Here is a 72089-nt window from a genome sequence, read left to right as displayed (position 1 = left end):
ATCTGCACACACGATACCTGAGATCCTGCATGTCTTACTGCTTTATTGTACGGACGCGAAGAGGAGATACGACATACACGAGGCATCATTTTCCTACTGGTTGTTTTGCATATTTATAACTACCTCAAAGCCAAACCTGCACCTTTCCAGCATGGATTTTATTGCATCATGGGGGATGTATAAGGATGATCAAAGTTATATAACCAAGTCCCACTATACATTTGACTAATCATCTTTGGATTAGGCAATGTGTATCAGTTTTATTTAGTTAAGTTTATAGTGATTCAAAGTCTTCTAGACATTATTTAGCACCCCAATTTATAATTTTTACAAAGTCTGGTCATGTAGTTACATTTCGACTGAAAAAAATAGAAAGAACTATACTTTTCATTTTTTCATAGGCCCTCATTTTTGAAAACTTGAAAATTAAGTTCTCAGTTCTATAAAAAAAAAACTTTGATTGTCACTTCGTTCATCCCTTTACAAAACCGTCAGTAAAATAATGGAATAATCACGCCCTTTTCATAATCCAAGATTTGTTTTCCTCAAACGTCGAAATCCTTTATCGAAATTTAATTAAATAAAATAAAATGTTAAAGGTTAAAATGAGATAACAGAATTGAACACTTGAATCGAATACCGGTACTTCTGATACTTATTAAAGTGACCATTTTCTTATCTGAAACATATATATAATCTTTCCGCAAATCCCATAATGAGTCAAAGAGACACTTTTTTCTTCTATTTTACTAATACAGCTTCAGAGGGTGGTAAAAAAAAAAAGGGGGGGGGGTTACTGAACACGGAAACACGTGAAATAAAAATCGCAAAAACGTTGCACGAAAAATAAAAATCGGGGGAAAACGTAGCACGGGAAATAAAATCGTAAATATTAAGAAAAAAAGTACCAGAAGATATTACTCAGCCGTTCTTTGAGATCATGCAGCCATTATTTATGGACAATGAAGACTTTGCTGTCACCTTTTAGCGACCGCTATACTTGCATCTTCTTTGAAAAAAATATTATTCATAGTAATTTAAAGGACTTCATTAATATCATATATATTGCAAAAGTAGAATGGTAACAATACACATCAATTTCTATTAGATAACACAAGTTTCGAAAGGTATTATAACACACTTACTTATTAATCAAATGCGGGACATGCGCCAGAAATCAAGAGCACCAACACAAAACACGGAAAATAGATAAGTGAAAACACGATGCACGCAAATCGAGCAAAACACGAGAAAACGAGAAATAAAACGTCAAAACACGAAAATATACGTGAAATTAAAAGGCAAAAAAACGTTACCCGAAAATAAACCTTTACCACCCTCAGCTTCAGTATCAAAATTTGTATCAGAATATAATCGACATTTTATTTTGTTGTCGGTGATATCCAACAAGAGGTGGTTTATCTACGAGGAAATATGAGCATTGTCATAGTCATTTTAGACCTCATTTTTCAGTCTATTTAAAGCCTCGGTCACACCTTACCGGATATGCAACGTACTAGAAACGGAAACGTACCGGACAGAACGGATGTCGAACGTACATCCAACGGACGAGTACCGCATAAAACGGACACCTAACTGAAACGTACCGGATAAAACGGATGAACAAGATATACGAAAAAATTAAAGGCGACAATAATAATGCATGTAAATCGCATTAATATTTAAAATGTTCTGTGTAACTGGTTTTGGTTTGTTCTTCAAAATGCCGCCAAAGGGCAGTGTCTGGCCTGAATAACATCTGCTTGGTTGTGAAAATGTGCCCTTACTCTAAGATCGATTATGAGTAACAAGAATTCATGAACCTTAAGAAATCTAAATGGCATTTCTGACGCGAAATTTTCAATTGACATTTATCCGTTTCTGATCGTTCATAATCCGTTTTATCCGTTATGCGTCCGGTAGAAGTCCGTTTCACATTCGTTCAACGTCCGTTTTATCCGTTAGACGTCCGTTAGAATACCGTTGGTGAATTTATCTGCCAGACCTCCAACGGATGTATAACGGACACGTAACGAATACAAAACGGAAACGAAACGGACGAGTACCGTACAAAACGGACGCCTACCGGACGTTCAACGGACATTTCATCCGTTGGACGTCCGTTCAAAGTTTTGAAGATGCTAAAATTTTACACCGGACAGAACGGACGTCGACGGATAAAACGTACGCTTACCGGACATAAAACGGATATGGACGGACGTCTAACGGACCTGAAAAGATTGAAAAAAAGTTATCCGTTAGGCATCCGTTCGAGCTATCCGTTAAGGTGTGACTGAATCTTGAATATAAATATTATACAAAATAATACATACAAATATCAGGTCGCATAATGATATATTAGTATACTTGTATAAAATATTTCTTAAATTTTACAGTTGAATATTAAAAGGCTATGAAAGGATTACAATGTTATTAATCATAGTAATCAAATATGCCACCAATTTACACTTTTGTCACGTGGTCTTTGTTGTAATGGTGTCGAACGATATTTATCACTTCCTTGTAAGAATATGTCCTGTAAATGTTTGTATATATCTGTATAACGTGATTTATTTTGTGGTATGTGCCTCAAAATCAAGTAAAAAATATATGTTTATTGTATTGACAGCATTTTCCCGATTAACTATTGCAGAAGTCTGAATAGTGAAATCGACGGACAAGAGGGATGGCATCAGGGGTTCAGACAGTTTGCTTGAAACATAACAAACAATGGAGGAATAGGTTCCAAGAGTTTTTAAACAGAACCAGTGGACCAACCAGAAGAAATCCATTAATTTGTCAAAGTGATGTTAAAAGAATTACAAAAGCAGTGTGCACATGCACAGAAACTGTCAACAAAGGTAAAAACATAGTTAACTAATTTCAAACTAGTTATTAATTTATGAATATAATGTTACCCGTTAAACAGCGTTAATTGAAATGCCTATATCCCCGAAAGAAATGTCTGGTGATCTGCTGAGCCTTTTTGTGTGTATCCGGGTATCTTTTTTTTTACATTGAAAATCCCCATATATATTTATAGACACACTTCAAGAAGAGACTTAGTATTGGGCTTTGAACGTTGGCATACTTTAATCAAATAATCTGTCTTTTTTTTTTTTTTTTATCTTAAACCTTGTCACTTCAGTTGTAATTTTTTACTGTAAGTGAAAATAATATATGGTTTCATGAAATTTTCACGAGTTCCTGATTTTAGACTGTATTGTTCTGTCCTTTTGAAGTTCATCTGACCAGAAGGAAGGACCGTGTGAGCTTTGCATCAGTCGTTAGAAAATTTTGATTTTCACGAAATACTACTCCAAATCACCAAAACAAACACGTAGAAATGGTTAAACGTGGCAGATTTTCAATAACTTGTCCTCGTTATACAACCTCAGCGTATACAACAAGACAGATTGATGATACTATGCTACTATATCTTGAAAACTGATGAAAGATTGAAACCTTATTTTATTAATTCCAGGCTAGGCCATTGCAAAAAAATAAATTGAAAGTCATTGGAATCTACTGAAATTATTCATGTTTAATTATACGTTTTCACAACCAAGCTAAGTTCTTACCACCATTAATTTTCATGATCAGATCTCATACCTGGAATGCTGATAATAGGTGGAATTTGGTCCTCGATAATTAAAGCAGTTTTTAACGATGATTTGACGTGTTTTTAAGAGGGTTATATTGTTTTGTTATTGTTCATACGCACTAAGGATTATGTCTTCTTTAAAAATATATTATTGTACTTGAAAATCATACAGATATGGTTCTCTGTTCAAATTATCAGCATCTGCATGGCGGTAAATGTTAACACTTATCTGGAATACATATAGGCCTCATTCAATTTAGATGAAAATCAAAATTTAGAGTATTCTTCTCTAATACCACATTTAATTCGAAAACTTATAAAATAATTGGTGGAGAACCCTTTACAAAACAATAAAATTTAATGGTGATTGGGTGGAATATATGGCGCCAATAGCTACATACAATTCCTCTCGAAATCATATCATATCATAGTATAAGATTAAGGTTAGTGACCCCTTCTGTAGCTGTGCGAATTACGAAATTTTCAAACTGCAATAGTATCAAAACAGCAAAGATAATGAATAGTAGAGATAGACCATAAACCTTAAGTTTACTTGTAAATTTCAATTAATAAATAATTTAATTTGTATAATTTATTTTAGCATGGAATAGAATTACCCAAACTAATATTCAAGAGGCTCATAATACTTATAAAAACTCTGTGAGTTCTGATAACAGTAGAACTTCACTCAAAGATTTTTATGTTAAACTTCATGAGAAGAACATTTTTACAATGAATAACAATGGAAGTGCAGACCGGCTTATTTTCATTTTATCAAACAAATTGCTTCCCGTTGGACAAGTGAGAGAAGATATTTTAGAAAGAATTTGTCCGATCACCCAGCGCCCGCCTGGCGAATCCGTTCACATTGGATCACTGAGAGAAGCACATACTGGTCGGTTCTTTGGAAGAGGAGGCACAGGTATAAGGGAGGCAGTCCATGGAATACCAGTCGGCAACATTACAGTTGACATTAGGCAAAGTACAAACTCGGGAATGGTGGAGGCTTTTGCAACATTTAGCTGTAGACCGCGACATAATCAGCAGGTTTTGGAGGGGCTAAGACAAAGAGTTGGATACTATGAGGATGAGCAGCCAGTTCCTCTAAGTAAATATGTTTTTTTCCACAGTTTGTAAGAGTTGTCTTCCTTTAAAGCAAATGTTCGGTACATTATTGATTATTATTTTGAGATTTTTTCTGGTTCATAATAATACAATAAAAATAATTTTACATACTTTGCCTAAAATAATGAAATAAGTAGAATTGCATATATGAACAGCACCAGCCTTATCCTAGAAATTTCAGATTATACAAAATCATAGCAAGGGAAGTTAACAATAATAATTAATAATACTTTATTCAGAAGCAATACAGCTTATAGAATATACAATTTTACAATATTTTTTTTGAATGTATCAGTGAAATATAAATACAATAATTATACACAATACATGTATGGCGGAGAATGAAAATAAATTCATATGATAAATAATTAATACAACAACATATTACGTTTTTTTTTCAATATTAAACAAAAATTTACCTAAATTATTAAGTTCTTGCACATTGTGAACTGATAACAACTGTATAAGTTTAAAAGTGGATTGATATTGCCAATAATATTTCTTAATGTATAGTTTTCTTACATCACTATATGATATCTATTACATTTTAGAATAACATGGTATTCATCTTCTACAATATTGTTATTGCACATAGTACATAATCTATTTTCTCTATCTACATTGTAATATCTGCCTGTTTCTATATTGAGGCTATGGGCGGAGATACGATATTTACATATAAAAGGTTTATATATTTGATTAACAGGTCTATCTAAATAAAATTGCAGTATATCTGTGTCATATATATATATCTATAAAGAATACATGTTGATGAATTATTAAAAAAAGAATTAACATCAGCAATAAAGGTATCTTTCATTCTTTGTTTTAACTCATGTATGAATATATCAACATTATTTACGCTTTGTTTTAGCTATACATCATGAAAACCATATCTACATAAAATATCTTTAACTGAACAAAGAGGATCGACTTAACTGCAAAATAATATTCAATGTTTTCATTCAAGGCCAATCAAGGGTACTATATAATAAAAGTGTATAATTACAAAGTCATATTATGTATCTGCATTGCAATTTTGATGCCATTATTGAGATAAAAAAAAAAAACCAAAACTATGATATAGATATAAGATTATCCCTAGACTCTCGTTCCGATAATAAAACCCTTGGGATTTACTGTGAGTGATGTCAAAATATAATAGCCTGTGGTTGATATACACGAATAAGTGAAGTCAGTCGCTTATTAGTTTTGTACATTTATATGGGCCATACATTTGGCTTTATTTAAGTCAATAATAAAGGGTTTCTGGTCCTATTTAAATTAAATTTTGCCAAAGTTGTGCCTACTTTTGACATGCTGCTTGAATATTTTGGATACATGCTCTCTCGTCACAGCTCTTTACATCTTTCAAGGTGAGGTTATATCATTTTATTTTTCTGACAATTTTATGTTTCTGCACTTTGACTTCGTTGTTTTAGAAAGGGGCGACATTCAAGGTTACACCAAGTTCATTTCGTACCTATTAAATTTAAACAATTGGAAGTTTGATAATCCTGTAGCTTTAAGACATCTTGCCTGTCTGTCTGTATGCTGGGCAATTATAACAGTTTGTTTTTCTTACTTTTCCATTTTGACTGAGCTATACTTTGATTGTCTCTAACATTTAAAAGAAAATGTCCTTCCTAAATCGATTTATAATCATACCGACACATAATAGTTTTTCTGTTATTTCAGTTGCATCTTGGGATCTCAATAGGAACACTCCTCGAAAAAACACAAAAATAGAGCACACTGATATATAAATATTTTTCTTTTGTAATTGATTGCAATTAGGATTCTTTTCATATTAAACTTCAAATAAGATTTTCCTGTAAAATTGTAAATTTTGAAAAGTGTGAATGACAAGTACAGATACTTCAATATTGAAAATAAATTTTCTATTATAAAATGTTTAAACAAAATACCGAACAGCAAGATAAATTCAAAAGGTTGACGTCCATCAACCAGATAAAAACAAATCAAGCGCTTGACTATATCAACCACCAGAACAACTGAAAAACAACTCATCTTCATATCAACTTGGAACAGGCATTGTCTGAAGAAAATGGTTGATTGAATCTGGATTTTTATCTAGCTAAACCTCCCGATTCTATGAAAATTGTTTATACTGTCAGAGACAAAAGTGTGTTCCACCTCAAAAACTGTCCTGTGGTTTGAACTAAAATCGATCCCCCCCCCCCAAAAAAAAAAAAAAATATTACCAAGTAACTTTAATTGAATATATTTTTTCATACCGATTTAGTTTCGAAATATTCATAAAAACTTGTGTTAGAAATCCAAACAGACATAATTGGTGAACAGGTAAAGACAGCTGGATTGCCCGATGATATTTTATATACAATACCAAATGTATGTATTTACACATGCAAGTATTATTGTATATAAAACTAAAATTACAAGATATAACTTTAATTTGTCGGTCCATTTGTGTCTGTTTCCCCAACATTTTGATTTTATCTGAATAAGCGAATGCAAGATCAAATGTTGAATTTTACAGAATTTATCTAAGGATCACTTATGTCCCTAATAATATAAATAAAGTCAACATTAATATACCGCTGTTGAATAGTCTTTTATCGATTCAGCAAATACAAATCCGGGTCACAAACTAAAATTCAGGAAAATCCATCATTTATAAAGGGAAAACAACGGAAAATGCATAAAGTATACAATCTTGAATGATTTTTTCTAGACCTTTTTTGCTACCAACACAAACACATGTTGTCAACATTATTGAATTTACAGCCAATTTCATTGAGTGTGTAGAAAAAGGTAATATCTTTGGTGAGCTTGCTTGTTAGCTGAACCGTGAAGTAAATATTAGGCAAGATATACTACCCTCCTTTCGAAGCAGACTTGGGGTAATTGTAATTGTAATCGTTAATCAGCTGTAATTGATTACAATTTTTCAAGTAATCAGTGTAATCATTAATCAGCCAAAAATCTGATTACATGTAATTTAATTTAATCAATTACTTTTCAAAATACCCTGTAATCATGATTACTTTTTGATTACATTCTGATTACAATGAAAAAAATCTAAAATTGTGTTTTGAACCTCTTTGTTCATATTTGATAAATTGTTAACATACTAAAATGGTTTGGTTACTTTAAGCTTGTCTACTTCAGTAAAAAAAAAACTGTTACAGTATTGAAAAGTCATCATTAGCCTAAGCAGAGACATATAATACAATTATATACCTTTTATCTTGGTAAAAGATATTGTACATACATGTATATTCATCGTTTTATAATGATCTTCATATTAATATTTGATCATAACTGTTATATATTCAAGTAATACTTTTCTTTAACCCTGAATTATAATCTTTTGTTAATTTTTGTGATTTTTGTCAACTTTGAATTGACAGGTAGGAGACTAATATAGGTTTGTTTTTATTGCAATTACCAATTGAGTATAGCTGTAGGGAAATATATATGATAAAAGATAAATCAGACATGAAAATTTATCTAATTAGCACAAACTAAATTAAAAGTTGGACAAATATGTTGTATAAACTTTTTTTTGTATTTGGACTGGAGGTGTAAAATGCAAGGGTTTTTAGTACTTTAACATATTGTTTACAATTTGATTAAACATTTCTATTAAAATTTAACATAGTTTTAACTGCTACAAATGTAACCTTATTTCATCCATATTTAAACTTCCATAAACTGCAACTTACAATACATATAAATTATGAAAGAGGTCAGAAGACAAAAAAAAAAACTCTTGATTATGATATATCTTTATTAAATTTAATTCAAAATAATTTAGAGATCATTGGTGATTAAGTGTAATGTATATATATGTAGTGAAATTTGGTGTTTATTTAAATAGATGAGTTTAATTTGAAGTTATCATTTTATAATTGAACCAAATAAAATACGTTCTCAAAAATGCTATAGTGATATTAAACGTTTATTCATCCACATCATTCAAAATGTTTTGTTTTTAAATTCATTGTAATCAGATGTAATCATGATTACTTTGCCAATGTAATCATTAATTTAATCAGATACTTTCAGAAATGATGTAATCATTAATTTAATTTAATCGTACAAATGACAAAGTAATTGTAATTTAATCAATTACATTGAAAGTAATCGGACCCATCTCTGTTTCGAAGTAGCCTAGTCCTACATACAGATAAATTGGTTATCTGTCAGACTAGTCTATTATTAAAGGAGGGTAGTTTACCAAACCTAATAATGACTTCACAGTTAAGCTAGCAACCATTCTAACCAAAGACATTACTTTTAGCTACACACTCAATGCAATTGAATGTAAAAAAAAGTAGTACAAATTTACTTTACTCAAGATGTTAAGTATTATAACACTTCCTACTTACTACATATAAGCAACCACGACTCATTATAAATATAAGACCTCTCTGAGAGTATACCCTAGAAATCGAGACTATTTGTGATTTCACTAAATAATCATGCTGTAGTGTGTATGTATGCATGTATATGATTAAAATATGTTTTTTTATTTTATAACAGGAGCAAGACAACAACATGGGAGAAGTGGTCATCAAGGTAAGTTGTCTAATTTTATTTTTTTATTTTCCCGTTTTTTTCTTCGGAAGAAAAAAAGGGGGCAAACTGAATACATAGATAAAGGCAACAGTAGTATACCGCTGTTCAAAATTCATAAATCGATAGAGAAAAAAACAAATCCGGGCTACAAACTAAAACTGAGGGAAACGTATCAAATATAAGAGAACTGCGACACAAAAGAGACACAACAGCGAAATGTAACACTCACAGAAACGAACTATAATGTAACAATGGCCATTTTCCTGACTTGGTACAGGGCATTTTTTGAAAAAATGGTGGGTTGAACCTGGTTTTGTGGCATGCCAAACCTCTCGCTTTAATGGCAGTGTTAGTTATAACATTAAAATGACAACATTACACGACAGGGTTATGATAAATAAACAGATAAATGGGAGAAAATATAGGACCCTTAATATACATTTGTATATGTACTTTTTTATATTATCAATCAAAGGCAAATAGTTAAGGTCGATAACTCTTTTAAACTCGGACAGCATCAAACATACTTTAAGATGATAAATATTTCCAAGTCTTATAGCATGAACAAAATTGTCAAATCCATTTATTTTCTGTTTGCCAATCTGTAATCTGTTAACGTAGTTTTGCCAATCAAGGCACACCTCCATTCACATAGAGGAAAATGTCAATACACAATATATCACAATACAACAATAATATGTCGATTTGTTAAATGAACTTCGCTATACTACGTGGTCTTGGTTGACAAAAGGTCCAAGTAGTCCACTAGCTGTATCACTAGCCTATCAATACTGATTTGTATATAGAACTTAAAGTTCGAAGCCCTGATATGGCAGGTGCGTTCTAATCTAACCGTAATTGACTAGGATTGTCAGTTTTTCTTCATAACAATGTATGAACAATCAACAATCTCTAGATGACTGAATAAAATGATTTCCTATTTTGTCAGTAGCTTAATATTGATGGGCTGCAACTTTGTTAGATTCGTTAGACACCGATTTCCCCATGCTTTGAATTACGAGTAGGATAATGCTAAAAACAATAATACGTGCATTTTTGTATTAATTATACTATGTCTATTTAAATATCTGACTGTTCTGACTTTTAAAGTATTGACTTATGTTTGGCTTTCATGTACTCTCATCGTCAACTGTCTGTTTCTCTGTTGCACATGACATTGAATTTATCTGATGACGGTAAATCCAAAAATTTGATCTGGGCCCATGAAGTGTATAACGTGTTGTTTTCATTTAATAAATTTATATAGTGTTTTAATTAGGGTCCCGCCAAAGGCGGTCTCCTATAGTGATCAGTCTGTCCGTCCGTCCGTCCGTAACACTTTGTGTCCGCTCCATATCTAAAGAACCATTATGATTTCATACTTTATACTTTACATGTTTATTAACCACCACCAGAGGGCGTGTCATGATGTATGTACAACTTCCTAGGTCAAAGGTCAAGGTAAAAAAACTTTGGTTTCAGTTGACAACCCTGTGTCCTGTGGTGAAGATCGTGTCCGCTCTATATCTTGAGAACCGTTATGATTTCAAAGTTTATACTTGACATGTATATGAACCAACACCAGAGGGTGTGTCATAATTTATGAACGACTGCCTAGGGCAAAGTTCAAGGTCAAAAACTTTGGTTTCAGTTGACAACCCCATGTCCTATGGTAAAGATTGTGTCCGCTCTATATCCTGAGAACCGTTATCATTTCAAAGTTTATACTTGACATGTATATAAACCAACACCAAAGGGTGTGTCATAATTTATGTGCAACTTCCTAGGTCAAAGGTCAAGGTCAAAAACTTTGGTTTCAGTTGACAACCCCATGTCCTATGGTAAAGATCGTGTCCGCTCTATATCTTGAGAACCTTTATCATTTCAAAGTTTAAACTTGACATGTTTATAAACCAACACCAAAGGGTGTGTCATAATTTATTTACAACTTCATAGGTCAAAGATCAAGGTCAAAAACTTTGATTTTAGTTGACAAACCCATGTCCCATGGTAAAGATACAATTTTTTAATGCACATTATTCACAGCGGGGCCCACAGAGATGGCTCCCATCTCAATGATATCTAGTTTCTGTTAATATTTTGTTCACCATAAACTAACCTCGAATTTTGTAAAATATATAAAATAATAATTGAATTAAGATATTTCTGATTATATATATAACTTTTGTAGCTATGGATATGTAGATGTCATTCCTAAAGAAACGGAACATTACAAGATGGAAAGAAAGATGATGAATATATATTGTTAAGTTTGTTGAATTGCTGTCAGATTTTACAATACAGAGGTTCTACTGGGTTTTTTTTCTCGTAAGGATGACTAATTATAAGGAAATGGCGAAATATATCCTTATGAAAATTGTCAATAGGAAAGGTTATTAAATTTTTTTAAATATTTTTGTGTTCCCCTTGCACAAAGAGCCTGTATGAGCTTTTGCCATGACTTAGCATCCGTCGTCCGTAACTGTTACAAAAATATCTCTGAAACTACTAGGCCAATTTGAACCGAACTTTACCCCTGTCATCGATGGGGTATTTATAATAACAACTAAGTAGTCTGATGAGCGATTTTTGGCTATTATTTTGAAAAAATATTGTAGAGAAAGACTATCGACAGCAAATTGGTCTACAGGACAAGACCAGCAAAATAAGTCCACATGACTGTAATCGTCAGATGACTTCTTATGCAGTTATTACATTTGAATGACGACGACTTGATCCAATTTGATGTGGTGTTGTTGAAACTAAAGAAAATACTAGTAGTTAGATGTTATAGAGAACTAAAACTTAACCAGAATAAAAGTCAATACGGCCGAACTGATGAGTTCGGTTCTAGAGGAGTCTTTGCCCCACAATCACCCTTTTAACCAATTTTAAATACAAGGTGAGCGATAAAGCTCTAGTTACTGAAGCGCATCAGTTATATAATGTATTATAATCCTCTATAGTTCATAAAAATATAAGAATAAAATATGGGGTAAATATACATTAGACAATGTTCAATATGTAATAGAGTTTCCTAGATAGTGGGATCAACTACCAAACGCACTGTCGAAGCTTATCATAAGTTTCATGTACGTGCACCGCTAACCATATATATTTTGGTGTCTTCCCTTTCATGAGCTAACATACATGAAATTTGGTGTGAAAATTGTATCTGTATAACGAGAAGCACCATCATAGCTACCGTTGCAATGACATAGGAATGTAGATATATAATAGCATTGGTAAATCTGAATTTGCGGACCTTAAAGTCCAGAAAATTGGTTTAATTTAGTGGTAATGCGGTCATTGTGTTCCTATTTTTACCTCAAAGAAGTGTATTATACTTAATGATAGTAAAAGTGAATATAAATGTGTAATTACTGAAACTTCTGAAATGTCTTGAGGCTTTGAGTAAATGGTTTAAATCGACGGTTTCGTCTAGGTTATGAAAATTAAAATGATGAGTTGGAGTAAGCAGTTGATAAAGAGAGAATGAGTTGTTAAAAAGGGGGGGAAATATTTACAATAACTTATTTAATATTTTAAAATAAGAATAGTCTTATATCTCTCTTCATTTAAAAACTCAGTTGCCATCATATGCAAAACCCTTTAAAAAAATTTCTAGCGAGTTTCGATTTTTTATTTTCCTCGGAGTTCAGTATTTTTGTAATTTTCTTTTTGTTCAAGCTTTATATGTAAATAAATTGATATAAATCATTCAGTAGAATAATGGTGAAACAGATTTGTAAACATGCATATATTGATCTTCATTAAATGAATTGAAAACTCAGTGCCTGCTGTAAAGTATATATACCAATTAGTATGAACATAATATGCTAATTCATTGTCATTATAATTGTATGTTTTGAAACAAAAGATAAAACAACACTATTCTTATTGTATGTGAACTTTCTATGCATATCACACTGATTTATATTCTATCTGTTATTACTAATTATAAGTGCTGTGTTTAGTTGTTTTAAAAAAATCACCAACTTTATTTTATATATATACTGTTGGCTTGTTTTATAGGATACCTGTAGATTTAAGTTAATTTTGAGTGCACTCTTAACCTTTTTTAACGATTTCTAAGGGTTGTTACATGCTGTTAAAAATATTCATGTTGAATGCATGAGCAAAAAGAAATTAAAAGATTGCATTTGTTTCCAAAAAAATACAAGTCACGGTGGTCATTTATACATATATCAGAAATGATCAAGTACACATGTTTGTGCATATTGTACATGAGAAATCAAATGTATTTTTGTTACTGTTTGAGAATAATTTTAAAACTTACTCATTCGTAATTCAGAATTACAGTTATTAATCTTTTTAAAATGTCATCTGTATATTTTGTTATTGTTGTGTTATAAATAGGCTTACTGGTGCCTGTATTCATATATTTTTTAACTGTTAATGTTATTAAATATTATCATGTATGTGAAATCCAGTGTTACGGACTTATACATGATTGAACTGAATGTTTTTATTCTTTTTTTAAAGTTATTATTCAAAAGATTAATTTAATTTAAAAAAATACCATTGAAATATTGAGGCTTTTTTCCAACTTATTAACGACCGTCCAGAGTATAAATCTTTCGAATAATAATTTGTTGTTAATCAGACTGAAACATTATTTTTTTTTCGTGCCATTATTTTTTAAATTGCTAATTTCAGTTGTCTTACATTCCAATGCATTTTACTAAAATTGATAATAAAGCCTTATTCACAAAACATCAACAAACAATTATCTATTCTTATTTATTACACAGTTCTGTGTTATATGATAGGGTAGACACAATTTTTGCACTTTTCAATTTAGTTCTGTATATTACTGATTTTTTTAAATCTTGTTTTTTTAATGGTCGCCTATTGTATTTTAACACATTTAGTATGTGTCTGTGTGTGTAAGTTTGTGGATTAACACATGCAGACATGCTTTGTTTTTGATCCATGAAATGTGTCTGACTGCATACTGCATTTTACAAAGGAAATATATTAAAAATCACAATAGTTGTGAAAGAATGTTTATACAATGCCACTGTTTTATTAGAGGTTGCTTCAATACTGATTGATGGCTTGATGTCATTTATAATTCAATGTGAGAATGGTATTTAGACTTGTATTATATGCTAAAGACATTAAACGGTATGACATTAACTAATTGTTGAATGCCTAAATGGCCAATATATTTGTTAACTTCAAAGTCATTAGGTCTGTGGTGGAGAGTTGTTTTATTAGAAATCATACCACATATTCTTATTTAAATAGATAACTGGCAGTGTCGTGTTACTGGTTTCTGAATGCTATTGTTAATGCTTATTATCCTAAGTTGTTTGATTTAGTTTGAATAAAATATTGTTCAAACCAAGAATATAACAATCAATTAAGTTATATTTATAACTTGCCTGAGTATTGAAATACACAGGTTATGCATATCGCTGAATTGAAAAAAAAGTGTTACAATACATGCAATAAAATATCATCATATTCTGTATACATTTGTATTTTCTTTTTTTTTCACATTATCCATGTCAAAATCAATTTTTGTTGAACATATTTGATGAAAAAGCATAGCCATACTTTGTTAAATATTGGGTTTTTCTCTGTTTAAGAGGATCGTATTTCATAGCAGAAGCCTTTTGTAACATGATAAGAATTTAAACTACAATTGCATTATTTAAATATGCTGCTTTTTTTTAAAGATTTGGTTTTTCAGTCATTTTGATGTTTTCTCTGGCCTTTTCTTTAATAATAGCAATTTTCATCAGAATGTTTGTTAGTTTATGAGGTGTTTTATTATGTTTAAGATCAAAACAAAAGATATATATCTTTAAATTAATTTCAATGAAAAATAACTTCAACATTACATTTTTATTTGGTAAAAATCTAAACATATATTGCTTAAATAAACATTCTTCATACAGTCAATAAATATAATTATAAAAAAAAGAAATCTATTCTTTGGATTCGTTATATTATAGATAAATGATATACATAAAAAATGATAAAATCACAGTACTCAAGTCGATCTAGATAAAATACATAAATAATTGAAAGTAAAGCAAACAAATGACACCAAATGTTTAAAAAAAACCTTCTTATTTTATTAACATGTCATTCACTACTTAACACTACAACTAATACATAACATTATGGAAAACTGAAACTTAATTTCCATGAATAAATCCATGTTTGACAAATCTTCCTTCTATTAAACAGACTTTTATATTAGTTCTTTGCAGACGACCATAATATAAATATGAAGTACTATACAGCATGCATTATTTGTGACAATAGAATGCTAAAAAGGACTGGTATTATCAAGTAAATCATAGACACATAATCTGTCTTTCGAATAAAGGGTACACATCCTGAGTAAATTATTTATTTTAGTAATATAAGTTATCAGAGATTGTCAAATACTCATATGTTACCTATGAAACTAATTACAATGATATAATCTTATTCATTTTCACAAAGTTAGTCATCTACAGAAACATATTTATAAAAGATTTTAGTTTTGGTATTATATGAATAGAAATGCGGCGTAGGAAACATGTCTACCAAATATATAAGAAAAAATCACATTTCAGGATATGATTACCCCCAGATTTTGGTGAGCTCATGTTGCTCAGTGTTTAGTTTTGGTTTCCGGATTTTTGTTTGTTTGTCTATTCGCCGTCTTTTTGTTTTTGACATGGTGATGTTAGTTGTTCTCTAGCTTTCAAACGTTACCTTGATAGCTTCCACTTATTTTCCAGTAATACAGGTTCGTTTGTATAAGAATAAAATTAACGGTACCAATTTTCTTGCACCAGATGCGCATTTCGACAATACATGTCTCTTCAGTGATGCTCGTGGCCAAAATATTTGAAATCCAAAGCTTATATCAAAGATGAAGAACTTTAAGAACTGCAATATTGAGGGAAAGCAAATCACCTAAATATATATAATTTAGTAAAAATTGTTCTGCCCCACTGTTCTGGTCTTTTCGAAAAATAGAATGACCAAAAGCTCCAACGCAATACTGTTATGTAATAAGCATTGTCATAAAGTTTTACAAGGATTTGTTGATAAACTTATTCGTCCGAATGACAGTTATTTCAGTACCATACCTTAATTGGATAAAAAAAAAAAAGTATAGGTGGTCGTATATAACAGTAACCTCACTTTATGGCCTGTTCAGACATATTGGAACATACTAGTGAGAAATTGGCTGCAATGTAGCTCATTGGCCGGTAAATCATCAAAATTAAACAAAATACAGTGTATCTGTTCAACGTGTCCCTTGTTGACCTAGCAATCGTCCTGCAGGAACAACTTTTGCTAAAATTCACGTAAAGGAATGTATCTGTAAAAACATGCTGTAGTTAACAATATGATTGTTTCTAGTCATATTCTGATCCTATTGTTATACTGATAGTTTCTCCTATATTTAGTGTAGAGTGGTACCACTTGTTTGTATCTAAAACAACTGAAATTAAAATAAGACATTAGTCATAGTTTCTACTGACAGAAATGAGGTTATTTTCCTCTGATCAACTTCTCATTATTCTGTATAAATCCAATTATGTGTATTCATTATACCATAAAGATAACGGTATTCTTATTTTTATGTTTAATCAATTGTAAATTTTCATTACAATAATATTAATTAAATTGCTTCTATACATCATTACAAGAATGTTGATAACGGTGAAAAATTAAATAAGACCATGGAAATTAGAAACCCATCAACAAATTCGATCCCAAAAACAATTTGATTCCAGTTACTGTAGTAGTATAATATAAAATAATCATAAAGAACGTATTGTTTCCACTTAGAATACGCAAAACAATAAATGAAATTTCATAGATGAAAAACATTGTTTGTTAAATACTAAATATTAGAAGCCTGAATATTCAACAATTAAACAATTTTTGGATGCTTTATAGATATAAATTACTAAGTAGAGGAACTGTCATGGGCAATGCAATTTCCATGATAAGAATTTTACCAGAGTTAAAGTGGGTTTTGACCTTAAAAAATATATTGCATCATATCTTTTCTGAAATCATGAGTGTTACACGCACCTTCCGTAGGGTCTTGTCCCAGTTGGGGAGGTTCTAAACTATATAAATATGTAAAACTCTATAATTCTGTTTACATTAGCGTCAGTGATGAGTCTGCAAACGAAATACGCGTCTGGCACAAGCCTGATATATTAAATTTATTTTAGTTCTGATTCTAATATGACGTGCTTCTTTAGCTTTGTAAACAAAACAGTGATAAAATTCTCGATAAAATATTCTTAGCGCAGACTCAGAGATATGCATAATAATGGCTGTTATTAAAAATATACTTCCCACGTAAATCTACATGTATTGGAACCTATTTGCAGATCCTTTGCCGATTTTATTGTTTTAAAAAGTGCAATTAAAAAATTATTCGTATGCATAATAAAAAGAAGTAATGCACAAGAGCTCTGAGAAATCAACAAAATAAAAATTAAATAAAATTCCGCGAAAGTCTATTAATCTTTTTGGCGCATTTAAGTCATCAAAACATGACGTCATACAAATGAAACCGCTAAACTTGAAAGTGTTCTGTTACGTGAACCATCGGAATTCGTATGATATTGTATTAAAACTGATTTTTATACGACCGCAAATTTTGAAAAATTTTTCGTCGTATATTGCTATCACGTTGGCGTCTGCGTCGTCGTCGTCGTCCGGCGTCCGAATACTTTTAGTTTTCGCACTCTAACTTTAGTAAAAGTGAATGGAAATCTATGAAATTTTAACACAAGGTTTATGACCACAAAAGGAAGGTTGGTATTGATTTTGGGAGTTTTGGTCCCAACATTTTAGGAATTAGGGGCCAAAAAGGGCCCAAATAAGCATTTTCTTGGTTTTCGCACTATAACTTTAGTTTAAGTTAATAGAAATCTATGAAATTTTGACACAAGGTTTATGACCACAAAAGAACGGTTGGGATTGATTTTGGGAGTTTTGGTCTCAACAGTTTAGGAATTAAGGGCCAAAAAAAGGGCCCAAATAAGCATTATTCTTGGTTTTCGCACAATAACATTAGTTTAAGTAAATAGAAATCAATGAAATTTAAACACAATGTTAATGACTACAAAAGGAAGGTTGGTATTGATTTTGGGAGTTTAGGTCCCAACAGTTTAGGAATTAGGGGCCAAAAAGGGACCCAAATAAGCATTTTTCTTGGTTTTCGCACCATAACGTTAGTATAAGTAAATAGAAATCTATGAAATTTAAACACAAGGTTTATGACCATAAAAGAAAGGTTGGGTTTGATTTTGGGAGTTTTGGTCCCAACATAATAAGGGGCCCAAAGGGTCCAAAATTAAACTTTTGTTTGATTTCATCAAAATTGAATAATTGGGGTTCTTTGATATGCTGAATCTAACTGTCATGACTGTGCATGTAGATTCTTAACTTTTGGTCCCGTTTTCAAATTGGTCTACATTAAGGTCCAAAGGGTCCAAAATTAAACTTAGTTTGATTTTGACAAAAAATGAATCAGTTAGGTTCTTTGATATGCTGAATCTAAAAATGTACTTAGATTCTTGATTATTGGCCCAGTTTTCAAGTTGGTCCAAATCGGGGTCCAAAATTAAACTTTGTTTGATTTCATTAAAAATTGAATAAATGGGGTTCTTTGATATACCAAATCTAACTGTGTATGTAGATTCTTCATTTTTATACGACCGCAAATTTTGAAAAAATTTTCGTCGTATATTGCTATCACGTTGGCGTCGGCGTCGTCGTGGTCGTCCGGCGTCCGAATACTTTTAGTTTTCGCACTCTAACTTTAATAAAGGTGAATGGAAATCTATGAAATTTTAACACAAGGTTTATGACCACAAAAGGAAGGTTGTATTGATTTTGGGAGTTTTGGTCCCAACATTTTAGGAATTAGGGGCCAAAAAGGGCCCAAATAAGCATTTTCTTGGTTTTCGCACTATAACTTTAGTTTAAGTTAATAGAAATCTATGAAATTTTGACACAAGGTTTATGACCACAAAAGAACGGTTGGGATTGATTTTGGGAGTTTTGGTCTCAACAGTTTAGGAATTAGGGGCCAAAAAAGGGCCCAAATTAGCATTATTCTTGGTTTTCGCACAATAACATTAGTTTAAGTAAATAGAAATCAATGAAATTTAAACACAAGGTTTATGACCATAAAAGAAAGGTTGGGTTTGATTTTGGGAGTTTTGGTCCCAACATAATAAGGGGCCAAAAGGGTCCAAAATTTAACTTTTGTTTGATTTCATCAAAATTGAATAATTGGGGTTCTTTGATATGCTGAATCTAACTGTCATGACTGTGTATGTAGATTCTTAACTTTTGGTCCCGTTTTCAAATTGGTCTACATTAAGGTCCAAAGGGTCCAAAATTAAACTTAGTTTGATTTTGACAAAAAATGAATCAGTTAGGTTCTTTGATATATATGCTGAATCTAAAAATGTACTTAGATTCTTGATTATTGGCCCAGTTTTCAAGTTGGTCCAAATCGGGGTCCAAAATTAAACTTTGTTTGATTTCATCAAAAATTGAATAAATGGGGTTCTTTGATATACCAAATCTAACTGTGTATGTAGATTCTTCATTGTTGGTCCTGTTTTCAAATTGGTCTACACTAAAGTCCAAAGGGTCCAAAATTAAACTTAGTCTGATTTTAACAAAAATTGAAATCTTGAAGTTCTTTGATATGCTGAATCCAAAAATGTACTTAGATTTTTTATTATGGGCCCAGTTTTCAAGTTGGTCCAAATCAGGATCTAAAATTATTATATTAAGTATTGTGCAATAGCAAGTCTTTTCAATTGCACAGTATTGCGCAATGGCAAGAAATATCTAATTGCACAATATTGTGAAATATCAAATTTTTTTTTAATTAGAGTTATCTTTCTTTGTCCAGAATAGTAAGCAAGAAATATCTAATTGCAAAATATTGTGCAATAGCAAGATTTTTTTTTAATTGGAGTTATCTTTCTTTGTCCAGATTCAACTTAAATCTTTGTTATATACAATATACAATGTATATTCACTTTTTACTACCAAATGATAAATTAAAATAATCTTTACCATTCAGTGATAACAAGCAGTTTTTTTACATCTTAATATTTTATGATGTATTTAAATGAGTAGTTATTGTTGCAAACTCCATTAGAAATTTTAATTGAGATTAGTTTTGGAATAAGGGAAAGGGGGATGTGATTAAAAAAATTGGGTTCAATTTTTCTCATTTGAAATTTCATAAATAAAAAAGAAAATTTCTTCAAACATTTTTTTGAGAGGATTAATATTCAACAGCATAGTGAATTGCTCTAAGAGAAACAAAAATTTTAAGTTCATTAGAACACATTCATTCTGTGTCAGAAACCTATGCTGTGTCAACTATTTAATCACAATCCAAATTTAGAGCTGAATCCAGCTTGAATGTTGTGTCCATACTTGCCCTAACCGTTCAGGGTTCAACCTCTGCGGTCGTATAAAGCTACGCCATGCGGAGCATCTGGTTTTAGGTAGGTTTTGTTTTATTTTCTATTTTATTGCATTATTCGCATATTTACCCATTTCAGCAAGTCAACATGGCGGCTCCTTAGTTACAAAATGTCAACTTTTGATTTGACGGAAGCTTACGAGAAAAACATGTAAATTAAAAATGACAAATGTTGGGTTTGAGAACTTAAATTAAAAAGTTTTTTTCTAGCAGTTATTCTCGAAATAACCTACGCAAGTTACATATTTATAAAGATATTTGAGCTTTATCTAACAGGGAGTAAAAAGAACAGCCACATACACAGCATACCCACCCTCGCTTCAGTTTTTTAATGACCGTATTTGTCCTATTAGAATCGAAATAATTCATCGAAGATGGCTTCCATGAATTATTTCTTAAATATCTTCACTATAAGGATAAAATAAAGAGGAACTGCAGTTGATACATCTTAAATTCATTGTCTGTTGAACTCTGATAAGTCATTTTTTTATGCATTAAAAATAATAATGAGCAGTTAACTGGTCGATGGAATGGAAAATTATAAGCGAGATAAATGACAACAGCAAAGGACATTAATATTTTAACGAAAAAGCAATGAGTTGGTAAGGTGATATCTAGCAATGTCATACTTATTTCTCCTTGATTTACAATAACAATCTGTTCCCCAAAATAAATTGATTCCCATGTTAATAATTATAAAGAACGTACTGTTTTCTTAAAGAATAAGCATGAACCAGGTGCTCCGCAGGGCGCAGCTTTATACGACCGCAGAGGTCGAACCCTGAACAGTTGGGGCAAGTATGGACAAAACATTCAAGCGTGATACAGCTCTGAATTTGGATTGTGATCAAATTTTTGACATTACATGGTTTTTTTTACACAAAACAAATGTCAAGATTTTACAAATCAATTAAAGATTTCTTCTTATTTAAATCTAAAATTAAATAGTTGACACAGCATAGGTTTCTGACACATAATGAATGTGGTCTAATGAACTTAAAAGGTTTTTTTTTGCCTTTGAGCAATTCACTATGCTGTTGAATATTAATCCTCTCAAAAAAATGTTTGAAGAAATTTTCTTTTTATTTATGAAATCTGAAATGAGAAAAATTTAAACCCCCCCCCCCCTTTTTTTCACATCCCCATTTCCCTTTTTCCAAAACTGATATCAATTCAAATTTCTAATGGAGTTTGCAACAATAACTACTCTTTTAAATACATCATAAAATATTAAAATGTAAAATAAAGTGCTTGTTATCACTGAATGGTAAAGATTGGTTGGTAGTAAAAGTGAATATACATTGTTTATTGTATAAAACAATAAAAAAAACTTCATTAGCAACATTTTATATTGGCAAATAAAAATAGAAAATGACATCATAGTCATGTCTGGCAAATTTCCAACATACATTATCTAAAACATTTTAGATAAGATAAGGAAAAAAAGCTTCATCAGCAACATTTTATATTGGCAAATTTCCAATGAAGTTATTTACATAAAGTTATTGGCAAATAAAAATAGAAAATGACATCATAGTCATGTCTGGCAAATTTCCAACATAAATTATCAACTACTATTCTATACAAAGAAAGATAACTCCAATTGAAAATTAATTGCTATTGCACAATATTGTGCAATTAGATATTTCTTGCTATTGTGCAATACTGTGCAATTGAAAATTTCTTGCTATTGCACAATACTTGATATGGAATCCTGATTTGGATCAACTTGAAAACTGGGCCCATAATCAAAAATCAAAGTACATATTTAGATAAAGCATATCAAATAAGCCCAAGAATTTAATTTTTGTTAAAATCAAACTTAGTTTAATTTTGGACCCTTTGGACCTTAATGTAGACCAATTTGAAAACTGGACCAAAAATTAAGAATCTACATACACAGTTAGATTTGGCATATCAAAGAACCCATTTATTCAATTTTTGATGAAATCAAACAAAGTTTAATTTTGGACCCCCATTTGGACCAACTTGAAAACTAGGCCAATAATTAAAAATCTAAGTACATTTTTAAATTCAGCATATCAAAGAACCCCAAGGATTCAATTTTTGTTAAAATCAAACTAAGTTTAATTTTGGACCCTTTGGACCTTAATGTAGACCAATTTGAAAACGGGACCAAAAATTAAGAATCTACATACATAGTTAGATTCGGCATATCAAAGAACCCCAATTATTCAATTTTTGATGAAATCACACAAAGTTCAATTTTGGACCCTTTGGGCCCCTTATTCCTAAACTGTTAGGACCAAAACTCCCAAAATCAAACCCAACCTTCCTTTTATGGTCATAAACCTTGTGTTTAAATTTCATAGATTTCTATTTACTTATACTAAAGTTATGGTGCAAAAACCAAAAATAATGCTTATTTGGGCCCCTTTTTGGCCCCTAATTAATAAACTGTTGTGACCTCAACTCCAAAAATCAATCCCAACCTTCCTTTTGTGGTCATAAACCTTGTGCTAAAATTTCATTGATTTCTATTTACTTATACTAAAGTTATTGTGCGAAAACCAAGAATAATGCTTATTTGGGCCCTTTTTTGGCCCTTAATTCCTAAACTGTTGGAACCAAAACCCCCAAAATCAATCCCAACCTTCCTTTTGTGGTCATAAACCTTGTGTCAAAATTTCATAGATTTCTATTAACTTAAACTAAAGTTATAGTGCGAAAACCAAGAAAATGCTTATTTGGGCCCTTTTTGGCCCCTAATTCCTAAAATATTGGGACCAAAACTCCCAAAATCAATACCAACCTTCCTTTTGTGGTCATAAACCTTGTGTTAAAATTTCATAGATTTCCATTCACTTTTACTACAGTTAGAGTGCGAAAACTAAAAGTATTCGGACGCCGGACGACGACGACGACGACGACGACGACGACGACGCAGACGCCAACGTGATAGCAATATACGACGAAAAATTTTTCAAATTTTGCGGTCGTATAAAAACCAATCAAAATCCAACACATGTTTCGCGAAAATAACATAGATGCAAAAACACTTATACTAAATATTTGAAGTCTAAATATCAAACAAGTTTTGGATGCTTTGTAGAAATAAAGAACTATGCATTCTATTAGGGACTTTCCGTTTTAAATTTTCCTCGGAGTTCGGAATTTTTTGTGATTTTACCTTCTACTTAGTAAAGTAAATAACATGGGTATTGAAATTTCCGTGATTACAAACATAAGTGATAGTCGATATAGTCAATTCTAAAGTAAACTGGGTTTGACATTAAAAAAATTATCAAAAACTTTTCTAAATCCTACATGAATGGTACATGCACCGTCCATAGCAATGAGACGGAAAAGTTCTTTTCTAGGCCCGTTTCGGGATGTTTACAATTACAATTGTGTCAGTGGTGAATTGGTGAACAAAACTCGCGTCTGGCAAATATTATTTGATCGATGCCACTCCTGGTGGTTTTCTATTCCCTACGGGTATCACCAGCCCAGTAGTCAGCACGTCTGTGTTGACATGATGAATCAGCATTGATGTGGTATTTTTTTATTCGAGCGGCACTGATAAGTCTTATGTAGACGAAATGCACTTCTGGCGCAAATATGAATTTTCAATCCTGGTTTCTATGGTATCTATGATGAGTTTATTATAAGCCTCACTGATATATTAAAACTTATTTGACGAGGTTTTTTTTAATACCTGAACGATGATGACAGATAAAAAGAAATGCAGTCGGTACATTTTCATTATCTGCTTAACTCTGAGGATGGAACGGAAGAGGTTACGCGAGATCAATGATAATATCAGAGGAAATAAATATTTTACGAAAAAAATGATTTGTTTAAAAGAGGATATTTGGCAATGTCATACTTATTTCTCCTTGATTTACAATAACTTCTAACTGTCGCGGACATTGAAAATAGCAGTCCCGTGGAGGCTGTAGAATCCACTTTTTTCTACCAGTTATCTGAGCCTGCCATGAAGGTAAATCTACATGGTCAATCTGGAAAAAAGAAACAACATCTTGGCTGGTATAAAAGTAATTCAAAATGGATGCCAAAAATCAAATTGTAAAAGGCATACAAGGAGAAAAAAATACACGTAATTTGATCTACCGTCTAATCAAAGACTGTTCAGTAGTAAAAAGCATTATACAATGGGTTGTCATGGCAAAAATTTTTTTTCTTTACATTTTATAAATGAGGTACCAAAAGAAAGAAGAAGGATTCATCTTTCAAATTGTGATAATTTCATTATGACATAATTATTACATAATTAATTGTTATGTAATTAGTTGCCATATTGTGATGTCCATACTTGAATGAATTTAGCTTCTTTGTTATTCATAGCATCCCAAAATACTTTATATACACATGGAAACCAGATGCTCCGCAGGGCGTAGCTTTATACGACCGCAGAGGTTGAACCCTGAACGGTTGGGGCAAGTATGGACACAACATTCAAGCTGGATTCAGCTCTAAATTTGGATTGTGATTAAATAGTTCACACAATATAGGTTTCTGACACAGAATGGATGTGTTCTAATGAACTTAAAATTTTTGTTTTCTCTTAGAGCAATTCACTATGCTGTTGAATATTAATCCTCTCAAAAAAATGTTTGAAGAAATTTTCTTTTTATTTATGAAATCTGAAATGAAAAAAATTGACCCCCCAATTTTTTTTTCACATCCCCCTTTCCCTTATTTCAAAACTGATCTCAATTCAAATTTCTAATGAAGTTTGCAACAATAACTACTCATTTAAATACATCATAAAATATTAAAATGTAAAAAAAGTGCTTGTTATTACTGAATGGTAAAGATTGTTTTAATCTATCAGTTGGTAGTAAAAGTGAATATACATTGTATACTGTATAAAACAATGATTTAAGTTGATTCAACTACTATTCTGGACAAAGAAAGATAACTCCAATTGAAATCCTGAAATTTCAAATGAGAAAAATTGAACCCAATTTTTTTAATCACATCCCCCTTTCCCTTATTCCAAAACTAATCTCAATTAAAATTTCTAATGGAGTTTGCAACAATAACTACTCATTTAAATACATCATAAAACATTAAGATGTAAAAAAACTGCTTGTTATCACTGAATGGTAAAGATTATTTTAATTTATCAGTTGGTAGTAAAAAGTGAATATACATTGTATATTGTATATAACAAAGATTTAAGTTGATTCTGGACAAAGAAAGATAACTCCAATTAAAAAAAAATCTTGCTATTGCACAATATTTTGCAATTAGATATTTCTTGCTTACTATTCTGGACAAAGAAAGATAACTCTAATTAAAAAAAAATTTGCTATTTCACAATATTGTGCAATTAGATATTTCTTGCCATTGCGCAATACTGTGCAATTGAAAAGACTTGCTATTGCACAATACTTAATATAATAATTTTAGATCCTGATTTGGACCAACTTGAAAACTGGGCCCATAATAAAAAATCTAAGTACATTTTTGGATTCAGCATATCAAAGAACCCCAAGATTTCAATTTTTGTTAAAATCAGACTAAGTTTAATTTTGGACCCTTTGGACTTTAGTGTAGACCAATTTGAAAACAGGACCAAAAATGAAGAATCTACATACACAGTTAGATTTGGTATATCAAAGAACCCCATTCATTCAATTTTTTATGAAATCAAACAAAGTTTAATTTTGGACCCCGATTTGGACCAACTTGAAAACTGGGCCAATAATCAAGAATCTAAGTACATTTTTAGATTCAGCATATCAAAGAACCTAACTGATTCATTTTTTGTCAAAATCAAACTAAGTTTAATTTTGGACCCTTTGGACCTTAATGTAGATAAAGAAAGGCAACAGTAGTATACCGCTGTTCGGTTGAGAAAAAACAATTTGAAAACGGGACCAAAAGTTAAGAATCTACATACACAGTCATGACAGTTAGATTCGGCATATCAAAGAACTCCAATTATTCAATTTTGATGAAATCAAACAAAGTTTAATTTTGGACCCTTTGGGCTCCTTATTCTGTTGGGACCAAAACTCCCAAAATCAATACCAACCTTCCTTTTATGGTCATAAACCTTGAGTTTAAATTTCATAGATTTCTATTTACTTCTACTAACGTTATGGTGCGAAAACCAAGAAAAATGCTTATTTGGGTCCCTTTTTGGTCCTTAATTCCTAAACTGTTGGGACCTAAACTCCCAAAATTAATACCAACCTTCCTTTTGTAGTCATTAACATTGTGTTTAAATTTCATTGATTTCTATTTACTTAAACTAAAGTTATTGTGCGAAAACCAAGAATAATGCTTATTTGGGCCCTTTTTTGGCCCCTAATTCCTAAACCGTTGAAACCAAAACACCCAAAATCAATCCCAACCGTTCTTTTGTGGTCATAAACTTTGTGTCAAAATTTCATAGATTTCTATTAACTTAAACTAAAGTTATAGTGCGAAAACCAAGAAAATGCTTATTTGGGCCCTTTTTGGCCCCTAATTCCTAAAATGTTGGGACCAAAACTCCCAAAATCAATACCAACCTTCCTTTTGTGGTCATAAACCTTGTGTTAAAATTTCATAGATTTCCATTCAGTTTTACTAAAGTTAGAGTGCGAAAACTAAAAGTATTCGGACGACGACGACGACGCAGACGACGACGCCAACGTGATAGCAATATACGACCAAAAAAATTTCCAATTTTGCGGTCGTATAAAAAGTATTGCAACACCTTGATTTTTTAAAACTTGAAAAATCAGTCTCTTATTTTGGATGGAATATGATAAAATATTTGTAAAATAATATTGAAACGTAGTTAATGATAACATTGGCTTTAAAACGAACAAAACATGTATGAAAAAAAAAGGTTTTATCGAACCAAAATTTTTATAACAAAATGAAGTGTTTTTTGTACAAAAAAATGCATTTTAAAAGTTTTACCGTAGTCGAACTTTACAATGTCAGACATTTCAAAATTAATCTTTTGATGATTGTTCACATCATGGTTGATCGTTTTACGCCAAAGAATTAGTACTTTGTGAGCAGCTTCCATTCAAACGGATAACAGCATCTTAACGTCTTCTGATTCTTGCCATAAGTCGACTCATTTGTTTCTAAGCTAGCAGCAACCATTCTTGACGAAGGGTATTGTTTATTTCATGACCTGTTTGAACTGGGGTGTCCTTTCGTGCACTTTACGCCCAATAGTGTCCCATATATGCTCGATATGGTTCAATTCGGGCTGCGATAGGGCCAAGGAAGATAAACCGAATTCCATTGGAACAATGGATCTTCCTCCACGACGTTAATTTCCAACTTTGGCGAGCTCTGCACTATATTGGATACAGGCATCTGTGTGTCTGTTCGTAGGCAAAGGTCCCCGAAAAGTTATTATCGCACGATAACCAGTAGCGATGAGCCGATCTTGAACAGTTCTTGTTTAAAGGCTCCTGTATGGTCATTATTCTCTTTTTAGGATTGTATTGTTTGCAATGGGTTTTCTTCTGACCAACCTTCATTATGCTTAATTTTCCCTAGCAGATGTTATAGGGGGTCTTCTTGACCTCGAAAGGTCTTTAACATCGTTTCTTGCCTGATTTTTATTCTCAAAACGACTTATAGTGGAATTGAGATGACCAACAATACGTGCAATTATCACAGCGACATACCTGCTTCCCTCATGCTGGATATCTACCATCTTGCTGCAGTTATGAGTTGTGGATGACCAATTACAAGGTGTCAATAACATAAATTTATAAACTTGGTTACTTTAAGTGTTGAAAACAATGAGGATTAAAACACCTGTTTTAGTGTTTACGAGTACAGTAGCTGCATGTGCAGATAAGAACTGATAGAGTCGATAATTTTTGATTAAACTCAGGTGATATTTAAATAATGTTTAACTAGTTCTATTTCAACAAATTATTTAACAAAAAAATAAAAAGTATTTTTTTAATTTGAATTTTAATTTGGTGTTGCAATACTTTTTTCCAGGTGTATAGATTCTTGCATAACACAGTTTGACCTCCAAAACTGTGTCTCAGATTTTTCCTATTGTATTTCATTCTCTCATAAAGTTTGCAACATCAATTCATAAGAGACCAGAAATCTGAGATACAGTTTTGGAGGTCAAGCTGTGTTGTACAAGAATCTATAAAATATTTTGGGATGCTATGAAGAACAAAGACGCTAAATTCATTCAAGTATGGACATCACAATATAGCAACTAATTACATAATAATTAATTATGTAATAATTATGTCATAATGGAATTATCACAATTTGAAAGATTAATCTTTCTTCTTTCTTTTGGTATCTCATTTATAAAATATAAAGAAGGATGAAATGAATTACATCAGTTTTAAGTTGTCTGATTGGGAGTGAAAAAATCTTTGTTTTGTGCTACCTTAAGGAGATGTATCCGTACATGACCTTCTTGAACTTATATATATATACTAGAACACACCCGTGATGTCGCTGGTCCGTGACTGAATTAAAGTATATTACTATACATAAGCCTTATTTTAGTATTGGTAATGTCATCTGATGAAGTCATGCCGATTATAAGATACATAGTTTTCTCTGCTTTCAAACTTTTTCTGTGTGAACCCGTCGACTTGGAACTTATCAATTATTGGTAATATTAATTCTTTGGAAAACAAAAGGTCTGGAATGGAGTATTTTTTAATCAACAGCATTGTCCTATATAAGTTATAAATACAGTTGAATTCTTTGATTCGCTGTTGTACGTTATTCCCGCTAACAAATTGAAAACTGTACCTATACGCCTTATTTTAAGTCCAGATTTTAAGTATTCGTATAGTTACCTTAGAAAGTCTAACTGATTAAAATACTACAATAGGGAAAAGTTTGACAATGATTGAATTCAGTAGTGTCAACCCTGTGATTATGACCCGTGTATATAGGAAACTCATAAATACACCGTTTAGTGGTGCGCCTGTCAGATGCGGAACGTACAGATAAGATAATAGGTAACAGGTGAACATGCTATTGGTATCGGTATCGGATTCGACCCGGAACCTGTTTATTATTGGCAACATTAACTATGTAGAAAACAAAAGGGTCTGGAGTGGTGTAATTTTTAATCTACACTATTGTCCTATATTAGCTATATATAAAGTTGAAATCTTTGATTTGTCGTTTTTACCCCATGACGGCTGACACATTGGACCTCGTTATTTTAGTATTATATATATACAAAGTACATGAACGTTACACAAAAAAAATGAAAAGATCACTAATATTACAACCATTTACTTACGTGCAAATGAGCCCCATAGCCTGGACTACCCATAAATATCCAGTCAGTTTTGCTAGATTCTGAAAACTCTGGTAAAAAGTATGGTCTAGTATAATGTTGTCTCAATATATTTGCTGCTGAATTATCGCAGTTGCTCCTGAAACAATGCAAATTTCTTGTCATTTCTTGTTGATTACACAGTTCTCTGGAAATTTCAGCACGTCCATGTTTAAATGTCCCTTTCAAATTTGATTTCAGGACTACCTACTAGGGACTACTAGGAAGGCCTGTTCTATTTCTCCTTTACAACGGCATGCTATTGTTGTACATTTTTGGTTTATAACTGTACAGTGGTCTGGCAGCATTTAATATAAAGGTATGTGTGTTGTGTTTTTATATGTGACATTGGCAATCTCTCGGGCTATCTTGATTATTATCCGTTCATAATTTATGAAACTGTACGAAATCGGAGGTTACAAGTTAACATTTTTTGGCAAGTCCGACCTGTTGCAGCACGTTTTGGTTTTTGATGCTCCAAATCCTACATTGTTTGGTCTTCCAAACTTTTACTGCCGAGCGCACTTGAAAGTAAATACAGAAGGATGAGTATTTGACGCTGGTACATGTATCTATGTAGCATACGTTTTCATTATTAAGGACCAGTTGTCACTATCAAAGTTTTCTTTGACCAAGTAAACTTGATCAAACTTGTTTTTGTTGCACTTCAGTGTTTCTGTTGTTTATTTGTTTTCCTCATATAGTTGATGTGTTTATCTCAGTTTTAATTTGTAACCCGGATTTGTTTTTTTCTCAACCGATTTATGTCTTTCGAACAGCGGTATACTGCCTTTATTTATAAAAACTTTCGACGGACTTTGATGGAATAGAATATCATTATATTTTTCTTGAAACTTGGATTTACTTTGATGTGAAGTAAAGCCAATCATAGTTAAGTAAAGAATGCTACAAACCCAAACTACATTGCAAAATTAACAATTGCGGTAGTAAATTAATGTGATAGATAAATTGGCAGTTCAACTTTAGTCCTGGATCTATGATTAGTTTTTATTACCAAGAAGCAGATCGAATATTTCTGACGTTTGTAAAATGATCCACAAATTAGACCCGATCGAGTCTCTTAAAGGTCTTGTTGTTCTCCTCTTATATTTAATGTGTTTCCCTCAGTTTTAGTTTGATACCCCAATTTTGTTTTTTGCCCATAGATTTACAAGTTTTGAACAGCGGTATACTACTGTTGCCTTTATTTATGAGATTATGGAGGGGATTTCTTGATCTTCTCCTTATCAACCTCGTTTTGTGCACTTTCTCCTCACCTCACTGTAGTGTGATTTCTAAATCGCCTTCCCAGAATTGTCAAACACAAAATAAACAGTTAAATTGGTTTGCAGTTTTTCCTACTAGGGACATTTTTCTCTTTATACACATTGAACTTCCGCCTATTCTTTGACCACCTTTTGATGAAAAATCTTGATAGGGACAACTGGTGACTATTTTCTATTACACAGTGTATCAACCTTTCTCTGAATATCTGCTTGTTTGTCAACAAATAAACCGTATTGTTTTGTGACATACTTTAGATGATCGAGTTTTTACTTATCCAACTAAAAAATATCAGTCCGTTTGATGATCTTTGATGTGTTTGAGTATTTGATTTTGCTATTTGATAATTAAGGACTTCCAGTTTGAATTTTTCTCGGATTTCGTTTTTTTGTGATTTTACTTTTATTCAATTTATAATACCCAAAATTTGATGACTTAATTATAACCAAGTTAATAAAATATACTAACCATCCAATATACCATGGCTTTGCCTCGCCTTTCATGAAAGCTCTTTCCTCGCTCATTTCAAACACATTTCCAAGAGAACTAAAATCCGTTTTGTACGGAAAAAACTGGCAATCTTTTTCCACTTTGTCTAGTGCTTCACTTCCAGGACTAAAGACTTCTTTCATAAAGTTATAACTGAAAAATTCTGATGCCGTCCAATTTTTAGTGCCATCACTAATGACAATAGGTATTCCACTATATGCATACCGACTTTCAAAATCTTTGATACTGATATTATTAATATGATCCACATGGTGAAGGTTCCTGCAAAAATCGCAGTTTAACGGTGGTTTTATATTTTCCGTAACGCTCTCTGGTACATAAACAACACATGGTTCCTTCAATGGATTAGATTTGTACCATTGAAACCACCACACTATTACATGGGTGTTCGATACTGGCCATTCTGTCACAAAAATAAATATTATAGCGACAAAAACTATACATGCGATCGTTATAAAAAGTCTGCAAAAGTTTACACGGTTTATAGATTTCTGAATTTCGTTTACACTACTTAGTTGTTGGAAGTCTTGAGGTTTTAATCCAAGCTTGATGGCGTGTCTATGCAAATCTGCAAAAAGCTTACGCGGTGTTCTGGATACGAACTTGTCCTCGTCGTTCAACTCATTGTTTTCGTTTAACGGTGACGGTTCCTTTTCACCATTGACCACCCGGTTTACTCGGTTCCTCATAACTTTATGTGTTCTTCATCACAACTCCACAAATGAACAACACATTTTTTTTGTTTTAATGTTGGCAGAAGCTTTGAGAAGTTCACCATGCACTGCAACTTCATACATAAGCTGCAGTTAACTAATCTAAAAATAACATAAGCAGTGGGTATTTATAAATTTCCTTATTTTCGAACCTCTCGGTTATTATTCATACAGTAGGAATATCCGAAATATGTCTGATCACCACACTAAAATCATAAAATAACATTATGGTGTAGTACGACCATATATTTACACGGACCACAAACGAAATTATGTATGCGTTCTGCGATATCGATAAATCAAGGATTTGTATAGTACTATACATATCCTTGGATATCGATAAATCAAGGATTTGTATAGTACTATACAAATCCTTGGATAAATGCACATATTCTTCTTCTCCGGAAGTCCACTCTATTTGCAGGGTCACCGCATTTAAAATATATCTAGTTTTAGATAATGTTTTAAAATGCGCATTTTTTTATAAAATATTAAAAATTCTATAAGTTAAAATGTGTAACTTTGTTTAGTAATACAAAGAATTCTTCTTCAACAGCATGTTGTTACCTATGTTCAAGGAATTGTATATTTAAATATACAATTCCTTGCTATGTTATATAGGTATATAGCGATGACGTATGGCACAAAATTTAAATTTAATTATTCTTTTTAAATATTTAGCTCGTATTAAGCTTTCCAGCTTAGAATTATGATTCACGACCACACCTTTATCTTATTTTTCCAATCTGGAAAAAACAGTCACTTAGGGACAATTTCCTATTTGAGTCAAGTATGGAATTATCTTGACAATATGATACTTCCATGGGTCAAGTGACGTAAAACTGCACCCCTGCTGTGTTCACTCAGTATCAATACATCAACTATGCGAAGCTTTGGATGGAATGGCACATTCATGAGTTTAGGAAAACAAAGATCATCGATTATGAGCTGAAGGCGGAAACATATAGAAAATGAACATTTAAAATTTTTAAATATAGATATAAATAAGCCGCTTTATTTAGAGTCGGCATAGTGTACAAACATATAGACATAACATACGCTCTAAAAAGCTTTTAACCGACATACTCAAAACATAATAATACAACTCATAAAACACATGAAATAAGTACATCACACAAAATGAAGCACTATAAACATAGTGGTAATTAGCAGATTATAATAATGAAAATCCAGACATTAAAGCTAATATAAGCATATAAAAATGTAAACTTACCATCATTAGAAAGCTGGCAAATTGCATAGCGTAAAATATATTAATAAATTACATATACACTAATTGGTAATTTTGTTTACCATAATTTATAAATTAATAATCTGCACAAACTGTGCACTTACAGTCATATATATGCCATGACCTCAAAACATTTTAAAACTGACTGAAATTAGTATGTTGTTTGTCGAGCCTGCGACTTTTATCGCAGAAAGCTCGAAATAGAAAAATTGATTCGGCGGCGGCGGCAGCTTTAGCTTACTTTTTAAAAGCTTTATAATTTAGAAGGTAGAAAGCCTGGATGCTTTATTCTTTGTATATAGATGCCTTATGTTACGAAGTTTCCGTCTGTCACATGACCATTGTTCTTGACCTCATTTTCATTGTTCAGTAACTACTTGATTAAAAGTTAAGATATTTTTTAATGTTAATTTCTCTCTTATTAGGAGTAATAGGATAACTATATTTGGTATGTGCGTACCTTGCAAGGTCCTCATGCCTGTCACACAGTTTTCACATGACCTCGTGACCTCATTTCATGGATTAGTGAACAAGGTTACGTTTTTGGTCAAGTCACGCCATATCTCAGATACTTTAGGCAATAGGTCTAGTATATTTGATGTATGGAATGATTGTAAGGTGTATTTGTCCAACTGACAGGTGTCATCTGAACTTGATCTCACTTCCATGGTTCAGTGGTCAAAGTTAAGTTTTTTAGTCTTGGTCTTTTTTCTAATACAATGCAATAGGTCAACTATATTTGGTGTACGGAAATATCTTATGATGTACATGTTAGTCTCGCAGATTTTAATTGACATTGAACTCATTTCACGGTTCATTGCTAAGTGTTAAGTTTATGTGTTTTGGTCTGTTTATCTTACTATAAGCAATAGGTCAACAATATGTGTTGTATGGAAGGATTGTAATTTGTAAGCTTTACATGTCTGCCTGGCATGGTTTATCTGACCTTGACCTCATTTTCGTGGTCCATTGGTCAATGTTTAATGGTTAAGTCTTTTTCTTAGAAACTATAAGCAATAGGTCAAATATATTTAGTGTATTGAATGAGTATAAAGTGTACATGTATTTCTCGTTTGGTTTATCTGATCTTTAAATATGTTCTTGAATCATGTTAAGTGTATGTAATAGTTGTAGTAAAGCCTTCTATTTAGGACTATCAACATAATATCTATTATCAATGGTTAGAAAAGATGGCGAAACCTTTCAGCGTGTTCACTTTTTTTCTTAAACCATCAGGAAGACAATTTCATAAAACAGCAGCTGTATATTTAAACGAGTTCTTACTGGCCATAGGTTGATGTTCGAACCGTAGGTATACAATATGTCAAGGAATGGTATAGTTTATGAATTTTTAACACAATTTAAATTAATTTTACATTCAGTTAAAAAAAAAATCTGATATCTTATTCTTATGCATACAGGTAGTATAAGACTGACTGATTTTTAGAAATTATTTTAACTACATGTTTTGATATGATGGATGCTCAATATTTAATTCTCATTTCTTTTAACAAATTCTAATTTTTGCTTGGACTAAAAAAAATTTTTTAACATTTAACTATATAATAATAAAAAATATGATTTAAATGTTACTTTTGTAATCAAAAAAACTCATTACATCTGTAATATATTTTTTTAGTATTGGCTGACTGCGTTTACGAATTTGGAGAATGCTTGAAAATAAATTTTACTCCTTTCTTTCTTTCTTTCTTTCTTTTCTTCGTATAAGCTTCCTATTATAAGGAACACCCCTTAACGGGTAATATTAAAATATTAAAAAAAGGGGGAAGAAGCAGGGATAAAATATATTACATCAAGGTAAAATCCAGTGGTGGTGCGCTATACATAGACAGTGAATTGTAGAAAAAGAAAACCGAATCATAGCATATAAAAATATAAAATTATGTACATAAAAATGATAAACCGATCTACAGAAGTCATATAACTCAGATAATTAGTCAATCATATTACCAGAAAATAGCTTTCTTAAGAGCTTTATAACAATAAATAAATAAATATTTGCTACAAAACATAGTGATCTATATGTATAGTAACATTAATGACAATTTACAAAAGTTTAACTACTGATTCACTTTTTCATTGTCTATGTTTCAGCATCCATATCTTAATTATAACTGTCAGCCGTCTAACTTTTTCAGTAGAGATATTCTTCTGTAATGAAGCTTGAAACAAAAGTGTCTGGTAAACGTTTCTAGCTTAAGAATTAACTCTTCTTTGAATCCAAGTTGTTTCATATATTTTGTACAGTCCAATACAAGTTGCGTAACTGCTAGTTTATTGTTAAATAGCAGTTCCCATGTTCCGGGAGGAGAGTTTTCAGTCACAAGTTGTTTAATGGGTGTGAAGTATTCTTTTCTCTCATTGCATAGAACAGGACACTGTGTAAGAACATGCAAGATATCCTCTATTTCCCTGTGGCATAGCAGGCATGTGGGGTCAATCGTGTATTGGCTGAACTTGTGTTTGTCGGCTTGCACCATGTAAGTCCCTGTCAGCATCCTTACTTTAGTCGAGGCTTTTCGAATCTCTATCAGATTCTGCTCTACTGAGTCCCATACAGGATGAGTTGAGTTTGCGTTGCCAAAGTTGAGGTTTAAGAACTTTAAAGAAGACATTTGGTGAGCTTCCTCTTTGAGTCTGAGGGTCCAGAAGGATGAGATTTCTGTTTTTACTAATTTCTTCCAGGACAGTTTTGATGGAATTGGAATGTTTTTGTCAAAGATATCCGGTAGATTATATTTTGCTAGTAATAAGGCAGATTGGAAGAAGAAGCTATTGTTGTTGTCAAAGTTCACTGCAATTTGTCTGTTGATGATTTCTTTTATTTTATTGTTGGAGCAGGTTGTAAGGGAATGTAAAAATGTCAATTTTCTCTTGTGAATTTCTGCTTCTACAGGGAGAACTCCGAGAAGTAAGTATACCGCAGGTTTTGCTGTTCTTGTGGCAAGAGCTTGTATTGCACGCAGTGTCCCAATATGGAACCTCTCCAGGATCTGAATCTGAGTTTTTGTTAAAGAAAGGATTTCAAGACCATATAGAAGTCTTGGTAGCACATATGTCCTATATATTGTGTAGGAGATTTTAGGGCTTAATCCATTTGTACCATGCAGTCCTGAATTCATAAGGGCATATTTTGTTCTTCGAGCAGATTTTACACGGTCTTCTATATTTACTTCATTTTCTTTTTTGCTTGATCTTTTTAGGCCTAAATGAGTAGTTTCATTGGAGAGTTCAATTACGTTATCTGATAAGTTCCAGGTGTTTGTTCTGAGATTCTTTGCAGATCCGTAGCAGATGACTTTAGATTTTGTTGGGTGGATATTGTAATGGTGTTGATTTGCATATCTTCCAATGGTGTTTAGCATTATTTGTAGTTCTGCTGGATCAGAGCTTATCAGAGCGATGTCGTCAGCGCGATGTCGTCAGCACAGGTAGGCGTTCCACAGTATATATCTCCCAGACTGAATCCTGTTGCGTTTTTCTCTAATTCTACAAGGAGATCCTCTACAAATATTTTATACAGATGAGTTGACAATATTCCACCTTGCCTGACTCCTTGGAGTATATTAAAACTGTCACTAAGTTCTCCTTGCCATTTGACTTTGGAAGTAAGGCCAGAGTATAGATCTTTGATGACAAACCATAGATCTGGGTGTATCTTCCTATCTAGCGTTTTGTCATGGAGTATCAGATGCTGGACTACATCAAAGGCAGATTGGACATCAACAGTAGCCAGATAGAGAGTGTTGTTTTTCCGTTCACATTTGCATTCTGATATAATAAGACTAGCTATTAGAGGACATAGCCCTTCTGTAAATCCAAATTGTAGATCAGTGTTAGGAGTAATACTGAGTTTGCCAAGGATACAGAGTTCATGGAGTTTAGATATTACCGGGGTTACAGTGATTCCTCTATAGCTGGAGACTAGGCATTGATTTTTTTCCTTTTTAAGTACTGGAGTTAGAATTCCGGACTTGAATTCGATTGGGACAGTTCTGTTAATGAGTATGTTGTTAAATATCTTTGTAAGCGTCGGTGTGACTGTTTCTTTAGCAAGTTTTAGATGTTCTGCACATAGTCCGTACTCATCAGGTGATTTGCCACTGTTTAGATTGTCTATAGCTTTGGAGACGTCATCTTCTTTGTATGGTTCTATTGTTGTTTGTTGGTTGTATAGAACTTCTTCCACGAGATGCTGCCTTATTTGGCATAGTTCCAGATATGAGTTATCAAATTTTGATTCTTTTGGGATACTAAGATCTTCATAGTACTTTGCGAATGCCTTTCTCTGTATAGCAGGATTAAATTCTAATTCACCCTCTATATCTATACCAGTTGAATTTGTTCTAGGTTTAGATCTATTCCTGTTTATTAATTTGTAGAATAAGTCTGTGGAGGGATTATCCATAATTTGCTGATATAACTTCAATCTATCTTCAGCATGTTCCTTTCTTTGTTGACTGCGGAGATTTTTCTTTTCTGCTTTTAGTTGTTTCCTGAATGGATGGTCTGCTTGTTTGCCTTCGGATTTCCATTTTGAGTATAGTTGCTTGCAATTTTTTAGATGTTTTTTTACTCTAGGTGAGGCCTTCCATTTTGGACCTTTCAGTTTGATGGGTTTGGTTGGTACTGCTTTATTTGAGGCTGTAAGTAAGGCTTTTGTGAAATTTTGGATACTGCTGGATTGATTTTGCGTCAGTTGCAGCTTTGAGACTTCAGTCTGAACAGATTCTATATATTGAGGGAGATCGGTCTGGTCCCATTGAAGTTTATGAACTGTTTGGATTTCTTTATTGGCTTTGGTTACACCAGTTGGTATGGTCATGTTAGTTACTACTGATACTGGCACATGAGCAGAAACATTTGAGGGTGAATTATTCCATATTGTATACTTTTTAAACAGGTTTTCTTTAGATGAGAAGATATAATCTATTTGGGAACTAGATTGTCCTGAATGGTGGAAGAACGTTTGTCTGTCAGATTTATCTTTATCAGCAGTAAGGTTAAGTTCTAAAATGAATTCCTTTAATAATTGATCATGCTTATTATTTCTGGTTTGTAGAATTGTCCCGTTCAGATCCCCGCAAAGTATAATAGCGTGAGTATTCAGATATTTTGTTGCTATGTTGTGAATAAGGTCGAGACATTCTCCATATTCGTAGGACGAGTCTTTGTCCATAGTTGGCATATAGACGTTTATCAGACAAACGTCAACGTCTGATGAAATCAGAATAGCTATCACCCTCTCATTTCCATCAGGAAGCTTTTGAATTTGACTGTTCCATTGTTTTGGCCATAAGATAGATACTCCTGCACGACCTCTAGGAAGTTTGAACTCTGATAACGGTTCGTTTGTGTCATGGCATCTAGTATGATTATCGTGGTCAGGGAGAATTGAGTGAAGTATATTTGCTTGGCAGTCCCAGAGAAAATGTTCTTGCAGACATACAATGTGTGAATCTTGAGATAGGAGCTGGAGAAAAGATGTATTTGATCTCACTCCCTCTATATTACAGGTTGTTATTCTGATATTCTCTCTGTTAGGAGTAGTTCCTCCTGAAGAAGCTGATCTGGGGGCTGTTCGTTGAGGCTCATCTCCTGAAAAAGGTGGTTCTTTTCCTCTGCTGTGATGTTATCATCTTTGGGCGGGAAAGATAAGTGTCCCATTTGTTGGTGTTTGTCAGATACCTCAGTCCTGTGAATAGACCTTTTGTTGTTCCGAGCCGTTGTACAGTTTGTGCGATGAACTGGCTTCTCTGAAGTAGAGGAAGACATAACATGACGAGTCTGATCGTGCAAGATTGGGTGAGAGGAGTGTATAATCTGTGGTGTAACACTGTCTTGGTCTGACGATATGTCTCCAGGTAGTTGGGAGCATTGTCCTGCGAGTTGTTGGTTCAATTGGTCATAATTGAGTACATTATGGATCTTACTTGGAACAACTTTTGGATGTTGTTGAGCAGATGGAGTAGCTGTAGACATGATGTTAGGATGAGGAGTTCGTTGCTGTTGGTGGTATGCTTGTGGAGGATGGTTGCTCCTTAATACAGGGTTGCCCATATTGGTTGTCCTATTCTGGAAAGTTTGGCTATGAGAGGCGTTAGGATGACTTCTGTACCCTTGAGTAATATCTGGGATTGTTCGAGCCTGAGTATGTACACCTGTAAACAATTGAGGTGGTTGTCCATGATGAGGTATATATGCTTGATTGAAGTGATTGTAATGATATGGTACAGAGGTATGGTGATGCTGGTTATGGACCGGATATGATGAATAAGGTTGGTTGTGCTGAATATTGACCGGATGAGGTACAAAATGTTGATGCACTTGGTTTTGTCCATGGAATGGTATAAATGGATTTTGAGTATAATATGGTGGCGATGGATAAGAAGGTGGATTCTGTTGTAGAGGTCTCACCTGTAAAGAGAGCTGATTGATAAGTGAAGAGTTGATAATCATGTTTTGTACCATTTGACTTTCCAGGAGCTTAAGTCTTGTTTCTAATAAGTCTTCCCTGTGACTGCAATGGACAGTTCTTTTTGGACAGCATGTTTCTTGTTGAGGTTGTTGTTCTCGGAGTTGTGATCTAGGTGGTATATTAAGATCTCCGTCTCTATTCTGTGTATTAACTTCTGTTCTGCCATAGTCCTTGAAAGTTTGCAGTACATTCCGGAGTTGTTTAACCTCATTCTCCAAATTTATAATTCTTGTTTTCTGGATGGTATTAATATGTTGTTCAGAGTCATATGGTTTAGCTTTTGGTTGCCTCTTGTGGTCTTGTTTCCCTTTCGTTCGATTGGTTGGATCAAGGGTTCTTTGTTTAGGTGCATCTGCCAAAGGAGTAGTATCGAGCACAGCTGTAGCTTGTAAATGTTTTGCTTGATCAATAACTTTTGGTATGCTTGAGGAATTTATGATGGTGATTCCATTTTGAGCTTGTTGGTTTTCTAAATCATCGAAAATTTGCTTTGGAGTTGTATTATCTTTATTCTCCTCCTCAATTTGTTGATCTATGTAAGAATGAGGGAGCTCAAGGTCAGCTGATGTTATTCCTTCACTGGGGTTATCATTTCTTTCATCTAGGATATTGGTTTGTTCTGAATACAATAAGTCGTCATTGCACTGCTGGCAGTGAAAGTCAGAACCCTCATAATGTTTCAAATCGTCTTCTTTGATGTTTGAGCACACGTAATGATACCAATTGTCACAGGAATCACATGCTATGCCTTCGTTTTCTACTGGATTCTCGCATTTAGGACATATAACTTGGCTGTTTTTATCCTCTGTCTGGGTACTACATATGTCAGTGGCATCCAAGATGGAAGGTATTGAGGTGGTTTTTCCTCTACTCTCCAAATTACTTTTTACTGTTGTAGGTTGCAATGACATTGATTGCGGGTTGTTTTTTCCATCCTGAAGTATGACTGTTGAAGAACAATCCTTTAAATTTGTGAGTTGTGACTGGATAGTGTTGTTACAGATGTTTAGTTCTTTAAATTTACTTTGGATTTCAGAGCAAAGACTGTCAAAGATCTCATTGATAAAGATATCAACTCTATTTCCGTTAACTGTCATTTTGTTTGTTGTGTGGAAAAGGTTGATAGTAAATTTGAGCAGGTTTCCTGGTTGGTTATTGTTCTTTCTGTTATAAACTTTGTAACAGGAGTCAATCTTGAGATTAGATAGTTCCACACCATGTTGCTCGAGTACAGTATAGTTGGTAGAGATATCCCTCCCTTGTAGTAATGTTAAGATTCTAGATTTTGCGAGTTCATATGCTGCTGTACTAAATTCTACTACAAAGTTTTTACCAGCTTTCATCTCAAAAGTTAAGTGTTGGTAGTTGCATTTCGCAGTTTTGGTCTCCAGAGCCTTATCTCGATTGATAGCATAGTTTCTATTACTCTTCATTGTCTGGTTAACTTGCTGTAAATTGCCTGTTGATAGAGCCCTTTTGTATGTTCTTGTCTCCATTGATCTATCCATGTTGTTTATCTGCTTCTGTACGGAATTTACTGAATGTTAGAATAAACCTGGATTGAAAGAGTCTCCAAAGAAAAAATAAAAATCACTAGTGTCTCACCTGGCACCACCACAATTCACCCTGCTATTGTTGAACGATCTGTGTATATATAGTGTTTGGTATAGCGCGGAAAAACCACACTGACTAAGGCTGCGAGTAGACTGAAGCCCCACTGAACCGGTATAGCGCGGAAAAACCACACTGACCAATCAGAGGGGTGAAGGAGTAATTGGTAATAACCTGGTGAACTATGTTTGTGCCAGATAGATGACCAGAGCCGATGATTTGATATTAATATATGTACTATTGGATATCAGTAAGCAGTATTATAAATAGAAATAAGAAGACAAAATACGGAAACAGTAAAAATACAAAGTGAGTTTTATATATAAAATTTCCTTGCAGATATTAAGTTTAAATTAATATATGTAGACCAGATTACAGATCTAAAATTAAGTGAAAATGTCAAAAAGGTTACAATGTACTTCCTTTATATTTATTATCTACTTAATAAAAATGAGGAAAAACTTTTACAAGTAAAATGAAAACTTTCTCTGGTTCTAAAATTTGGATATAGCTAAAATTAATTAACGACAATTAAAAGGATAAGCAATATCAGGATACAAATATTTAAGAAGGTTAGAATGTACTTCTCTTATATTTATTATGTACTTAATAAAAATGAAAGACTTGTGAAGTAAAATGAGAGCTGTCTCTGGCTCTAAAATTTGGATATATCTAAAAATAATAGTGGAGATAAAATACAATGCAGAAAATTAAAAGACAACTAAAATGACAGTTAAGATGACAAACAATATGAAGATACAAAGAAAAATATATTTTTTTTTTAAAAGAATACAAATACAAAAATTGGTATAACCTTACAAGAGAGTTATAACACCGACACTGCAGATGTATTGTAGCCAGATATTGTAATTAAAATCTAAAAAAAGAAAACACTATATGGCAAATTATAGCATGTAATATATTGCGACAAGAACCTATTGAATGAAATCTAAAAATGAAAAGAAGTCGACTATAGTTTATATATGTATTGTTTTATATCTATCTATACAGTATTGAGTTATCTTTCACTTAGTCCAGCAATCACGGAAGATTTGCACTACAAGTTTCTTTAACCAGACTTTGGCCAGAACAGGGTCAGGGTGTATTCCGTCTGGATAGAGAGCGACGTTGAAGTATTTTCGTTGTTTCTTTCCCTTGTGGTTTGCTGTTTTACAGTTTGATGTTCTATACAAGTCGTAGGAGAAATCTGGGGAGTGCGTGCCAAGAGATGAGTTGATGGTTTTGACTTCTTTGTTTAATAAAATAACTTGCTGTTCCAGTAAATGATCTTGTTCCAGAAATGTTGAAGGGTTTTTGTGTTTTTGTTTTGAATTCCAGTTGACAATCGAATAAAATGGCGTTTCCAGAAAGGTGAGTTTACAGTTTGGGTATTTAGCAAATAATTGAATTATATCTTTGTATGTTGTTGTAACTTGATCTACTGTTTCTTGTGATTTTGAAGATGATAGGCAGATGTATCTTGTACTGCGATCAAATGACGTGAGATTGCATGTGCCAACCCAAATGTACAGCCAAATATCTCCAATAAGTTGTATTTCTGTTTCCAGATTTGTTTTTAGCCAATCAATAGCCTCATGTACTTTCCTACCTCTCTTGCACCACCAAATGATGTTGCTTTGGTCTTTGTGAATGAACTGTTGTTGAAGTCTGACGCCTTTACTATCTGCCAGAATAACAGGTCTAAGAGTCCTTTTTCCTGTAGGTCCCTCAATATTTTTATTACCAAACTTGGTTAATTTTATCAAAGACATAAACCCTACAATACAGACAATACAAAAAGAGAAGAAAACGATTTTAAATGTTTCAAAAATGTACTAATATGTGCCTGACTGAGAAAAGCACAAAATAATATGTAACCTATAGTCGGTGTAGCGCGGGAAAACCACACTGACCAACTGAGGTGTTAAACAAAGACTGAAAAAAAAAGGAGGAAATATACAGTGGTAATTAAATTAAATTTCTTTTAACAAGTTGTCAAAAATGAGTGGCTACACACCTGTACTATTAGACTACTACAATTTACTACAATTTAATTCAAAAGAAAACACAATTTCTCTTTATTCAATACAAAATACAGTGGCAGACAAAAGTAACAGATGAGAGTGGATAAATTCTTATCCTTAGGTTTTCCCTTTAAGTGTCAGGTTAAAATGCCGGTATTACTATATCCGGGAATGACACCACCACTGGATTTTTTTTTTTTTTTAATACCCCTCAATAAATTTAATAAATTTACCAGTAGAAATGTAAATCCTGTCTTAATCAATTTGATTAAGTGAGGGAAAAAAAAACGAATGAAAAAAAAAAAAAAAACAAAAAAAAACAAAGACAAAATGTCTTTCCCTTATCAATCAAAGATGGCTACTTGCCGGGAAAATGTGAACTAACTATCTGAGATTGTCAGAGTTCTCGAGTTAAACAGGGATTTGAACTTGTGTATAATACAAAGGGGTTAGATGTAAATGTGTAGGGATGATTGTGCTATACAAAGGTTTTGAAAACCAAGTGATAATGCAAAAATGTTGAAAATTTTCAGCTGAGCTCAAACAGTGCGTCCGTCTTCTTGGCCTCACTTTCAATCATCATTTTAAAAGCGTTCATTGCTATCCTATCTAATGTATAAATATTTACTGGTAATTAGGTAAACTACATTACCGCTTAAGATCATGATTATTGTCTTAGTTTCTGTATAATCGCTCAGATTCCCAGGCTATTATTTCATCTGTAGAATATTTTAGCAAAGACAAGATTAGTATACCATTATAAGTATAGCTTTTCAATTAGAAAACGTGTTACACAACTATATAGTTATAATGTCTACTTTCGTTTTATCATTAATGTTGTAAGCGATGTAAACAAACCGGCATGATCATGAAAAGAAAGGGTGCTTTGATCGTCTCGATAATTGCTATTGTTTTAAGTGTGATATTTGCAGAATCATGGGTGCTTTCACTAGAAAGCAAACTAAGAGGAAGAATTCTCAGAATTCAAGTTGTGATTATCATACAATGTGGCGTTGCGGTTATATCAATCTTTTTATGGAAAAATCTGTCTACTGTATTTCAGACCAAAGGTCATGATGCATCGCCTCCTCGACTTTTTTGGAAATTCATACTTATACTGTATACAATGTTTGCCCATGGAAGTTATTTATCGAACGTCTTTCTTGTAAGAACAGAACCATCAGTCCTAGCCATAGTCAGTTACCTGTGCTTAGGAGCACATGTTCAGATGTTTACCTTCTTGGTCATAGCTAAAGCAGTTGGCTTCATTATCAAACTTTGCAAAAAGAGACCATTGAAAAATAATAGTACAGCTATAATGGCAATGTTTTATGGTTTCTTAATGACAAGTTATGGCTATTATAGAATTTGTCAGCCACCAATGATTAAAAATGTTACTATTCCAATTAAAAAGTTGCCACCTTCATTGAATGGCTTTACAATTACATTACTCAGTGATATTCATATAGGACCAACTGTTGGAAAGAAACAGCTTGAAGTTGCAGTTGACATAACTAACAGTCTTCAGTCAGGTAATAATATTATTAGGTATACAGTTTATTACATTATTTAATGAGGTGTACAAAAGAAGTAAAAATCTAAACATTATACATGTTAATTGTATAATTATACATGTGCAATGTACAAAAATATACATGTATGTGCATTTATATTGAAGAAATAATCTTTTTGTAAACTACAATTGTCAGGTCTATTCTACTAAAGTGTATACTACTGTTCATAAATGCTTATAATTGTATGTAGCATAAAAGTGTACTTTGTACCTTCTCATTTTATTGACAGAGTCATATTGCAAATTGGTTTATTATATTTTGAAATACAATATAAAAATAAAATCTCTTAAAAAGATTAAACCAGTATCTACATGTTTATCAATACCAGTATATGAAAATAGTTTCATTTGTATTCATGTTTTTCAGATGTAGTTGTAATTGATGGGGATTTAGTTGATGGTGTTGTTTCAAAGTTAAAGGATGCAGTACAGCCACTTAGGGATATTAAGTCAAAACATGGAATATTTTATGTCACAGGTAATGTATATAAAAATTAACTATATGCATAACATTAACATAATTGATATGATATGCAATGAAAAAACAATCATAGTTTTTACCTGTAAGCTACATTTCTTATATAATTTTATTGTGACATCCAACACATTCTTATTAGATGCATTTGTAATTTCTTTCTTCCTAAAAAGGGATAGCAGAAATCTCCCATAATACTGCAAAGTACAACTGAGCACATCAACCACTAACAACCTTCTCATCTGAAGGTGAAAAACATACATACAATGTCCTTTTATACAAAAGAAAAACATACATACAATGTCCTTTCATACAAAAGAAAAACATGCATACAATGTCCTTTCATACATAAGAAAAACATACATACAATGTCCTTTCATACAAAAGAAAAACATACATACAATGTCCTTTCATACAAAAGAAAAACATACATACAATGTCCTTTCATACAAAAGAAAAACATAACATACAATGTCCTTTCATACATAAGAAAAACATACATACAATGTCCTTTCATACAAAAGAAAAACATACATACAATGTCCTTTCATACAAAAGAAAAACATACATACAATGTCCTTTCATACAAAAGAAAAACATACATACAATGTCCTTTCATACAAAAGAAAAACATACATACAATGTCCTTTCATACAAAAGAAAAACATACATACAATGTCCTTTCATACATAAGAAAAACATACATACAATGTCCTTTCATACAAAAGAAAACAACACCATAAAAATCGTAAATGACCAACATTTTATTATACATTGTACATATGTGGTAAAAAGTCTGTGCTCTAGTGTTGAAATTGAATATCATTGATAGAGCCAATTTCTGTTACTTTTCTGTTATTGATAAAACATTCAAAACATTCCAAACACTAATATGTTTCTACACTTCAAGCATTACACTATAACAAGATGCAACATATTTGTAAAAAATATATCATGATGGAAATAACAGAATGTGGTAAATAGATATATACAACATACAAGTATTATATGTAAAATAGCAGATACATGTACAAAATGATATAGAGCATGAGCAAAATAGATATCAAATAAGTTGTTTTATTTCTAGGTAATCATGAATATTATACTATGGATGTTGAAAATTGGATGGAGACATTAAAAGAATTAGGTGTTCATGTTTTACACAATGCTAATGCTAAAGTACCTGCTGACAAAGCAGATGACAATTCCTTATGTTTTGTGGGGACTGATGATATAGAAGCAGATAGGATTAGGTATTATATATTAATTTATATGGGCAAGAAGATTAATTCCAAAGTGCTCCCATTGTTAGCATGCACAAGTCCTAACAAGACTATAGCCAGTGAAGAAAGCTAAAGCCTATGCAAAATAACTTTAGGAAAATCTGTAACTTACAACACTAAGAATTACATCGGAAGTCTATCTCTTAACTTACAAGTGATGGCATACAAGATCACCACATACAAAACTGTACTCAATCACATAATTTGGTACTAAACAGAATCATGAATATGAGGAAAAAATACAAATTATAACACTGTGTTAACATTTAAAATATATTTTGTTGATGTTGGTTTTATAGGTGAATTTCTAAATCTCCTGAAATATCCTTGGCTTTTAATTTTTACACATGTTTTTTTTCTGCATTTGTCTTATAAGAGGGAATCATGCCAGTTGGCAGACCAAATAGCTGTACACAAACTTTTATCTTCTTTGAAAACAAGAAACTAGTCAGCACAACATTGAAAAATAAGCAAATTGAGATCTACAAATAATTTATGATGACTGCATATAGAAGTGTAATGTCATTTTGAAAAGGTGTGCTGGGGATGGGATATTTGGAAAGAAAAAAAATGCCCTGATTTTTGTGGTAATTAATAATATAATTTTGACAATAAAGACAAATTATTTAAATGGGGTTATACTGTATGAATAAAAATATATAATTTCTTTTTGAAAAATAAAAGTTGTTGTGAAAAAGATGGAAATAAAAATAAATAAATGGCATATTCTTGTTAGGTGAGCAAATCAGACTCAGTCTTTGGATCCTCTGGTTTTTTATCATTATTGTTTTGGAACTTTCTTTTCTGTTTTCAAATGTAAGGTGGCAGACTCATCAAATAATAAACATTAGAACTATACAATCATCCACACAACAACAAACAGTTAAATTGAACAAACATAGTCAAGCCTTTTTTCCACTGTTGTGTGGTTTGTTATGGACTTTTTATAATACAATGTACCATATTATAATGTTTGCATTACAGGTATGATGGACATGGTATGAAACTAGATACTGCCATTAAAGGTTGTTCCACTGGACAAATCACCATTTTATTAGCACATCAGCCAAGTGCAGCAAAAATTGCATTGCAGTCAAATAATAAAATTGATTTAATTCTCTGTGGTAAGTGCAAAACCAATTTGACCTAAAAATAAATAATATTTTAGATCTTTAAAGAATATTTATATGAAAGTTTTTCTATTTCATAATTTAATCATTAGAATAAACTGTTATACATGTACAAAAGCAACTATATTTGATTTTCAAGTCAGTCACAACTCACAAGACTAGTAAAAATTGACATAAATTTACGTAATTGTCATGTGGTTGCTACATTATTATTTCAGATAAGATTTGAAAAATTAGTTACATACTAGTAATTTCTTCTAACAACTTGAAATCAGCTAAGTCTTAAAATAATTATCAAACATTGTATGATTTTTTGTCAAGCAAAAAAGTCGCAGAAAGCTGACATAGGGGTAGTGATGCGGCGGCGTTAGCTTACTTCTTAAAAGCTTTATATTTTAGAAGGTGGGAGACCTGGATGCTTCATACTTTGTATATGGATGCCTCATGTTACGAAGTTTCCGCCAGTCACATGTCCAATGTCCTTGACCTTATTTTCATGGTTCAGTGACTACTTGAAAAAAAAAGTTAAGATTTTTATACGACCGCAAAATTTGAAAAATTTTTCGTCGTATATTGCTATCACGTTGGCGTCGTCGTCGTCGTCCGAATACTTTTAGTTTTCGCACTCTAACTTTAGTAAAACTGAATAGAAATCTATGAAATTTTAACACAAGGTTTATGACCACAAAAGGAAGGTTGGGATTGATTTTGGGAGTTTTGGTCCCAACATTTTAGGAATTAGGGGCCAAAAAGGGCCCAAATAAGCATTTTCTTGGTTTTCGCACTATAACTTTAGTTTAAGTTAATAGAAATCTATGAAATTTTGACACAAAGTTTATGACCACAAAAGAAAGGTTGGGATTGATTTTGGGAGTTTTGGTTCCAACAGTTTAGGAATTAGGGGCCAAAAAAGGGCCCAAATAAGCATTATTTTTGGTTTTCGCACAATAACTTTAGTTTAAGTAATTAGAAATCAATGAAATTTAAACACAATGTTTATGACCACAAAAGGAAGGTTGGTATTGATTTTGGGAGTTGAGGTCCCAACAGTTTAGGAATTAGGGGCCAAAAAGGGACCCAAATAAGCATTTTTCTTGGTTTTCACACCATAACTTTAGTATAGGTAAATAGAAATGTATGAAATTTAAACACAAGGTTTATGACCATAAAAGGAAGGTTGGTATTGATTTTGGGAGTTTTGGTCCCAACAGTTTAGGAATAAAGGGCCCAATGGGTCCAAAATTAAACTCTGTTTGATTTCATCAAAAATTGAATAATTATGTAGATTCTTAATTTTTGGTCCCGTTTTCAAATTGGTCTACATTAAGGTCCAAAGGGTCCAAAATTAAACTTCGTTTGATTTTAACAAAAATTGAATCCTTGGGGTTCTTTGATATGCTGAATCTAAAAATGTACTTAGATTTTTGATTATTGGCCCAGTTTTCAAGTTGGTCCAAATCGGGGTCCACAATTAAACTTTGTTTGATTTCATCAAAAATTGAATAATTGGGGTTCTTTGATATGCCAAATCTAACTGTGTATGTAGATTCTTAATTGTTGGTCCCGTTTTAAAATTGGTCTACATTAAAGTCCAAAGGGTCCAAAATTAAACTAAGTTTGATTTTAACAAAAATTGAATTCTTGGGCCTCTTTGATATGCTGAATCTAAACATGTACTTAGATTTTTGATTATGGGCCCAGTTTTCAAGTTGGTCCAAATCAGGATCCAAAATTATTATATTAAGTATTGTGCAAAAATAAGAAATTTTCAATTGCACAGTATTCAGCAATAGCAAGAAATCTTCAATTGCACAGTATTGTGCAATAGCAAGAAATCTTCAATTGCACAGTATTGTGCAATAGCAAATATTTTCAATTGCACAGTATTGCACAATAGCAAGAAATATCTAATTGCACAATATTTGTGCAATAGCAAGAAATTCCAATTGGATTTCAATTGGAGTTATCTTTCTTTGTCCAGAATAGTAGTTGAATCAACTTAAATCATTGTTTTATACAGTATACAATGTATATTCACTTTTACTACCAACTGATAGATTAAAACAATCTTTACCATTCAGTAATAACAAGCACTTTTTTTACATTTTAATATTTTATGATGTATTTAAATGAGTAGTTATTGTTGCAAACTTCATTAGAAATTTGAATTGAGATCAGTTTTGAAATAAGGGAAAGGGGGATGTGAAAAAAAAATTGGGGGGTCAATTTTTTTCATTTCAGATTTCATAAATAAAAAGAAAATTTCTTCAAACATTTTTTTGAGAGGATTAATATTCAACAGCATAGTGAATTGCTCAAAGGCAAAATTTTTTGTTTAAGTTCATTAGACCACATTCATTCTGTGTCAGAAACCTATGCTGTGTCAACTATTTAATCACAATCCAAATTTAGAGCTGAATCCAGCTTGAATGTTGTGTCCATACTTGCCCCAACCGTTCAGGGTTCAACCTCTGCGGTCGTATAATGCTGCGCCCTGCGAAGCAACTGGTTTGTAATGTTAAATTCTCTCTTTTTATAAGTAATACGATAAATATATTTGGTATGCTGTCAGACAGTTTTCACTTGACCTCAACATCATTTCACAGATAGTGAACAAGGTTAAGTTTTGGTGGTCAAGTCCATATCTCAAATACTATAAGCAATAGGTCTAGTATATTCAGTGTATGGAAGGACTGTAAGGTGTGCATGTCTAACTGGCAGGTGTCATCTGACCTTGACCTCATTTTCATGGTTCAGTGGTTATAGTAAAGTTTTTGTGTTTTGGTCTGTTTTTCTTATACTGTATGCAATAAGTCTACTATATTTGGTTTATGGAAATATTTTATGATCTATATGTCAGTCACACAGGTTTTATTTTACCTTGACCTCATTTTTATGGTTCATTGCTCGGTTAACTTTTTGTGTTTTGGTCTGTTTTTCTTAAACAATTAGCAATGGGTCAACTATACTTGTTGTATGGAAGAATTGTTAGCTGTTCATGCCTGCCTGGCATGGTGTATTTGACCTTGACCTCATTTTCATGGTTCATTGGTCAATGTTTAGTTATCTTGGTTAAAGTTTAGTTTATGTGACAGTTGTAATAAAGCTTTATATTTATGACTATCAACATATTATCAATGATTAGTAAAGAAAGTGAGACATTTCAGCGTGTGCATTCTTGTTTAATTTTAGTTTCTTGTGTATAATTTGGAGTTTAGTATGACGTCCATTATCACTGAACTAGTATACAAATTTGTTTAGGGACCAGCTGGAGGAGGCCTCCGGGTGCGTGAGTTTCTTGCTGCATTGAAGACCCATTGGTGGCCTTGGGCTGTTATCTGCTCTATGGTCGGGTTGTTGTCTCTTTGACACATTCCCCATTTCCATTCTCAGTTTTATTGAATCTAAGAATTTTTATTGTATTTTATATTACTAACACACTCATTTATCATTATCATTCAAAACAACACAACTTAAATTTATAAATTTTTTTTTTCATTCATTTTATTGTAAAAAGATTTTTGTTTTACTTTTTTGAATGACACAGATTATTTTTTCTCTCTTTCAGGACATACACATGGCGGTCAAATGTTTCCCATAATAATAGGTGCCTATTTCATAAATCCTTTTTATGCTGGATTGTATCAGCATGGAGACTCATTTATTTATGTAACCATGGGAACTTATTACTGGGGATTCCCCATGAGAATTGGCACCCAACATGAAATTACAAAAATAACATTAGTGTCAGTATGATTAAAATGATTTTATAGTCTTAATGTACTGAAAAAACATTATTGTTGTTGTATTGTTATCAGTATTGTATAAATTACTTACTTAATTAATAGGGAAAATTAAATTCTAATCATCATGACTGAATGCACATTGTTCATTTTGCAGATGCATTTTTCTTTACTGATTTATTTAAATGAACAGTACCAAAATGTATAACGAGAATAATTTACTGTGATTTTAGCCAATTGCAATCAACCATAAAATCAAAGTTTGGCAAATTTGTTGTATTTTTATGCCCCACCTATGATAGTAGAGTTCCTCATGATATGATCTTTCTAATTTTAATGCCAAATTAAAGTTTTGACCTCAATTTCACGGTCCACTGAACAAAGAAAAAGATAGTGCGAAGCTCAGGTTAAAGTTTTGATTAAAGTTTTTGGTCAAGGTAGTTTTAACTTGAAACTTAGTACACATATTCCCTATGATATGATCTTTCTAATTTTAATGCCAAATTTAAGTATTGACCCCAATTTCACAGTCCAATGAACATGAAAAATGATATTGCGAGTTGAGGATCTGTGTACTCTGGACACATTCTTGTTCCCTGTCATTCAGATTTTGTTGGCTATGTGTAATATTTCAACAGTGAACAGTGCATTAATGACTTATTCAAAAGGTGCACTGGTCTATTTTGAAATTTTCATATTTTTGGTTTGTTAATACTTTTGTGTTTTGCTATTTCATATTCATAGTTATTTCCCTATAAGAATAGTGAATATTGATTTTCACAATAGTATACAAAATGTTAGAAATGCAATTCTCAAATCTGTACTAACTGATAGCAATCATATTTTTTTTAACATTCTTAAGTTATTTGTGATTAAAAGCTTTAATTTGATCAAAGATGGTGTGTAATGAAAGTTGTTATGCTATGCAAAGCTGCATATTTTTTGTAATACTAAAAACTTGTTTTAGCTAGAGCTGAAAGCTTTCTTAAAAAGAACCATAGCTAAAAGTTTAGAAAACCAAAGAAACTTTGTTCACTATGAGTCATAATTAACATGAGCAGAAATCTGAATAATATTGATTTTAAAAAAGGGCTTAAAGATTTATAGAACCATCAAAGGACAGATTTGCCTTATGCTATTGTATCATTGGCTAATATTTTTATTTTAAAATATAAAACAATGCATGAACTTTTAATAACATGTACCTTGTAAAAAGGTTATATGAAAATAAATGAAGAACTCTGAGGAAAATTGAAAACAGAAAGTCCCTTATCAAATGACAAAATCAAAAGCTCAAGCACATCAAACAAATGGATGACAACAGTACTAACTCACTGGTAACTTGGTTGAGAAAACTCCCCATGGGCAATAGGCAAAACTAATTAATGCCATTACAAAAATTTCATAAAGAAAAATAACTGCTTAAATTATGAATGCATATTTAATTACTGGGAACCTAATACTGTTTTTTCTGCATAGAAAGAAAGATCACAATAATTTCAAAATTTACAGTTTGTTTAATGCCAAATTTAACATGTAACTGCAGGATCATCATGTTGTTTATTTCATCTTCTATGTTCAAGGAATAAAATGTTTATGATGCAGTAATACTCATCTTTAAACTTTGTTTATATCTGTTTGTATATGACTGTTTTATATATGTATGTGATTGTGTTCAAAAAAATTAATTTAATAGTATTATTTAATCTTCTTTTTGTTGTTATGTAAATGATTTTGCTTACTTTTTATAGAACATTGTTACTATATATTCTTTTTATACATGTTAACAATTTATTTAATTTTATACCTGATGAAGTATGCTAAATTTACATAAATAGCGAAAAATCTAATTCTATACTAGGTATTCTGACTTTTGTATCAGATAATGATATCGTATTTATATGTATATGTATCATGTTCCCAACAATAAAAACAAAATGGTGTAAATGTAACACACAGCACTTGGTTAAACTTTTCATGGACAAATTTTAGACAAATATAGTAATGAAACTAAGGATCCAGTAAACAAATGTTTGTAGACTCAATTTAGAACCATTGATGTTAATGCCACAGATAAAAAGAAAACTATATTTATGTTCAAATAAAGAAATATTTTTAGTTTAAGCTTGATGGCTGAAAAAACAACATATACAAGTTGATAGATGAACCTCAGGTTTTGGAAATTATTAGGGATTTAGTCTTTTTTGACAATTCCAGTTATCCCTGTTTATGTTTTATTTTTTTCATTGATAAACTTATTGATCTCATGGTGTGTTTATTATGTTATATTGGCCTAGCTAGTAAAAAATCAGGTGAAAAATAGTTCCTTTCAAGTTTAACTCCTCAATAATTGTCATTCTCTCATAAAAGTACAATTGTTTATATTATTATAAGCAAATGTTTCAATAAAAAGTAGATTTTGGTATCATAAGAATTATCATAAAATATTATTTTTTTTCTTAAAATATAACAAAAGGAGATAACATCAGGTAATAAGAGTTCTGTGAATAGTATTATTATATTATTATTCATTATACCAAACTAGACTAAACTCTTTATGCTTGACAAGGGAATTTTATGAATCAAAAAGACTAACCAGTAAGGTTTTAGAAATCAGACTGATCACTTTTAATCACAGAAAAGTCCATTTTCTATTCTGTACCCACCCTAATGTCACTGTGTAGGATGCTTTGAATTATTTAAAAAAAAAAAAAAAAGGGTTTCTAGTCGTTGTAAACAGATAAAATAGTTACCTTAGTGTGAACCAATGCATATGAATAATGATGGAAGGGAAATAGAGACTTCTCATACAGAAGGATTACTTAGTTTTTGAGAGAAAAAAATGATTATTATACACACATACAATCAGTATGTTTTTTCTTAATTTTAGGGCATTTTTATTGTTATAGTTTATTTGATTTTGCCTTGATAATAGTAATTTAGTCATGTTTTAATTGTTATTTATTTACTAAAATTTTTAATGACAGCACATATAATTTTTTTTAACTTTTTCATTGAATATTGTGAAATAAATTATTGCCAGTTAGAAGTTGTTTTATGTTTCAATAATATGTAAGTTGGCAGTGAGTCAAACTTATAGAAAAAAAAATCACATATCTCAGTGCCAGTTTTAATGGAATATGCATTATATAGCTAAACCAATAAGAAGGACACTCAAAACCATTACAATAGTCTTAGAATGGCTAAATCATTTGTTTAGAAAATATATCGTTTTTGTGCTGGATGTCCATAGCAAAAGATTTCCAAAAAGGATGTAAAGTTTGTTAAATTTTGATGCTTTTATAAATAATGGCATTCAATCCTGGTATCTATGATGAGTTTATTATACTATTGAATAAATCGCTATGTTTACTTTGCTGTTCAAGACCCAATAGGATTCATCAACTTTTGAAAATTTACCAATTGATTAAAATAAAAGGAGTGAGCGTTCCAAGACAAAATTACAAGTTTGATTAAACCAGTATAACTTTGAATGATTATAAGTTTATAAAACAATTAATGCCAAAGGAAATAAACTATAATGACATTGTTCTCGAAGACAAACTGACAATGCCTTGAGAAAAATTTGAAAACAATCGAAAGACAAACAGTATACAAAACACAACATAGAAAACAAAAGACTGAGCAACAAGTACCCCTTCAAAATCCTGGGGTTGCTGCTCATGAGGCACCTGTCAGGTTGCTTATGTTAGATCAGACCTGCTGATTATTCCTAATTGGTATGTTACATTCGAAGAAAAAGAGGACAGGATTGTGTTTACAGCAATCCTGTTCAGTGAAAACAGATATTTAAAAATGGTCAAATAACTGATGGTGTCCTCCATAAATTGTTGGAAGGGATAAATATAGAATAATGAAATTTGCATATTTAAATCGAATTGTTTTCAACCAATGCAGACCCAGCATTTTTGTCAAGCCTTCGACTTTTGTTGATCCTCATGCCCGTCAGACAGTTTTCACTTTACCTTGACCTCGACCTCATTTCATGGATCAGTGAACAAGGTTAAGTTTTGGTGGTCAAGTCCATATCTCAGATACTATAAGCAATAGGTCTAGTATATTCGGTGTATGGAAGGAATGTAAGGTGTACATATCCAACTGGCAGGTGTCATCTGACCTTGAACTCATTTTCATGGTTCAGTGGTTATATTTAAGTTTTTGTGTTTTGGTCTGTTTTTCATTTACTGTATGCAATAGATCTACTATATTTGGTGTATGGAAGGACTGTAAGGTGTACATGTCCAACTGGCAGGTACCATCTGACCTTGACCTCATTTTCATGGTTCAGTGGTCAAAGTTAAGTTTTTGAGTTTTGGTCTTTTTTTCTAATACTATATGCAATAGGTCAACTATCTTTGTTGTATGGAAGAATTGTAAGCTGTACATTGCTGTCTGGCATGGTTCATCTGACCTTCACCTCATTTTTATGTTTTATTGGTCAAAGTCTATTTTTCTTGGTTAATGTTAAGTTTCTGTGACAGTTGTTATAAAGCTTTATATTTAGAACTATCAACACAATATCAATGATTAGTAAAGAAGGCGAGACATTTCAGCGTGTGCACTCTTGTTCCGATTTTGAAATAATGATTTCCTTGTTAAAAAAAATCAGACAATAATCATTAATTTGTTTTCAGTGTTCTGCGTTATAAGTTATGTTACACTGAAAACAAATAACTAACAACGAAAAATAGGTATAAAAATTACTTTAAAACAAGGATTTGCTTCAATTGCCCATGAAGGATACTGGTTTAAAAAAAAAATCTGCAAACATCATATTAAAACATTTTAAAAAATTAAGAGGAAATCGTCAGTTTAGCCATATTTTAATTTACGGGTCTGACTGAATTGCGACAAGAACCGTCGAAAAGCTAACACAAGTGTTTGTTAGCAAGGGTGGCGAAACATGCATCGCAGAAGACCTTATCAATGTAGCAGGCATTGCGGTTATACATATTTTGTGCATGTTATAGTTCTGGAACCAAGAAATCAACATTAAAAAGCTGAATTTGTTGTTTGAGCACAACTATGATAGCAGTGTAATGTGTGATCGAAGGCGCCAATTCGTATGGAGGACATACTGTTCCCTCAGGTTTTGTGTGTTGCCCCGATTTGAATCTTCTTTATCGATTAATTAAGGTAGACTTACATAACTACCGACTTGTCAATCAACTCATCATAGATACCAGGTTTGAAATTTTATATTTACGCAAGACGAGCGTTTCGTCTCGCAAGACTCATCAGTGACGCTCGAATAAAAAAATGTAAAAAAAGGCAAAATAAAGTCCGGAGTTGAAGAGCATTGAGAACTGAAAATTCCTAAAAGTTTTGCCAAATACAGCTAAAGTAATCTATTCCAGAGGTAGAAAATCCTTAGTATTTCAAATATTTAAAGTCAATTTCTTTTGTATGATCAGTTTCAGAGTTACAGTCATGAAAATATAGACTGTGTAGGTTATCTGATATTATTATTAGATTACAAGTAGATGTTCCCCGTCTATATAAAAATTATGCAAATTTACGTTTTTTAAAACCTCACTTGTAGGATGATCTCTTTACAGCATTACATCAATAGATGTCTTGGTACGCCGAGGGTATCACCAGCCCAGAAGTCAGCACTTCCGTGTTGACATGGATATCAATTATATGGTCATTTTCATAAATTTCCTGTTACAAAACTTTCAATTTTTCTTATCCCAGGAATAGATTACCTAAACCATATTTGGCACAACTTTTTTATAATTTTGGGTCCTCAACGCTCTTCAACTTTGTACTTGTTTGGCTTTATAACTTTTTTAACTAAGCATCACTGCTGAGTCTTATGTAGACGAAAAAAGTAAAATCACAAAAATACTGAGCTCAGAGGAAAATCCAATCGGAAAGTCCATAATCACATTGCAAAATTAAATGACAAAAATTAAACGCGCGTCTGACGTACTAAATTATAATCCTGGTACCTTTGATAACTATTGGTACAGTATTTAGCTAGTTAACTCTACTATCCGCTAAAAAAATAAATAACAGATTACCGAACTCAAAGGATAATTCAAAACGGAAAATTTTTAATCAAATGGCAAAATCAAAAGCTCAAAAGCAACTGTCATATTCTTGACTTGGCACAGGCATTTTCTGATGCATACAAAAAATGATTAAACCTTGTTTAAAAGCTAACTAAACTTTTAACTTGTATGAGAGTCGCAGACAATTCCATTATATTGACAACAATGCGTGAACAAAACAAACAAACATAATAGGTGAAAATGCCCAAAAAAGGCGTTCAGCTGTCAATACTTCACTTTTAAGGAGAGGAATTTGTATAAGTTTCTTGTCACTTTTTTTCAATCCATGTACGTATGATATATCTTATTATTTGTTTCTAAAACACTACACTTGAATTTAATTGACATACAAAAAGAAGCATTTATTCTTACCATTAAATCTAAATTTAATGTTGGTAAATCAAAAGACACAACCTTAATATGTATAACAAATCTATATTAATTTAATGTCGAAGGAGGTAGTTACTTTATTGATTAAATTTGTTCAAAATGTGTATGAGTACTACTCTATTCTCAATATAAAAACATATAACACTAAATATTCATCAACTTGTTTATTGATAGATATTTCTTTTCTGCTAATATATTTCTTAAATATTAAAGTTAACCACAAATTAATTGTCTAAAATATTTAAAATGGAGCAGGTACGGAACGGTTATCATATCTGTGACGGGAATTGATATTAAGACTATAATTTTCTTAAGGTCGCAACCGATGTATTACATAAACAACCCGGTATGATTTCGAAAAGAAAAGTTCCTTTGGTTATCACAGTAGTTGTTATTGTCTTAAGCATAGTATTAGCCGAGTCATGGGTGCTTTCTCTCGAAACCAAACTAAAAGGAATAATTCTAAAGATTCAATTTATTATGTTCTTAGAGTGTGTCCTTACACTTATGTCGATCTTTGTATGGAAAAACCTGTCGTCTGCATGTCAGGACAAATGTCAGCAAGCTTCAACTCTTCGACTTATGTGGAAATTAATACTAATACTTTATATGATGTTGGCACATGGAAGTTATACATCAAACTTTTTACTAAACAGAACAGAACCAACATTCCTAGGCACAATTAGTTACTTGTGTTTAGGAGCACATGTACAGATGTGTACATTCTTAGTTATAGCTAAAGCAGTGAACTTCGTAATTAGACTTTGGAAAAAAAGACCACTAAAAGATGATCATACAGCAATATTGGCAATTGTGTATGTTTTGTCCATCACAAGTTACGGGTATTATAAAGTTTGTGAACCACCAATCGTTAAAAATGTTACTATTCCTTTAAAGAATTTACGTCACTCGCTGGATGGCTTTACAATTACATTACTCAGTGATATTCATATAGGACCTACAGTTGGAAAGAAACAGCTAGCAGTTGCAGTTGACATAACAAACAATCTTCAGTCAGGTATTATAAGAAAAAGTCTCAGCAATGAAGGTTTTCTTAAAATCATCATATGCATACATTTGAGAGAGAAGGGTTATGTTTTAATGCAGAACTTAATTAAATAGCTCATACAGCAGATATCGAAAAGTTAACAAATTCCTTGATGCATGGTTTATTTCGGTCAAATAAAACAATATTGGCCATCGGTAACAGATTTTAATTCTCCACCCAAATATATAATTATTTTCTAATATTATCATTATTTTGAATATCGTATGGATACCTTATAATTATAGACAAGTTTATACAATTATACGTCTATCCTAGAAGATACACAATTTTTTTATCATTACCATTAGATATATTTCATATATATAGTGCTTCAATATAAGTCATCATTAAAACTTGAAATTCTCTGTATTAAAACTGCAAAAGATCACAGGAATACATATCATACGGATATCTCGCTTCATGAGAGAGAGAGAGATTTAGCGCTATAAACCAGGTTTAATCCATCATTTATCTACATTTGATAATGCCTGTACCAATTCAGGAATATGACAGTTCTTGTCCATTCGTTTTTGATGTGTTTTGTCATTAATTTGATTTTGCCATGTGATTATGAACTTTCCGATTTGATTTTCCTCTGAGTTCAGTATTTTTGTGATTTTACTTTTTTCATTATGTTAGCTTCGAATTGTTGTAATGAATGATGGACACACATATCACAATAGGGACCAGGGACCAAGTAATAAAACATGTTGTAGTTCTATGCATCAAAGAAGATGAATGCTATATGTCAGTTGGGCAGTTACCAAATCATACAAAATAAAGGACGTGCATCTAGAAGCGAACGTATTGTCATAAACATTACACACGAGTCTAAACAAAATAACAATCCTTTAAATTGGCCGAGTCTAACAAGAATAGAATACCTTCAACCATTGCGCTATTCCCTTTACGGAAAAGTCAATTAATATAAGTAGACAGATAATGACAGAATTAATGACTGAGAATTGGTGTAGAAATATCATGCAAATTTGCATCACATAACTACATATCTAAAGCCCCGGTCACAACAGATCGTTTTTTTGTCGTGGAAATAAACTCATCATAGATACCAGGACTAAATTTTGTATATACGCCAGACGCGCATTTCGTTTACAAAAGACTCATCAGTGACGCTCGAATCCAAAAAAGTTAAAAAGACCAAATAAAGGAAGATAAAGTTGTCGTGGCACTGTCGTGCAAAATGTCAAAAAAATATTTCTAGTGGTCACATCAGCCACGATGATTCCACGATGGGTACACGACAGAAAAAAAATTGTCATTGTACTGTCGTGGGTTTGTCGTACGACCATCGTGAGTTGTTTGGGGTTATCATATGTTTTTTAGGTTTTCATGTCCTGGGGTGCACGTGTTACTGTCCTGTTACTGTCGTGCCACTGTGGTACGACTGTCGCACAACATTCGTGGGTTAGTCGTGCATTTGACTCGGAACTACTAGTATATAAGGCAAAAACCACTTGATTTTATTTTAAGCTTTACATATAGTGGCAGCTTAGGGTGAAACAAACCTCTTTTTTTTTCTCAGGGTCAAAAACATATTATTTTTTTCTCCAAAAACTGGAAACAAACTTTTTTCCCAAAGAAATAAATAGCACCCCTCCCCCCCCCCCCCATCCCTCCAGAATAACAAATGTTAGATGCCTATAGAACGTCCGATTTATTGGGTTAGTGATGTGAGGAGCGACTATCAGCAAAAGTTCTAAAAACATGCCCGCTTCAACCCTTGCATCAGTGTACTATACTGCCCAAACATCAGACGCAGTTCGACCCATGGCCTAACTCATCAACTTCGGGCGTTTCGCTGTTTCCTATGCTGTTCACGGGCTCGAATTAACGCTAACATGACCATATTTTGCTCTTGTAGGATTCCGACAAGGCGCTAATTAATTAGCAGGACCAAGCATAATCGTTCTGATGGAATAACCATCCTCTTTAATAACATTAACGGTACAAATTTTCCTGCACCAGATGACAATACATGTCTCTTCAGTGATGCTCGTGGCCAAAATATGTGAAATCCAAAGCTTATATAAAAGATGAAGAGCTATAATCCAAAAGGTCCAAAAAGTATAGCCAAATCCGTGAAAGAAATCAGAGCTTTGCATGAGGGAGATACATTCCTTAATTTATAATAATTTCTAACATTTTGTAACAGCAAATTTTAATAGTATTTTCATGCCAGAACCGAAGTACTTGCTACTGGGCTGGTGACTAACAGTCCACCAGCAGAGGCATCGACCAAGTGGTAGTAATAACATTAACGGTACCAATTTTCCTGCACCAGATGCGCATTTCGACAATACATGTCTCTTCAGTGATGCTCGTGGCCAAAATATTTGAAATCCAAGGCTTATATAAAAGATGAAGTGCTATAGTCCAAAAGGTCCAAAAAGTATAGCCAAATCCGTGAAAGGAATCAGAGCTTAGCACGAGGGAGATACATTTAAGCGACAGACTGTATGTGTTTTCAAAACATTCATTCCCGCCGTATTGTTTTCTTCTAAATAAAACGAAAATGTGTTGCACGACGAACGTACCTCTGTTGTAAGACAGACAATCAATGTTGTGCAAGTATCGTACGAAATTTGGTATTCGTGAGACAATCGTGCGATTGTATCACGAGTGTCTTGCGACAGTCGTGCGACAGTCGTACAATTATTTTTTAATTAAAATGGTTTATGTTGGTACCCACGACAATGTGTTTATCGCACGACAGTCCCACGATTGCGGTAAGACACTCACACCCACAGGACAGTGACATGACAAAAAATCGTAGAGCAAATAAGGTGCATGTCCAATTTTCGTCCCACGACACACGACAGCGCCACGATGCTCAAAATATCGTGAGACTGTCGTACGACGATCACAGATGACCCGTGATTTGAAAAAATTTCATGTCGTGGAGCTGCAAAGATGTGTCGTTGGTTCGTTGTGACCAGGGCTTAAGTGACAAATATCAAGCTTTTCAATGTTTTAATCAGTGTGAATAAAAACAATACTTGATAATAAATTTCTTTGTTTTTGAATGAACCTGATTACGCAGTATTATCTTTTAGATATTGTTGTTATCGACGGAGATTTAGTTGACGGTTTGGTTTCACAGTTGAGGGATGCAGTACAGCCCCTGCGAAATATTCGATCGAAACATGGAATCTTTTATGTCACAGGTAATGCATATAAAACAATTGTACAGCTTTAGACACATTATAACTTTTGTGTGAAAAAAGAGAATCAAAATCTAGAACAAAAATCAACAAATAATATAACATTAAATTAGATATGCTTTTATTGTTATACAAGAAATAACTTGAAAAATAGAGAGTTGTATTTTGTACAAATTTGCCAATCAGAAAAAAAATATATATAAAATTAAATAGCAAACATACGAAACTCCACAGAAAATTCAAAATGAGAAGTTCTTTATCAAATAACAAAATCAAAAGATAAAAACACATCAAACAAATGTCAAACGACTGTCATATTTCTAACTCGGTACAGATATTTTCTTGTGTACAAAATGGTGAATTTTACCTGGGTTCATTGCCAGCTAAGTATCTCACTTGTTTGAAACGAAACAATGTTACACAAGTTCATGCCAATGACAGATGACAGTGGCATACAATTCCACTTCATGACGCCATCGTTATGACTTCATATACAGGTTAAAAAGTGCTGTTCTGGTTGATAAAAAAATCAAAGACGTGTAAAACTACGCCTATCTTTAATCATGCTCGTTAAGTTTGTAAACTTCTCGTCCTGGTTAAAAATAAAGCCTATTATATAGTAGTATACCGCTGTTCAAAAGTCATAACTCGATAAAAAGAAAAACAAATCTGGGTACAAGTCAAGAAACTCCGTAAGCATAACGTTTAATGGATTTGATTGTAAAACTCCGTAAAGGGTACCAGGTTAAATGTTGATACTCTGGAAACTCGTTTCCTTAACACGAGAATCATAACAGTTCGAAAACCAATTCAAAATACGAGCTAAAGAGTATTAAAAATCGAAAACTTCAGTACAATACGACTAGGACAGAAAACCATTAGAGTTTCAAATCATTCAACAATTCGTAACAGTGAATTTAAAAAAGATCATACTTCAGGTCAACACAAAATATCCATGGGAACGAAATGACCATAAGCATCAACACGGTGACTCTAACAAATCATAACTAGCTATTAGTTGGTATGTCATATACGCATTTCATCAAAACAAATAATAGTTGAAAGCATTAGAAATTAATCAAATTATTTAAAGCTGGGCCTAATACGACTAAGGTATTTTTTGCCTGGCAGTAGACTAGTAAAAGATATTGGTAGTTTACCGTCGTTCAAATTCCTAGGAATTGCTTAAAATAACAAATCATGATAACATACAAAAACTGAGGTTATCACATGAACTCTTTAGAGGTAGAAAAAAAAACATGACTGTTTCATCTAAACTTGAAATTGAGTCCGTTTTTAATTTAGTCACTCCAAGAAACTCCTTAGATAACATATTAAACTCATAAAGTATGTTTTTTATAATTCATCAATGTCTTATTTTTTATGTACGCTTATATCGAGATTTTTTTAATCAACAGGTAATCATGAATATTACACTATGGATGTTGAAAATTGGATGGAAACCATAAAAGAATTAGGTGTTCAAGTTTTACACAATACTAATGTTAAAGTGCCAGCAGATAAAGCAGACGACAATTCCTTGTGTTTTATAGGGACTGATGATATAGAAGCAGATAGGATTAGGTAATATGTCATGTTAACATTGGCAGTAATATTCAGTAAAAACAAATGCTTAACTAAATATCGACAATGAAGAAAGTTATATCTTTTTTTAAAAGTAACATAGGGGTGTTATAACTTGCTATGCCAAATACTGTATAAGATCTTAGATATATATCGTAACAAAAAGGTGATATGAAACGATATCGCCACTTATGCCAATCTTTAATACACACACATTGTCAAGAAATTTGTATTATACATATATTTTCTAGAAGTCAACATAAAAACTGTTTAGTATTTTACATTGGGAGGATCTACTCAATGTGTTACCGATCATCTCGATGGTCAGAATTACAAATTAACTGTTTACAAAACTTTATTTTTTTCTAAATACAAAGAATGTACTTCTACAAGATTACATTACCTTAGCTGTATTTGGCAAATAAAATTGTAAAAAAGTACCTATATGCTTAAAACACACAATAGTTACAAAGATGCTATACACATTAATAGAATGGTAAACATACAGGGAAATTGGCATTTACTTGTATTGTGATATGTGGATTTGTTTTTGTTCTATTTTCACAACAATGCATTGTTTTCCTAACAGGTATGAAAATCATGGTATGAAATTAGACACTGCCATTAAGGGTTGTTCAGAAGAACAACGCACCATTTTAATAGCGCATCAACCGAAAGCAGCAAAAATTGCATTGCAGTCGATTAATAAGATTGATTTAATTCTCTGTGGTAAGTAAACAAAACATTTTACAGAAAATAGAAAAATATCCATGGAAATTTACATAAATATGCATACTTTTTCAGAATACAATTTGCATTTGTATATAGGATTCTATGAATATGCAACATCCAACGACAAAAAACAACATAACATCCAGAGGGCAACGTCAATAATTCACAGACATACTAGTATTGTGGATTCATTATTATTCGTTGGATACCAATTTTCGTTGGTTTCGTGGGTACAGGCCGGGGACCACGAATTCAAATGTTCAACGAATAATACATAATTAATAGGCTTTTCATCCACAAATTGGCAAAACCACGAAATCAAATATCCACGAATATGCAAGTTTTCATCCATCCACGAAAATTGATACCCACGAAAATAAATGAATCCACAGTAATAATAATGTATATACCATTCGGAAAGCTCCAAGTCTTTCCGAGGTTATGAAAGTTGTAAGGAAATTTTAATATTGACAAACAAAGATCTTCCATCATCATTTATAGAGTGCTAATGTGGCTGCTAAACTCATTTTCATAATAATAAGTTTTTACAACTTTTTTTAGCTTACCTGGCCCAAAGGGCCAAGTGAGCTTTTCTCATCACTTGGCGTCCGGCGTCCGTCGTTGTCGTCGTCCGTCGTCGTCCTGCGTTAACTTTTACAAAATTCTTCTCCTCTGAAACTACTGGGCCAACTTTAACCAAACTTGGCCAAAATCATCATTGGGGTATCTCGTTTAAAAAATGTGTCCGGTGACCCGGCCAACCAACCAAGATGGCCGCCATGGCTAAAAATAGAACATAGGGGTAAAATGCAGTTTTTGGCTTATAACTCAAAAACCAAAACATTTAGAGCAAATCTGACAGAGTAAAATTGTTTATCAGGTCAAGATCTATCTGTCCTGTAATTTTGAGATAAATCGGACAACCTGTTGTTGGGTTGCTGCCCCTGAATTGGTAATTTTAAGGAAATTTTGCTGTTTTTGGTTACTATCTTGAATATTATTATAGATAGAGAAAAACTGTAACAGCAATAATGTTCAGCAAAGTAAGATTTACAAATAAGTCAACAGGACCAAAATGATCAGTTGACCCCTTAAGGAGTTATTGCCCTTTATAGTCAATTTTTAACCATTTTTCGTAGATCTTAGACTTAGTAATCTTTTACAAAAATCTTCTCCTCTGAAACTGCTGGGCCAATTTAAACAAAACTTGGCCATAATCATCATTAGGGTATCTAGTTTAAAAAGTGTGTCCGGTGACCCAGCCTACCAACCAAGATGGCTGCCATGACTAAAAATAGAACATAGGGATAAAATGCAGTTTTTGGCTTATATCTCAAAAACCAAAGCATTTAGAGCAAATCTGACATGGGGGTAATTGTTAATCAGGTCAAGATCTACAAAATGATGTATCTGCCCTGCATTTCTCAGATGAATTGGACAACCCGTTGTTAGGTTGCTGCCCCTAAATTTGTAATTTTAAGGAAATTTTGCTGTTTTTGGTTATTATCTTGAATATTATTATAGACAGAGATAAACAGTTTTCATAATTTTCATAAAATTTGTAAATTTTTACTAACATTTTCCATTGTAACTACTGGGCCATGTTCATTATAGATAGAGATAATTGTAAGCAGCAAGAATGTTCAGTAAAGTAAGATCTACAAACAGATCACCATCACCAAAACACAAATTTGTCATGCATCCATCTGTGTCCTTTGTTTGATATTCACATAGACCAAGGTGAGCGACACAGGCTCTTTAGAGCCTCTAGTTTTATATAAAGATGTCCGTTTGTCTGTTGTAAGAACTAACTCATTCTCTTTTCTCTATTTCAGGACATACACATGGCGGTCAAAAGTTTCCATACATAATAAGTTCCTACTTAATAAATCCTTTTTATGCAGGACTGTATCAGCATGGGGACACCTTTATTTATGTATCAATGGGAACGTACTATTGGGGCTTTCCTATGAGAATTGGAACCCAACATGAAATTACAAAAATAACATTAGTAGCAGTATGATTAAACAGTTGAGAATCTTGTGACAAAAATACCTCATTTACAAACTTCAAAAATAGATCTTTTCATTGTTTGGCAGGCATCTGTTATAATTTCACAAATTATATTTTTCTGGTAATATGTAACAATGAAAAAAAATATTAACAGAACTACCATATCAATGTTATCCATTTACCGCATCAATATGTACGAAGCGACAAAAAACATTTTCAAATGTTGCTTTGGGAGTAAATTCCTTACATACCAAACTCAATGTATGTTTCTAGTTGCTAAATACATCTCTGAAACATTCCAATTCTCCGTTTGAGTATTATTAGCTAGTCAATAGAGGTTCAATAAAAATATGTCAAAAGAATCGATTCAATTCAGCATAGATTTATTCTTTCCATTAGTACAAGTCACTACGCAAATTCAAACTGATCTTAGTTCGATGTAACCATTTAATACAAATGACACCAAAAAGACTGCGCATATTTTTTTATATACTAGTATGTTTAAAAAAATCGAGACGATCAATTCGTTAAATTGTTTTTAAAGAAAGTAAATTAATTGAAATTAAAATTGTAATTCTCTGAAATCTAGCTTGAGAGGAGGAATACCACAACCGATAACGAGGGTATATATTGGCTTAATTTACAGCCATTGCAACAACTCGAAAAAAATCTTAACTGATTTCTTTAACACCTTGACATTCAGACTTGGAATGCTATTTCGTTGATTTACGGGTATCGTCGAACTTGTTTTACTTCTGACTATTAAACTAAACTCACCAATAATTGGAATTGTTATTGATTTCAGTAAAATTGCTTAAACCAAACTTACTTGTATTTCATATGTATATAATGTGTTTATGTTTAAACCGATTTTTTTTTTAAATTTATAATATACTACTTAGTAACATATGTTGTATAATTTTTTCTTGGTGTTTTATTTTATTTTTATTTTGTTTCATTTTCTATATAAAAAAGAAGATGTGGTATGATTGCCAATGAGACAACTATCCTCAAAAGACCAAAATGACACAGACATTAACAACTATAGCTCACCGTACGGCCTTCAACAATGAACAAAGCCTATACCGCATAGTCAGCTATAAAAGGCCCCGATAAGACAATGTAAAACAATTCAAACGAGAAAACTAACGGCCTTATTTATGTAAAAAAAATGAACGAAAAACAAATATGTAACACATAAACAAACGACAACCACTGAATTACAGGCTCCTCACTTGGGACAGGCACATACATAAATAATGTGGCGGGGTTAAACATGTTAGCGGGATCCCAACCCTCTATGTCGTGATAAAATTCTAAAAATACAGAATGAAGAAGACTATACTAAAAGGGAATGAACGACGCTACCTATCTAGTTATGTTATACATATGTGCTGTTGTAATAAAATATAAAAAAAAAAACTAATATCAATTCATTGCATGCGTTCGAAGCGCTTTCTTGATTTATGTTCACCAGGAAAGCGCAAAGCCGAATATTTAAAAGAGTTCTATGACAAAAAAAAAGAACCTAGAATAATGATCAACACCAACTTTGCCTTAGCAAGTTGATACCTTAGTTTCTTAAAAATTCATCAATTTATAAAAAGAAAAAATAATGGAATTAAGGTTTGTTATGAATCATGGAATACCGTTCTCGAGCACCTGAGATCACCCCGGTGTTTGGTAGGGTTCGTGTTCCTCAGTCTTTAGTTTTCTATGTTGTATTGTGTATAAAAAGTAAAATCCCAAAAATACTGAACTCCGAGGAAAATTCAAAACGGAATGTTTCTAATCAAATGGCAAAATCAAAAGCTCAAACACATCAAACGAATGGATAACAACTTGTGAAGAAAATGATAGATTAAACCTAATATAATGCCTTTTTAAAGTTGACGAAACAAGAAAAGAGAAGCTTAGGGCCCATTTGAGTATATGTTGCTATTAATGTTTTGAGAACAAACATATGGTCACTTGTGGGTTCTCTTTTTCTTGCAAAAACAGATCTGTTCTTTACATATTATATTTCTCTTGGATAAAAGAAAAACAACTCTCTAGCCTTGTGTTCAATATTTTTGCAAAAACAATTCCTAGTGCACTTCAAATTGTTATTATACCTCTATAATTTGAGGGGTCATCAGTAGAACCACTTTTAAATAAATCCTTTTGTCCACATAGCAGGAAATGAATTCATCATAGATACCAGGATTAAATTTTGTATCTACGCCAGACGCGCGTTTCGTCTACAAAAGACTCGTCAGTGACGCTCGAATCCAAAAAGGTTAAAAGGCCAAATAAAGTACGTAGTTGAGGAATATTGAGTACCAAAATTCCTAAAAGTTTTGCCAAAAACAGCTAAGGTACCCTATTCATGAGGTAGAAAAGCCTTAGTATTTCAAAAATTCAAAAGTTTTGTAAACAGATAATTTATAAATATGACCACATCAATGAAGGAACCAGTTAAAAGAATATGATTAAATATTTTTTTTTAAACTTGTTAACAAAAATGAATGGCAACATTTTAGCATTTCATTAAGATCATGTCAAATTCACTTGACTTCTTATTCTTTAATGTATATATTGCTGCAATTACTTCTTTATCATTAATCTGAACAAGTTCTACAAATATTTTTTTTCCTTTTCCAATTGCTTAAATCGTTGAATAATATTGTTATCAGTTGTATAGCAAACAGTCGTCTGCAAAAAGTCGGACTGACGAGTTTACTGCATCTGGTAGATCGTTTGTGTGACACAAGAAGATGATGGGTCCTAGCACCGTTCCTTGGGGGGTCCGGATTCAACCTCAGTTTGTTCCTTTAAGTTGGACTCGCATTTTTCTTTCTGTTATGAATGAAGTTGGGCATTTGGGGTGATAATCACTCTAATTCCATATTGATTCATTATGTGCAGGAGTCGATCATGAGGTAAAGTTGATTGATTTGGAAAAATCCAGAATCGCAATGTCTACCTGGTTTCCTTTATCGTATGACTGGAGCATGTCGTGGATTGTGATGGCAAATTGGGTGTCACAGAAGTATCCGGATCTGAAGCCTTGGTTTAGCGATGTCAATACATTATGCTTTTTAAGAAGTTTAAGCATATGTCGGTATATGATGTGCTCAAGTAGCTTACATGGTACTGATGCCAGTGCGACGGGTCTGTATTTTTCAGCCGCATGTCGGTCTCCTTTCTAGAAGATGCAGGAGATGTTGGCATTTCTCCAGTCCTCTGATAGGGAACCAATGTCTAGGTATATTTGGAATATGGGTGTCAGTATTGGTGCAAGATGTTCGGTGTATTGTTTCAGTACTCTATTTGGTATTTGTCTGGACCCGATGCTTTGGATGTTGTTTGTGTGAAACAGCTTATTTACACCATCTATTTGGATGGTAATTTGATGTACGTAGTCTTTTACCATGATATTTGTTTTCGGTAATTTTTGTGTTGTTTCATTTTATGTTGTTTGTGATCGTTTGTGTGTAACAGCTTTTTCACACCTTCTATTCTGATGGTAATTTGATGTATGGAGTCTAAATACCATGATGTTTGTTTTCGGTAATTTTTTGTTGTTTCTTTTTTTAAGACAGACGCAAATTGCTTCAGTAGAATTCGGACCTTCTCCTTGCTGTTGTTTATGAGCTGTCTTTGCCTCTTTTATGGTGCAACCCAATTGTTATCCAATTTTATGTTGTATCATTCCAGCAGCGCATGCATACGAATATATATCTAGATAGGATATTCCCGGGCTTGTATTTCCTTTTATGATTTCCTTGATAGAGTGTTGCTGCTCAAAAGGTAGCTATTATTCCAAGAGTTCCAAATGGCGAAGTTGAAATCTTCCCTTCGTAAATTTTACGGACGCCATCACGAGTTGGTTATTGTTATGGAATATCCATTTCACAGATGATAGCGAATATGTTCCTTACGTATCTACAATTCCGTTCCCTTTTCACAAATGTGACCTACCGAATTAAACTACTTACCGGGTTTGTAATAACATGAGCAACAAGACGGGTGCCACATGTGGTGCAGGATTTTTTTACCCTTCCGGAGCACCCGAGATCCCTCTTGAAGTTTTTGATTAGTCTTTAGTTTTCTATGTTGTGTCTTGTGTACTATTATTTGTCTGTTTGTCTTTTTCATTTTAGCAATGACGTTGTCAGTTTATTTTCGATCTATGACTTTGAATGTCCCTCTAGTATCTTTTCGCCCCTCTTTTATCCTGTTTACTTGATTTAACATATTTCCAAAAGGTTTTGTATTGTTCTTATTAATTCCTCCAATTATGGCGTTGTTATTAAATATGTTCTGCTTTCCTGATTTCTCTTTTGCATATTTTTGGGTAATGGTGGTAGTTTGTCCATGATTTTGATCTTTTGGCTTGGTTATACAGGTTTTTTTTTTATTCAGCATTTTCTTGATCGTGTCTGTTATCCATGGCAGTCTGTGGTTGGACTATTTTGATGGTACGATAATTTAAGTTTGAAGTTGGATTCATAACAAACTGCACATATAAATATTATAGTTAATTGCTATTAATAAGTATCGCAATATGCATTGTGTTTAAATGCAATATCAGTATTTAGTTCTATTTTAATCTTTAATCAATCCTAATTCTATCTTACTTTTGAGATATAGTTTTTCATATGTGACGTAATTTTTCTGCTGTTTCAGAAATTTCATATGTTCAAATTTTTAATGCCTTTTCACCATCGTATGTGACGTAATTTTTAATGCCTTTTCACCGTCGTATGTGACGTCATTTTCATAATTTACTGCGTTGAGGCCTGGACTGATTCGGGTGTGTCTATTCTGTGTTGGTCATTCATTGTGTATTCGTGTTTGTTTTATGTAATGAGTTAATACTTCA

At 32.4% G+C, this 72089-nt stretch overlaps 4 protein-coding genes across 8 annotated transcripts in view; 3 read left to right on the top strand and 1 right to left on the bottom strand.

Annotated features, from left to right (window-relative positions):
• The window catches only part of LOC139525587 (uncharacterized), a 28199-nt gene extending 13404 nt beyond the window's left edge, over positions 1-14795 (top strand). Inside the window, exons 1-5 of one of the 5 annotated variants that reach the window (XM_071321080.1) lie at positions 2453-2523; positions 2654-2861; positions 4206-4712; positions 9260-9295; positions 11487-14795. In XM_071321080.1, the coding sequence (XP_071177181.1) occupies positions 2687-2861; positions 4206-4712; positions 9260-9295; positions 11487-11500 (732 nt within the window). In that variant the 5' untranslated portion in view covers positions 2453-2523; positions 2654-2686 and the 3' untranslated portion in view covers positions 11501-14795. The other 4 variants (XM_071321082.1, XM_071321078.1, XM_071321079.1 and 1 more) reach the window with 4 other exon arrangements.
• Positions 14796-15157: 362 nt separating this feature from the next.
• Positions 15158-32754, bottom strand: LOC139525584 (uncharacterized). The gene is made up of 4 exons (XM_071321074.1): positions 31852-32754; positions 30064-30199; positions 24667-24799; positions 15158-16775 (listed from the first exon to the last, which is right to left on the bottom strand). Exons 1-4 carry the CDS (start codon positions 32580-32582, stop codon positions 16690-16692), a joined length of 1086 nt encoding a protein of 361 aa, XP_071177175.1. The 5' UTR covers positions 32583-32754; the 3' UTR covers positions 15158-16689.
• Positions 32755-44718: 11964 nt separating this feature from the next.
• LOC139525578 (transmembrane protein with metallophosphoesterase domain-like) lies at positions 44719-55239 on the top strand. The gene is made up of 5 exons (XM_071321066.1): positions 44719-45524; positions 45933-46043; positions 47128-47293; positions 48308-48447; positions 52022-55239. The coding sequence occupies exons 1-5, from the start codon at positions 44855-44857 to the stop codon at positions 52207-52209; spliced, it is 1275 nt and encodes a 424-aa protein (XP_071177167.1). The 5' UTR covers positions 44719-44854; the 3' UTR covers positions 52210-55239.
• Positions 55240-59083: 3844 nt separating this feature from the next.
• On the top strand, positions 59084-67304 carry LOC139525581 (transmembrane protein with metallophosphoesterase domain-like). The gene is made up of 5 exons (XM_071321071.1): positions 59084-59681; positions 62786-62896; positions 64312-64477; positions 65067-65206; positions 67045-67304. Exons 1-5 carry the CDS (start codon positions 59144-59146, stop codon positions 67230-67232), a joined length of 1143 nt encoding a protein of 380 aa, XP_071177172.1. The 5' UTR covers positions 59084-59143; the 3' UTR covers positions 67233-67304.
• Positions 67305-72089: the final 4785 nt, after the last annotated feature.

Source organism: Mytilus edulis, chromosome 5, assembly GCF_963676685.1.
Source record: "Mytilus edulis chromosome 5, xbMytEdul2.2, whole genome shotgun sequence".
In the NCBI taxonomy this organism is placed as follows: domain Eukaryota; kingdom Metazoa; phylum Mollusca; class Bivalvia; order Mytilida; family Mytilidae; genus Mytilus; species Mytilus edulis.
Note: the sequence above shows the minus strand (reverse complement) of the source record. Positions and strands in the feature narration are given on the sequence as shown.

Bases quoted from the DNA above. Each gene is read 5' to 3' on its own strand.
- LOC139525581 (XM_071321071.1), top strand. From the start codon at position 59,144: ATGTTCTTAGAGTGTGTCCTTACACTTATGTCGATCTTTGTATGGAAA. The intron at 62,897-64,311 runs GTAATGCATATA...TTTAATCAACAG, and splicing joins TGGAATCTTTTATGTCACAG to GTAATCATGAATATTACACT. The intron at 64,478-65,066 runs GTAATATGTCAT...TTTTCCTAACAG, and splicing joins ATAGAAGCAGATAGGATTAG to GTATGAAAATCATGGTATGA.
- LOC139525578 (XM_071321066.1), top strand. From the start codon at position 44,855: ATGATCATGAAAAGAAAGGGTGCTTTGATCGTCTCGATAATTGCTATT. The intron at 47,294-48,307 runs GTATTATATATT...TTTGCATTACAG, and splicing joins ATAGAAGCAGATAGGATTAG to GTATGATGGACATGGTATGA. The intron at 48,448-52,021 runs GTAAGTGCAAAA...TCTCTCTTTCAG, and splicing joins AATTGATTTAATTCTCTGTG to GACATACACATGGCGGTCAA.
- LOC139525584 (XM_071321074.1), bottom strand. From the start codon at position 32,582: ATGAGGAACCGAGTAAACCGGGTGGTCAATGGTGAAAAGGAACCGTCA. The intron at 30,200-31,851 runs GTTAGTATATTT...GCATTGTTTCAG, and splicing joins AAGCCATGGTATATTGGATG to GAGCAACTGCGATAATTCAG. The intron at 16,776-24,666 runs GTATGACATTGC...TTTTAATTTCAG, and splicing joins TGTAAATCAAGGAGAAATAA to TTGTTTTAGATACAAACAAG.